The sequence below is a fragment of the Spinacia oleracea genome, chromosome 5 (genome assembly GCF_020520425.1).
Source record: "Spinacia oleracea cultivar Varoflay chromosome 5, BTI_SOV_V1, whole genome shotgun sequence".
NCBI classification, from domain to species: Eukaryota; Viridiplantae; Streptophyta; class Magnoliopsida; order Caryophyllales; family Amaranthaceae; genus Spinacia; species Spinacia oleracea.
The window spans coordinates 23608032-23668979 of record NC_079491.1 but is presented as its reverse complement, the minus strand read 5'-3'; the positions used below and the strand labels follow the sequence as shown (position 1 = coordinate 23668979).

At 36.0% G+C, this 60948-nt stretch overlaps 3 protein-coding genes and 1 long non-coding RNA gene across 14 annotated transcripts in view; 2 read left to right on the top strand and 2 right to left on the bottom strand.

Moving 5' to 3' along the window:
* The first annotated feature begins 814 nt into the window (after positions 1 to 814).
* LOC110802684 (signal peptide peptidase-like 3) lies at positions 815 to 16467 on the top strand. Its single transcript, XM_022008130.2, has 14 exons — positions 815 to 1102; positions 3243 to 3398; positions 6219 to 6330; positions 7584 to 7703; positions 7906 to 8063; positions 11095 to 11265; positions 12407 to 12441; positions 12548 to 12704; positions 13416 to 13469; positions 13546 to 13638; positions 13902 to 14044; positions 15290 to 15360; positions 15942 to 16022; positions 16111 to 16467. The coding sequence occupies exons 1-14, from the start codon at positions 989 to 991 to the stop codon at positions 16209 to 16211; spliced, it is 1566 nt and encodes a 521-aa protein (XP_021863822.1). The 5' UTR covers positions 815 to 988; the 3' UTR covers positions 16212 to 16467.
* Positions 16468 to 16600: 133 nt separating this feature from the next.
* On the bottom strand, positions 16601 to 23977 carry LOC110802683 (septin and tuftelin-interacting protein 1 homolog 1-like). 10 transcript variants are annotated; one of them, XM_056829030.1, is made up of 3 exons: positions 21005 to 23977; positions 18393 to 20433; positions 16601 to 18094 (listed from the first exon to the last, which is right to left on the bottom strand). In XM_056829030.1, exon 1 carries the CDS (start codon positions 23746 to 23748, stop codon positions 21133 to 21135), a length of 2616 nt encoding a protein of 871 aa, XP_056685008.1. In that variant the 5' UTR covers positions 23749 to 23977; the 3' UTR covers positions 16601 to 18094; positions 18393 to 20433; positions 21005 to 21132. The 10 variants fall into 10 exon arrangements, with proteins under 10 accessions (XP_056685008.1, XP_056685009.1, XP_056685007.1 ...); XM_056829031.1 differs by having other exon boundaries at positions 16601 to 16857; XM_056829029.1 differs by having other exon boundaries at positions 16601 to 19051; positions 20352 to 20433.
* Positions 23978 to 24128: 151 nt separating this feature from the next.
* Positions 24129 to 48823, top strand: LOC110802701 (uncharacterized). 2 transcript variants are annotated; one of them, XR_008921424.1, is made up of 4 exons: positions 24926 to 25674; positions 26764 to 29379; positions 34591 to 34648; positions 48104 to 48823. It is a non-coding gene; the product is annotated as an uncharacterized lncRNA (long non-coding RNA). The 2 variants fall into 2 exon arrangements; XR_002537282.2 differs by lacking the exons at positions 34591 to 34648; positions 48104 to 48823 and having other exon boundaries at positions 24129 to 25674; positions 26764 to 27030.
* An 11035-nt stretch (positions 48824 to 59858) lies between these two features.
* The window catches only part of LOC130461173 (uncharacterized), a 4932-nt gene continuing 3842 nt past the window's right edge, over positions 59859 to 60948 (bottom strand). The window contains exon 3 of the mRNA XM_056829156.1: positions 59859 to 60443. Coding sequence (XP_056685134.1) covers positions 60249 to 60443 — 195 coding nt within the window. The 3' untranslated portion in view covers positions 59859 to 60248. The remainder of the gene's footprint in view (positions 60444 to 60948) is intronic.

Below are 60948 nucleotides of genomic sequence, written 5' to 3'. Positions count from 1 at the left end.
ATTATTGAAAACAAAGTACTTCCTAGAAACAAGTTTTACAAACTTAATTCTTTTTTCAAGCTTGCATTTTTGTTTATGCAATAAAGGTAATAACTCTCAATTTTCGACATCACCTCTGACGTTGTCTTATTAATTGTTTATGTCTTATTAATTAAAAGGGAATCATTGACGAGAAATCATTAGAAGGTAGGATAATTTAAAGTAATTTGTCCAAAATAAAAAGTAAACCATGAAACATTAGTGAGCGATGTGATAAAGTTAATGGGACTTTGTCAATAATCAATATTTTTCCATAAATTATCCACGTAAGATTTTTATTGTTTTTTTAACCATAAACTAATAAATCCGTATAGTTTGAGTATTTTTTTTAACCATAAAATACGAGTAATGAATTTGGATGTAATAAAGTTTAACGACTAAGACACTACGCAGCACTTGAGAATTGCGATAGTTAAGTTTTTCAAAAGGTCTTGCGCGCACAAGGTGTACAATAAATTTATTGTACACCAAGATAACTTTTATTCATTTTTTTGTAACTTTAACTTACTTTTGATTAACTTTTATATTAGTAAAAAAAAAGTTGATAGATAAACATTTTAAAGGGTTAAATGATTAATTTTATGCATTATTAGTGATTTGAAGAAATAAGTTTTATTAAAATAAAAAAAATTTATCACTAAAAGTATATAACTTTTACATATATAAGCTTAACTTTGAAGTAGTTTGAGTTAACTTTTACTCCGGTGTACAATATTTATTGTACACCCATTGTAAATAAGAATTTGTGTAAGTTTTTTATCCCCAAGAATTCGGGTATGCCTTTCAAATTTAACCACCCTTCATCCCCGACATTCCCGTCCACCATTTTACACTTTCTGAAAACCTTGGGAAGAACAAGAACGAACCCAAAATAAATAAAAAAAAAAAAAAAAAATTCCCAAAAAATTTCATAAGGAAATTGAGGCATTTACCCTCAAATTTCAGTGTAATGGCGATTCATCTGCGCCTGAAGGCGATCTTGCTGTTTTTTGTTGTTAATTTCGCCTTCGCTTTCGCCGCTGATGATGCAGTTTCTTCCAAATGCAGCAATAAAGCTCGTAAGGTTAGTTGAATTATTTATCAATGCCTTTTCAATCACGTGTCTTGGATCTCAATTTCAGTTTAGAATTTTAATTTGATCATTTTATTGTCCAAATGGGGTTTGTCAATTCTAATTTAAGCACATTAATTGCACCTTTTTTTTTGGATGATTAATCTTGTATGCAATGGAAATGAATTTGTAATTTGATTTCTTTGAAAATGTAACTAATCTAGTAATGCTAGCTGCCAAGATTATATTTCTGAATATTAGAATGGGCTGTATCGTTAAGAATCATTGATGAGTAAAGTATAAATACGTATGCAGAAGGTGGAAAGGTTAGTCTTTTAAACATCCTTCTATGTTTTCCGTTGGTTAAATAAGTTTTCAATGGTGATTTGTGGTTGCAAAAATATATTAGGCATGGTAGTTGAAAGGCAGTTTTTCATGTTGGTCTGTACCTATGTGCATACACCATATAGGGTCTTCAATCTTTCTAATGGCCTGTTTAGCTTAATGTGACTTTGTTGATGTGTAGTATGCGTATGCGATTGAGGGCCTACTCTTTTGAGTAGATTGAAGTCAATTAAATTTTGATAAAATCCTGCATGATAGCTTAAAGAGTTATCTAAAGGTAAGGGATTTGGTTCCTTCTAAACGGGAAAACTAGCTTGTGACCTTATTGTTACTAGAAAAATTACATCTAGACACAAAAACCAGTTCCAACTTAGCTCTGTTTAGCTCACGCCCCACTTTAAAATGCAATGATTTTCTACATCCTTATTTAACCGAGGTTAGTTTTGGTTTGAAGACAACTTTTGGTATCAATCGTACTTTCATTTTCTTCCTAAACCGACAGAAACAATAAATTTGGTTTCAAATGATCTTCCTAAACCAACTTGGGGCTCTTGGGGGTGTATGCTACAATTGTAGAGCATTTGTAAATTTCGTCAATTTTTTGTTTTAGGAGGCATCCGGGCAGGTAGTAGCATTGATGATCGACCTCTTTTTTTTTGTTTTTTTTGTTTCTGTCATGTGGGTGAAGGTTTGCGAGGATTGCACATATTATTTCGATGTGGGAAAGTGTAGATTATTTTGTACCCTTGTTTACACATGCTCCTGGGATCTCCTTTGAATGTTTTTTAAAGAGTGAATTTAGTGCTATTTCAGAAATAGTGTCTTCTTATCTTTCGGTGAAGCGCTGGTCCTCTCTTTAGAATCTTTCATCTTTCTTTTTTGGAAATGAAAATATTTCTTTATGAAAATAGAAAAGAAGAAGAAGGGGAAGTGCACATGCTGCCTTAAAAAAGGACTGGAACTCTGGAAGGTCACCAATTCGTACCTAAATTTTTAATGAGGAAACCTTTTTGAGACCATAGTCAATCATTTATCTCTTATTTCCTTGATTGGATAGTTAACATGATCTTTATAAGGGGGAAGATTTGGTGGAATGGGTGGTTAGTAAAACGTATATGGGGATCAGAAAGGATATTAAATTGGTTTGGGCATGTGAAAGTTGGGTAGGGTTTTGCGGAATGGAAAATCCAAAACCGTTACAGAACAACCGAGTTTTAATTCCATGGTCCACATGCATCGGGTGGACCAGAGTACTAGTTGTTGTTTAAGGAAAGAGAGGTTATACTAGGTTTTAATAGTTTCTGGTGAAAGTTTCCCATTCGGGATGCCTGTATTGCATGGAAGCCAAAGTTCTCAAGGATGTTTATAATATAACTATTGTCCATTTGATTTCCCCCCAAATAGAATGTGCAATATTTTAGGACATCCAAATAAGGTAAGTATGCAATTATTTGTTGGATGAAGGGTGTACTTTAGATACTTTTATTACTAGGGTTTTTGGTAAAACTATGCATAACATATTAACATGTAATTTAATTGAGTGCAGCCTGTACATTGTTTGATCTCATTTTGCGAAGTATGCTATTTTATCAGCTCTTGTTTCATTTTATGCAATGCCCCAATCCCCAACAGCTCTTTCCATTTTGCGAAGTATGCTATTTTATCAGCTCTTGTTTCATTTTATCAGCTCTTGCGAAGTATATATATATATATATATATATATATATATATATATATTTTTTTTTTTTTAATTTTATAATATTTGAATCTTAATTTATGTGTGCGTTTGGTGAATTGTTCTTTCCAGATTGCGGTGGAATACTGGATTGATGGTGTTGGGAAAGGGGTTTTGAGTGCAATAAATTCAAAATTTGGTCCTTACCCTTCTCTCGAGGAGAAAAGTTCTAGACTTCCAGCTGTAATGATGAATCCCCTGAATGGTTGCTCTAATTTTTCAGTGAAGGTCTGTGTTCCATTAAATTTATCGTAGCTACGCACCTTTTTTTCCTCCTTCACCTACTTTTTTTTTGTTTTCTGTCGAGGGGTGGGGTGGGTGGGGGGTGATGGTGGGGGAATTGAGATTTGAGGCATGGTTGATGAAGAGCTTTCTTTTGGGTGCATTGTAGCATTGAAATCCTCTTTACCATGAATTTTGATGTGTGTGAGCCCGTAGTTTTGTTATTTCTGTTTTAGTCAACTGTTAAGTTCTCTTGTCTCAGTGATCTGTGTTTCTGTGACATTTTATGCTTCAATCCTAGACTTAATTGCAAGTAATCACATCAGGATTATAATTAACTGAAGATAATTAGATGTATTTGTTTTTCGTGTCCATGGTTCTCTGATAAGGATCCATCGGTGGTTCTGCCATCCCTTCCGTAAATATGACCATGATTTGGTCTAGAACTCTAGACGAACCTCAAAATACTATATTGGTGAGAAGTCAGAATTGATAGGAAAATTAGCTTGAGTTCTACTTAGACTTGCACAACCTGGTGAACTGACTGGTTGGTTGAAGTTTTTACGTGCTTGCATGTATAGCAACAAATACTGAAAGTTGAAAATGAATGCTGAGACTTTAAGCACATGTAAATGGTGCATGTGACATCTATAGTGTGATGGAAGCCTTATGCAGATACTGCTGCAGGCAGATTTTTATTTTGTTACCCAGCAAGCCATATAAGGAAAAGTGGAAAACCGCTGGAATTTTTGATAATTGATTATAGTCATGGTCTTAGCATGGATTGTGAAATGCAATGTGCTCAGGAAGTCAGGATCGCAACTGAATGCAAATGAAACTCTTGGTGTTATGTGGAAGCTTAACTTGAGTCTTGCTGCTAATCTAGAATCTGAACTCTGATGTTTATTGAAGTGGACCTTATGACAAATTTTCTGATTTTTGTGGGTTCTTACATTGCTGCTTATTTGTCTCTTTCCCAGTTTCTCCTGCTATGAAATGAAGCTCATGTTAGGCAGAGATATATTTTCTTTACTAGACATTGTAATGATCCATACAAAGAATCTACAGTGTTGATTCTATTTAAATCACTTGTGTACAAGAAGGTTCGTCCCTATAAAGATGATACCACGCTTTGGCTCCATGATGGGATGGACCATTCCTTTCTGTTAGGAATTTCTCCGAGTCAAACGTCTTGCCGTTCCAGCCAAGGTTATTTAGGAAACAACAGTTCCCCTCATTTCTGAAAGCATGTCTCTTTGCCGCCAAACAGAGAAACCTACATAAAGATGTTACTAGGAGAAGAAAATTTTAATTTTGCAAGCTGTTATTGCTGGTGCCCAGTAGTGGGAGGTCTGCCGATCATCTATCAGTCATTTTTTCCTTGAGTTCTTGACTTTTTTACTGTTCCTACATGCTACTTATGTTATTGTTTGACTGGGAATTTGGGATTAGTTATTTTCAAGCATACAAGGAAAAAATATTATTATGGCATGGAAGAGAAAAACAGAGGAGGTGAATCACTGAAGTGTGGAAAATGGTTGAGTTAGTAAATGGTAATATGTTGATTCACATGGAAACAAAGAAATGAAAGATTCTTCAAAGGTTAAAGTAGTTTATGGGAAGGTTTAAAGTCCTATTTAAGGCTTTTGTATAGTTGGTGCTTTGTATGTCAACAATCACCTTTCGTTTTTGGACTTGGTAGATTTATTGATCATGATTGTTTGAGGGAAAGATTTTTGGCTCTAATATTCCTTAAATACATATGTAGCACCCTCTTGGTATCTATTTAGCACTCTCTTTTACTACTTCTCCCCCCCAAAAGGGAATATTGGTATCGTTCTATTTGGCCAGCCTCTTTTCTCCTTTTTTGGTTGTAATTTTTCTCCTATACACTCCACATGCCAAGAATCAATCTAAAAGGAGGGACAGTTTAGGTAGTATCATTACAATTTTGTTCAAGTGGTTTGAAGAAGAAGGTAGCTAGTTAGGTTGAGCAGTTGAGGAGAAGCTCTATAAATAGGGTAGATTAGAGAGGAAGAAAGCATGTTGATTATTGATGAGAGATGTCTGTTGCTTTTACATTTTGGGAGAGATCAAGCCTCTCGAAAGCTTGTGTTTATCGTTTAGTTAATCAATCTTAATCACCTGCTCTTAATTACCACCATGGAATCTGTCCAAGCTATGTCGATTCACACCTCCATGTCAACGGGTCTCTTATACTTTCTATAGAGTTTTAGAAAGATCTCCTGATTCATTTACATTAGTGGCCTTAAGCCATTTCAACTTTAATTCAAATGTTGTCGTGTTTTGCATTGGCTTAACACTAGGAATATACTCAATCAAAGACCACACTCCCTTTACATGTTTTTTGCATTTTGGGAGTAAAGAGATTGGGAAACATTTAATCAAAGTGATCAACTTCCATGTGGCGGAGGTTGTTTGAGGTGCCATTCCCGATTTTGGATCGGCAACTTCCTGTTCACTCAGCTAGATGTTTGGGGTTTAAGAGGAGCAACAGGGATCTGGTGGCTGGTTTGTGCAATCATTCTGTTGGTTTGGTAGTTACCTGAAATAAAGTTTCTGTTGTAGTAGGCCTGAAGACGACTAAGAGAATGCGAAACATATATAGATGACCAGGTATGAAGGACTAAACTTGACGACCTTTATTGATGATTGAGGGAATATGTGAAGCAATTTCCTAGTTAGAAGTGAATTGAAAGTTTCTAGTCTTATTTCTTGCTCCCTCTATTTTAAACTTTGTAAGTATTACTCTAACCACATAGTTTACATTACTGAGACAATTAATCTGCTTGTTCGTTATTGCAGGCGAGTGAATCCGTCGCACTATCTACTCGCGGTGACTGCGAGTTTACAACCAAGGCAAAAGTTGCTCAATCTGGTGGTGCTGCAGCTTTGGTGATCATAAATAACTTAGAAGGTTGGATATATTATTTTAATACTTTATTATTATCTAGCTCACAAGGTGTCAATCAATGCGGGACAATTTGTTAAGAAGTAGCCATAAATCAATTTTTTTTTATAGAGGACATAGGCTTTGTTTTATGTTCCCCAATCAATGTTGGACAATTCAAGGATATGCTTGAAAACTACAATACTCTCTATATAAAACATATGCTTTGATTTGGCTTTCCCAATGGGACAACTTTTCCTTTGATGTTTCTTTCTCCCTCTTTTTCCTTCTTTTTCCTCTTCTTCTAACATACTTCTATCTTGTTTACTTTTCTTTTTATTGTAGCCTCCTTTTGTTCACTTCATTCTTATATTGTACTTAAAAGCATTTTATACCTTTATATGATTTAAACATTCATTTAGGCAACTTTTTGGTTTAGGCATTGGTTTATGATTCAAACATTTGTTAAGAATCATATGTAGGTTGCTAGTAAGGATTGGTAGAGGTTAAGACATTTAATAGAGAAAACAAGGTTGTTGTTTGCTTTCTTAACAGATATGGGACATATAATATGTTACGTAAAAAATTGCACTCCCTCTGTTTCTTTAAGTTTTTTCCACGTGGAACCTAATTCTGTATCGATAAATATATTTGTTAAAAATATTCATGTGGGATCTTGTTTGATTTGTCTCTTGTAGTTTCAAAATATCAATATTTTATATTGTTTTATAATACGTATTCAAAGATATTGATGATTCAGATATGCATTGAAAACTGAGCAAAAAAAGTGGAAAGAACTTTAGAAACAGGAGTAATTTTTTTTTTTTAGTTGCTCTAAGTCGCTAGCCTGGCTCAACTCGGTTTGTTAAGGTCTTGAGTTGAGTCAACTTGAGTCGAGCTCTGTCTAAGTTGCTCTCAATTCAATTAGCACCCCTAAAACCCTTAGGCACTAGAATGATTGCCTCAACAGGCATAAGCTTCTTTTGTTCGCCTTACTTTTCAGTTGGTTGGAAATTAGCAGATTCCATGCCATCGACATTTGAGCATGTTTAAGGTTTTTTTTAAAGGGTATGGAGACCTTGAATCTAGAAAGAGGTCAATGAACTATTATACTCTTGTTTTTAACATCGCATTCAATGTGAAGAAGATATTTGAAGGGTAAAATTGAAACATCCCTTAATTCTATTTCTTTTTTACGACTTATATTACTATTCAACAATATAAAGTTAAATGGCGTCTTGCCATATATTCTGAGATGGAGTATTTTTCTTATCTTGCAGGCCTTGATGAAATGGCCTGTTCCAAGAATGAGACAGATTTGAATATTACTATTCCTGTTGTCATGATCTCAAAATTCGGAGGAGACATTCTAGGCAAAGCTGTAGAAGCAGGGAATCGAGGTAATTTGTTGTAACTTATTAATTATGAATGGAAACTTGGGATTTTTGCGAAAGCGGGTGAATAGGTCTTAGGAGAGGCAAAGAGTTAGCCTTTGGAGTAGCAGTAAGGCTAACATTGGTTAAAGCTGGATCCTTTTCTTCTGCTGCTTTAAACTTCACTGACAATTTTTTTTTCCCTCTATGGGGTTTGATATGTTTCCAGTGGAGCTGCGAATATACTTACTAAAACGTTCAGTTATTGATCTCTCTAATAGCTTAGTATGGTTTATATCTCTTGCAACACTAATTGCTGCTTCGGTCTGGCCGGATCTGTGTGGACATGAGCAGACTGATGAAAGATATGACGAACTGTCACCAAAGGTTTACTACTTGAATCTCATTTCTCAAAAATTGAACCAGTGTGCATGACATGTCTGGAAGTGTGTTTTGTCTTGTGTAGTTTTAGCTATAGTTAATCAACATTCTCTTTGTAGGACTACTAGGCTATGTCATGTTTGGATATAAAATCTCTTTTGTCTTGAAACGTTATGAATGGCAGGAAGGGAAAATTTCCTCAAAAAGCCGTCTGTTCATATAGCATCTTTTGCCTCTCAATTACATTACCAGCACAAGTCTTACTTCATGCTGGTAGAAGCTGTCCTTGTGCACATCCTGTCTCTATATCTTCTTTCTCTCTTGTTAGTCGATTTTGATTGGCCTAAAGTGTACGGTTGATACACGCATTGTATAAAATCTATGTATAAGAAGGCTGAGATTTTCTACTGCTTTAAGTTCATGATTTATTGAATAATTGGTTGATTGCAAATTGTTTTGCTTGATTTATTATCAATTCATAATTATCCACGAGATGCATGTGGAGTACTCCTTTCATCCCCATATAAACTTTCCATTTCCCTTTTGCACATAGATTTAGGAGAGCGATTGGTGGTGGAATGTTTTTTTTTTATTAAAGATGAATAAAAAAGAAAGTATGTTTATTGTTTTTATTTATGAGTGAACTTGGATCATAGTGCTTTAGTAGAAGGAAAATAAAACACTTTTATCTTTAGTGTACCCAACCTAAGTTACTAGGTGGATTTTATAAGCTAGCTGAAATTGGGAGCTTGAAGGTTGTTGAAAGTTAAAATTTTGCTTATTAACGCGTTTACTCTGAAAAGCCAACTAAAATAAAACTAAATACTTCCTCCGTCCCTTTTTACTTGCCCCTTTTCCTTTTGGGGGTGTTTCAATTACTTGCCCTTTGTTCAAATTGCGAGTTTCAAGTCTCACCCACACATCTTGCATCCATTTATGAAATCTTTTCTTTCCTTCCACAACTTCCATCAAAGTTTCATACCCATACCTATGACAAAGTTCTGTCCCATTGGCGTCACCAAGTTTGTTGCATTGTTACTGTCCTCAGCCTCCACCTCAAAATACCCATGACCACCACAGGTGAAGCTTGTTTTTGCAGGTTGAACTACAGAATCCATTTGAAGATTCTCTCCGAGGCCCAAGGGCCCTTAAGAGTGCAGTTTGTCGCAAGCAACTGTTGTTTTTAAATTTCCAGTTTAAGAGTTAGTAAAGCTCAGTTTAGTATTTGTTTGCCTTCGCTTCATTTTGTATGAACTGTCATTTAGCTGATGTCAAAAAAAAAAAAAAAATTGGGCTGAACGGGTATTGGGATCAAAAAGCAATGATCAACATTTTGATGGCGGGGTATTTACTTAGATAGCTTCAGGATGGTCTGGTGATTCTTTTCTAGTTGTGGAATTTTCTATTTAGTGTTTTACTTATGTCTAAGTGATACGAAGTATTATTTAATTAGCTAGCTTGCCTTTCTTTATTAATAATTTTACTGGCTGTTTGGTTCACACTAGGGAAAAAGAAAGGGATCATGAAAGGGAAATAAGGGGAAAAGAATCAAGAAATGGAATTTGTCATTTTTGTTTGGTTGGTTTCTTGGAAATAGGAAAATAATATGCATTCAACAAATCAAAACCCACAGCCTTGTCATTCTCTTCCTTCCACCATTCACCATGGATTCTGATGTTTCACCAACATTAGAAGGTTTCACCTTTTTTTCTAATAAAAATTTAGGCATCTTTCTCTTTCTGATGCGATGACTGAAAGTTTCTGGGAAACTGGTGTAGAAATTGGTGGTCATCACTCATCAGACATATCTTGTGGCGGTGAGTTGGTGATATGCCCAACACTAGAGTAGATCTGACAATTTATGGCTGACTTGACAACTGGTAAACTAACTGCGGGTATCGGGGACCGAAATCCACCACCAATTGGTTCGGTCTTAACATGTATGATTTGTTACAAATGTCCGTTTGCGGTATGACACTGTTTAACTCTATGACAATTATGGTGGACTGATGGCGAAGGTTGTGAGGTGTGGATGAATCGTGGGTTGTGGTTTTGGAGTAGAGGAGAGTTGATGAAGGAAATGGGGGAATGTTCAAGTCCTGAGTTGCAAGTTGGGGTGGGGAATTAGTGAACAGGATCATGGGTATTCCAAATAACGGTGGTGGTGGACTGGTGGTGAAGGTTGTGACCGGGAGGCGGTGTGGATGAGTTGGCTGTGGGTTGTGGTTTCGAGTTGATGAAGGAAATGGGGGAATGCTCAAGTCCCAAGTTGGGGTGGGGAATCAGTGAACAGGAATAAAAAGGGGGGAATAGAATTAAAAAATGGCAACTAAACAGTCAATAAGGGAAAGGTTGCTTCTATTTTCCTTTTCTTGATTCTTCCCAACCAGACAACCCCTTAGATTACACCCCACCACCCGCCCACCCCCTTCCACTATTTTCCATTATGAAGAATAAGGTTTGGCCCGAACAGGAAGCCTCTACAGTTTTAGGGCTTTAGTTTATGCCATTTGCTTATTTTAAGTAATGGAAGATTGGAAGGTATGATGTTCAAAACTTTGTTGGTTTCTTTGGCTGTGGAGTCTAATCACTTTTTGCTTCATTTCTTTTATAAGAAAAAAAAAACGTATTTTTATTGAAACTGCACCAACAATAGTTAAAGTACATCAAGACAACAATCTTTGGAAAGAGACAGAAAAAGACGACAGAAAACAGAACCATAAGTTAGCCCAATTCCTTTGACATAATGTTTTGTATGCCTGGATGTGTAGTATATTGTCTTTTTAAAGTCTTGGTATTTTATATCGATGGAAGCTTGGAATTTGATTTTGAAGACTTCAAAGGAAATTGTGTGGTAGAACTTTTAGACCTTTTATCCAAGGAAAACCTATCATATAAAAAATTACCTTGACTAGTCTTCTAATCGTAAAGAGCTTGTGCATCCCCCTAAAGTTGATATCTTGGAATGAGTTGTCACTGAATCTCTGTATCTGTTCATTTATTCCTCAAATGATCTCTTTACCGTTATTTTGGGCAGGAATCTTCTGCACCCAAGGATGAAGCTGAGCTGGATACACTTGATATAAATGTAGTGGGTGCTATAGTGTTTGTCATTGCTGCTTCAGCGTTCCTGCTTTTACTATATTTTTTTATGTCCTCATGGTTTGTCAAGGTGTTGATAATTATGTTCCTCATCGGAGGTTCTGAGGTAATTTTTGATTTTTGAAAACTCTTTTATTTCTGCTATTGAGTGCTAGAATTTTTCTCTTGCTGGTGCTGAAGTGTATTTGCTACTTGAATTGAGAGTGTCTACCCTTCATCCTCAGGCCAAAATATGGGGATTAAGTTTTTGACAACTCTAAGGAGATATCAAATTTTCTATTTTGTATATAAAAAGCAGAAATTTTGTGCCCAGGTATCCAAACTTGGCTTTCTTCTAGCATGCCAATTTCTAGGTGTCTTATTATCAGTAAACTATGAACAAATATGTGCAAATCTTACATTTCATTGATCAAATAATATGGAGTTTTAAAAATTGTGTGTTTGTGTGTTTGACAAGAGACACTGACTAGCTTGGTTACTTTCATAGGATTGCATTCTTGTAACTGTTGAATGTAGAAGCTTACACAAATTTTGTGTGTCTGTTAGTTTGCAAATGTGTGTGTCTGTGACAAGAGACAATGACTAGCTTGGTTACTTACATAGATTGCATTCTTGTAAGTGTTCAATATTGAAGCTTACAATAGTTTGGAGATTAAAGTTCACAAATGTATAGTGGAAGCCTAATTTGCACATATATTAAGGAAATGATAAGAAAAAGGATAATGGTACCAAGCGTCATTGACTTGTTCTAAATTCAACTAAAAACTGGTTTCTGGTTAAGCTTATAACAATCCGGCGGACAGTCAAGCACTCAAGCACTTAGAGTTCTATTTTTATTATATATAGATATAGACTCAATCCTTAACAAATGTTCCACCCCATGTTTATATTCACATCACAAGGATATACACAGTTTATTTAGTTTTTATTATTATGGTATTAATGATGGAAGTGGGTGTTCTCGTTCTTGTTTTCGTAAATAAATATCGTATCAGACAGATATTTCTTAGGACAGCTAGTTTCATGTCCAAGATTAATGTTTTGATGAATACTATTTTTCTTCAGTGCCCAGCGGCACCCTTTTTTCTTAATATATAATTGTGCTGAAATCTAGAATTTCTAGTTGAACCATCCATGTCTGTCTGTGCTACATCAGTTTGAAGCTTGTCTTATACGGTTTATTTCTTTAACTTGGATATACTGCACTTGGTGTTCTGTGTTCTCTTATGCGTTGATCATGTCTACAGGGAATGTTTTATTGCTTCACAAGTGTTGTGCTAAGGTAGATCTTGAATACTTTTCTCTTTGTGGCTCTTCCAAAATCTTTTGTTGTTTATATATGTTTATTTCCTTCTGAATGCTTGTTTCTTTGCGATGTTGCTAAGCAGACGATGTGGAAATGCTAGACAAATACATATAAAATTACCTCTTGTCGGGGATTTGTATGTTATTCGTTCTTTGGTATGGTTAGCCTGTTTTGGCTTTGCGATTTTTTGGATGGTGACTCGAAGCAGATCATACTCATGGATTGGACAAGATATTCTTGTAAGCCCATAAATAACTGTTTGTGTATCTATTTCATGTTTATAGTCTCAGGAACAGGACTGCAATGCTCTATGAGTTCTGGAATTGATGTCCAAATTTAACGTTGGGGATAACCTTCTCTTGATGCTCCTCTCATTTATTTGTTTGGTTTCTGTTAATTATTCTAGTATGTAAAACATATATTTGGAATTTTGGAACCTTGGCTATATTCAAAATAAACATATATTTGGAATTTTGGAACCTTGGCTATATTCAAAATAACATATATTTGGAATTTTTGCAATTTCATAGCATTCACAGATTTCACATTAATGAATGGTGCTATTGTTCTAGGTGCTGAACTTAAGCTTCACATTTTGATTAATCATTTATGTAATTCTTTCCATGAAATCATATTTATGCTTCATCCATGACCTTTTCACTTTCACCGTTTAAAGTTGTCCGTTTGACTCCTTTTGGGAATAAGGTTTGCACATTAAATGCTCAGAAGTTACTGGGTGGTCTGGAAGTCGCCAAATGCTTAGTTTCACAGCTTTCTCTTTGATAAAATATAAGGATCTAGAAGAACCATTTTTTGGGTGCAAATAAATGAAATTGCTCACCTTGAGGCTACTTTCTATTTGACTTGTTCGGTTCGTTCTTCTAAAATTCATGAAAATTAAGTAGTGGTTTTCTTATTAAGTAGTGGTTTTCTTATTTTCTAAAATCCAGGGAATTTGTTTTATGATCAGAGTTCTGCAGATGATTCGGTTGCCTAATATAAAGGTGCAAATTACTCTCTCCATTACATTGTCTACTTTGGAAGCATACTAGACTGACCAAATTTCCAGTTTATACACAGGTTGCAACAGCTCTACTGTGTTGTGCATTCTTTTATGACATCTTTTGGGTCTTCATTTCACAAAGAATATTCCAGCAAAGCGTCATGGTTGCGGTAAGATTATTCGTCATGTACTTACGACTTACATCATTATGCATCTTTGTCTTCACTGGAGCTATTGCATCTTGTATTGTCTAGGGTAGTTTGGTCATAGTTGCTTAAACATATCTTGAATGCCTTCATCCTATATACCGGAAAAGGAAATGTGGAAACGTGGCATGATAACCTCAATTCGATTAATTTGGGGGAGGTTCAAGGGAACGTGTCATGCAAATTTAACATTTTCCCCCCCTAAGTGCAATTTTAATTTATTCCAGGTTGCAAGTGGTCAAAATAGCGGTGGCGAAAATCTTCCTATGCTTCTGAGAATCCCTCGTTTTTATGATCCATTTAAGGGATATGATATGATTGGCTTCGGAGACATTCTCTTTCCTGGTTTACTTGTCTCATTTTGCTACAGGTATTTAAACTTTTCTTTTTTACTTACTTCGTTCTTTTTTAGCTGACACACTTTCCTTTTTGGGAAAGTTATTTTTAGTTGACACACTTCTTACATGGGTATGCGGGTACATGATTAGTGTGTTAGTGGTAGGGATGTTATTGTCTATTACCTTCCTTTGTCACCTCTTATTAATATGTGTGCTAAAATAAAGTGTTTTCATTAATAAAGGACAAAATATTATGTTAACAAACTATTATGCACCCATTCCTCATTTCTAGTGTTCTGAAGTTTAGGTCTCAATGTATAGTTGACATCTGAAAACAGTACTATTATTTCTGATCTGAAAGGGATGAAGGTTTATGTGCAAGGATAACTCTATAAATTGGGGACTTTATCCAAAGTTTTTGAATCCTCCTTAAGTTGGAGAAGTGTTTGATTTTGTTTTCAAATAAAAGCCGTATTGGGCCAATAGTTAGACAAAAGGTCTTGTGCGCACAAGGTGTACAATAAATTTATTGTACACCAAGATAACTTTTATTCAATTTTTTGTAACTTTAACCTACTTTTGGTTAACTTTAATATTAGTAAAAAAAAGTTGATGGATAAACATTTTAAAGGGTTAAATGATTAATTTTATACATTATTATTGATTTTGAAGAAATAAATTTTATTAAAATGAAATTTTTTATCACTAAAAGTATATAACTTTTACATATATAAGCTTAACTTTTAAGTAGTTTGAGTTAACTTTTACTCCGGTGTACAATATTTATTGTACACCCATTGTAAATAAGAATTTGTGATAGCTAGAAGACATCAGAATGAGAATGTCCTCTGCCGGCTTGGCCCATAAGCTAAATCATATAGGTATCAAGAGATGCTCTAAAGGTTACCACTTACGAGTGTTGTCCTGCCCCGCTACTGAGAGGTTTAGGGTTCGATTCTTATATTGCCTCTGCTCCTCATTCTATACCCCCAATAGATACCCACCTATGAACAAAACCAGAAATTGTAGCATAACTATATCATAGGAAAGCATTAGTAACTAAATACTTAAGATGAGAAAATGCTACAAGGTCCAAGGACATTTTTTTCTAAATCATCTAAAACAATAAGGTGGAATTGTTTGGTTTGGTGCTTGGTTTGCTTGATAAATTGGATGGATGTTTTTATTATATTCAGATGTCAAGCTGAAGCTTAAAAAAGTACATATGTTTTGCCGTTCTTATATTAATTTCAAGTATCTCTCTTTACTCAAAACAGATATGACAAGGCACATAAGAAGGGATTATTCAGAGGATATTTTTTCTGGTTGGTAGTTGGTTATGGTGTTGGTAAGTGGTTTCTTACCCAGGCTTCTGTGTTGAACTTAGTTTTCAATTATTCTTTTCCTGCCTTCTATTACTCCCTCCGTTTTCTTTTGTTAGTTTTACTTGGAATCTTGACAATATTCACAACTAAAGAGAGTCTTCTAATTTCAAAACATATTTATTTTTGTGGGATCTTATTTTATTCGTCTCGATGTATAGTTTCACAATATCAAGTTTTTAATATCTTTTATCCAGCATAGTTGGAGATATTTACGTTTAAAAATAGAGCGACTATTGAATTTCCCTGTAACTTTCGCTTATGAAATTTGTAATTAGCACATTGAAGCTTCCTTCCCTCAAATCCAAACAAATGAAAATACAAGTAACAAGAAAAGAATTACAAGCTCCCAAGTGGCTTTCTCACACCACTGGGGTTTAGGCGGCGCCTAGGTCATCTTTGATTCCCTGAAGAAAGCTTGGAGTCTAGAATTGTGGGGTTTAGGCCTCCGTATGCAGTCGATTGGGACGTTGCGCCATGAATCCTGTGATTCTTGCAGTCGGTTGTTTTTATTGTTTACTCTCTGTATTTGTTAAATCTTTTACAGGGCTTATCTTCACGTATGTTGCCTTGTACCTGATGGAGGAGGGTCAACCTGCACTATTGTACCTGGTTCCATGTACATTAGGTAAAAATATATTGCTGATGATGAACTGTATCTCTTTTTTGCTTCTTGTCAAACATTCCTAATGTCCATAAATATGCTTGTTGTTCAGGGGTGGCAACTATATTGGGCTTTTGCAGAGGTGAGATGAAAGATCTTTGGAATTGTGAACCCGAATCTGATGTAAAAGTACAACAATCTGCAGAAGCTTGATAGACCAATTATAGTTAAACGAAGTTGTAAGTTAATACTGGTCAAGATATACAGCCAACTAGTGACCAATGATTGTGCATTTTCTTTTTAGCTTTTGTATGTTTAATTTTGAAAGGGCAACCCTAACAGTGGGTGTAATATTGTTTTGTTGTATATAAATGTATGATTCTGAGGTATAGGATTAGATAAAAGGAAAACAAATGTGATTCTATGTTGTTCCGGGATTTGACCTATATATTATGGTTCCTTGATTTGACCTATTTTGTATGTACCACGTTAAACAACAAGCATTTGATTTGGTTATGATATCGCAGAAAAGGGCTTGGTTTGAGTTTTTAGAATTAGCAAAGGGATTACAAAAGTAATTCAACGTAGAATATAATCAAACATGACAAAAACGTGAACCATATTCATAATAAAAGCTGTCAACTAGTCAGACCAAACATCACAATCAACAATGTATACAGCAATTATAGCTCTTGAAATTGAAATGAGGGTCAGCCCCTGCTATGCAAATACATTATCCAGCTTCGCAACTGCGCCTCTATGACAACTGTACATCGGGATATAGCTTGGTGTAGAAGAATGCAGCTTAGCTCGTAACTCAAGACGGTTATCACAATCAACCCTAGCTGCAAAACTCAAACTACAAGTAATCTTATGAGTAATCTAAAGTCAATGAACCCTCCTCTCTTATCAATCAAGTAACAACAACACCAGACATCAGGTGTGAGAAATGAGAATGAATGAAAGCAATAAAAAAACTTCACCAGTTAAATGTGCGTGCAAACCTAACATTGTACAAGAATAATACATGTAATGCCCACAACTGGCAGAGGAACAAGGGAAATGAGTAAGCATACTACAGCTCTTGCAGGTCTTTTTCACAGCAAAATATTAATCAGTTCACTTAGATAAACAACCCCATAGCCTACAAGTTAGTGGCTGAATATTTAAGTTTGACAAAGGCATAACTCTTTAGACCTAAATAATGGCACTGAATGTAAGAGTAAAACAAATGAGTGGTTTGGCAAGCACTGCACATCCCTCGGCTCGACTAAAATACAAAATTCCATCCAAAAAGTTGGTCCATTAGATGAAATTAAGAATACGCATTTATATTTTGTATTTTATACCATCTATTAGCTTCTCAGAGTTCTTCGAAAACTATATAAAAACCATAATGTCTATTAGACATGGGTTAACTTATGATTTCAGGCACACTCATCATGATAAGAAGCAAATGGGATTTATTTCAGAAGTATTGTGTAAGGAACAGGAGACCAGGGAGTAATGAGTATGATCAAACATGACAAAAGAGTGAACCACCTTCGTAATAAACTTTATAAAACTTGTGTAGTATTAGCCAAAGAGCACTAGATATAATCAAGCTGTCAACTAGTCAGACCAAGCATCACAATCAACAATGTATACAACAATTTTAAATTCTTGAAATGAGGGTCACACCCTGCTTCAGATGCAGATGCATGGCTCAGGAAGAGGAGTCGTACACACAAGAACAGAAGAGCCAAGAAAACCCTAACACCACGCACATCCACAGAGTCACCTTATCACACAAAAGTCTAGAATCTAGAATTTGACAGCCCAAAAGCCTAAAATTCCACCAAGGGTAGCAGCTTATTTATTGAATAACATACAACGATAGGAACACACGACAAGGCCATAAATGCAGAACGTCTAAACATGATACTTCACACAAATTCTTGAGAAAAATAATAAGACAATTTTGTCATGCATTTATTTTTAATATCATAATACTGGTTCGTCTAGAGGAGTGCAGATCAATCTGACACAAGCCTACGAGTCTTTTGCTCTGACACAAGCCTTTTGCTCTTCAGTAGGATTCTTCTGTTCGTTTGTTCCTTCAATTTGAGCCCAATGGCGATATTCAATTAGTAATTGACTGGAAAAGTTCATGTATCAAATCAAAGGCTATTTTAAGATTGTAAGAGTGGAATGCAGCAGATAAAGATACAACAAAAACCACTACCACAACACGTCAACAGCCTAGATTCCTAGAATCATGTTGGAGCCTCTAATTTCAGTTCAGAATAATGATTAAACTAGATGTCATTGACAAAAAATATATATGTTTTCAGTCATTTAGCCATAAAACTTGCTACCTTGCAGTAGATCTTTTGAGCTAGTTTTAATACTTACAGATTAGGATAATCTTCTGAATGTTTGCAACAACTGCTAGACGATAATACCTAGCATGTCTTCGTTTAATTCCACATAGATCTTAGCATTAGCTGAATCATGACAATTATCATACAATGCAGATTTTCAGTTCTGATTTCTTTATGCTAATCAACTCATAGCAGTAATGATTACTTACTTAAAACAAATAAAACCTAATTTACACGAGGAAGAAAATAATCCGCCTAAGAAAAACAAACAGGTAGACTATAGAATAACCACGTAAAATGAAGATAAAGAACTACGAACAGGAAGCAACACTAGCTGGATAGTTCAGACACAAGCACAAAGAGTATAGTATACATAAATATTACCAGCCTCTACCAAAAGTTAATCAACATCACCAGACCAGTGTAGGTAGTGTTTTCGTGAATGGACTAGTCTATTTATTAAGAGCATAGGAAATATAAAGATATTGAATGCTAGTATGCTTATATGTGTTGTGTAGTGGGTTTTTGTTCTTAGAGAGGTTGTATAGCATATGTAACCAAGACTTCAGACCTGACAGCAGCTCAAACCTGAACCTGATCCTACAATCCAAGCTTGGACCTTACCCTGCAGCCCATATCTGACCCACCAGCCCCTGCAACTCCTGCCTTCGGACCCATCAGCCCCTAACCCTGCACTCCTACAGTATTCTGTTCAGTTCTGTATAGTTCTATTTCATAAAGTTCAGTCCAGTTTGTTTCGTAAAGTCCAGTTCTGTCAAAAGTGTACTGTTCTGTTTTTAGAAATTCAGTTGTGTAACATTACATATATTAATGACTCTAATAAAGTTCAGTATGGTGTTCCTTGTTACTCTAATTTTCTGCTCTTTTTTATTGTTTTTTCCGCAATTCGTTTGTACATCGAAAAAATTACAGTCATTTCTTCAATGAAAAATTTACTCCTAGATTATTAGCCTAAGCAGAAAGGTAGTCTAAGTCGTTAACTACCTTGCTATCTACTACTAAAATTAATTATCACCAAGTTCTTTCATCCAAAACTGAATTTCTTAGGTTTAAAATGGTCATACAATTTTTATGGCTCTTTTTTTTTTGACGAATGAGACATAAGGGCATTAAAAAATATAAATGGGGGAGGCGGGTTTCAAATCCGTGACACGAGCCCTCAATCGTTACCACTAGCTAGGATACGACATGATTGATTGTGGACTTTGTGGTTTTATGGCCTTTATAATTACTTGATTGTTTTGATGGACACCTGGCAGATAGATGAGTTAGAGTACACCTGAAGTAAAAGAACAAAGGCTATATTTTCTGTAAAATGTAAATGTCTTACTAGTATTCATTATTTCCATAACAAAATTCATAACACATGACATTTTCTGTAACCGCAGAAAAGGTAAGCAACTAAGCATTAACTTGGAATCAAAGGATTATCTCCTACTACAACTCTGCAAGCACTTCAGAAAAACATGTTTAAACTAATGATCTACTCCCTCCGTCCCATAATTATTGTCCTGTTTGACCAAAAACACGGATTTTAAGAAAAGTGGAATATAGTAAATGAATAAGTGGAATAAAGTACAAATGATGATTGAGTTGTATGGAAAAGTGGAATAAAGTACATGTGAAAGATAATATAGTACATAGGAAAGTGGAATATAGTACATGGGTGGGGTTTTCAATTTATTTTTTAATTAATATAGTACATGAGAAAGTGGGAACCTTAGTAGCCAAAATTAGAAACAGGACTATAATTTTGGGACGCCCAATTTAGAAAACAGGACAATAATTTTGGGACGGAGGGAGTACAATTTTTACATTCCAGCACAACATTTAATATCAATGCAATCATCTTAATACATCACGATTCACTATATATTTTAAGCTTCAGATATTTAGATTGAATTCAGAATTAAGCAGGTTGGGATTTGATTTGAGCAAAAAGCTACAATTGTTATAGACTCAGATATACCTCTAATCTCCTCAACTCTTCCTCCAATTTCACTTTTTGTGGGCTCTCCCACGCTTGGATTTTGATTTCCTCACACCTATACCTGATATTAGATTAGCATTTACGGGTGAGATAAAGTTTGTTAAAGACCCCCGAAAAACTAGAATTTCCAAAAGAATACTTCTTAAGGCACACCTGGATATATTGTGAGTGATGTTACTAAGACACACCAAGCAATTCAGTAAGTTTCTTCAGTAATCTAATGTAATGCTAAAAAACCCAGGCCAAGTTAATCATAATTCTAGACAAAAAACCATAAAATCACAGCAACAATTTCCAATAAAAACAAATTTACCAAAAATCCAAAATTCACCTCATAACTCTATGCAAAAAATCCCAACATATAACACGAAATTGAACCCATAATTACCGAAAATAAGCAAGTGAGAAACTCAACTGGTAACACGAATCCCTTATTCAGCCTCAAAATTTAGATTCAAACCCACCTTAACCCTAGTTCTCATCAGATTATAACTTCTTCCGGTTCTTTTTTACAAAATTTCAATCAGAATCATTATCGTCCATAAAAAATATCTACATATCAGTTAATAACGGACTAACCATAACCAAACAGCGAACATTAAAAGTCGATGGAAAAAGAACATAGAACATACCTGGTGAAAGTGAGAACCCGCTTGTAATCTTCCGCAATCTTTATGAGAATTGCGATTGCAATGGAGAGGAAAACCGAAAGAGGGTAAACGAAATAATAGGGAATGGGGCACCAGCCTACCAGCAAAGCTCAGTGCCGTCCCGAACCAGAAATGTTCTGCATTTGCCGGAGTTGATCAAGAGTAACCAAAGACCATTCTCCATGGCCTTGAGCGTAGATCTTCTGATGCAAGGAATCCACAGTAATGCTTACACTGCCAAAGCTATATACTTGGTGATGGCTGTGTAATCTCCCAGGTTTTGGCTTGAAGAGCAAGCCTTGCTGCTGTGCATAGAATTCAACAACTTCTTTTAAGGTCTTAGGCACATCATCTGTTTGTTGGGAGGCTTTCAACTGAGCCTCATATTGTCTTTGTTCTTGCACCCTCATATAGCTAATGTTCTCCTTCACGCCAGGCTGAACCATCTCCAAACCTTCAGCAGCCTGGCTCATCATCTCCAGGCCTTGGTTTAGCTGCATCCGAATACGTTCGTTGGCCAAAAGTTCAGCAGGAAAAAGATCTTTCCATCCATTGTACCATTTCAGAACCTCTTCAAAGTTCGGACTTGTACAAAGCCAGTGGTACAGAACTTGCTGCCATTTGTTGAAGAATTGTGACTCCAGTAAGTTAACCATGTGATGTATGGGAACTGCAGAAGCCCAAGTCATGACCCAGTAAAACTGATCAAGTTTTTGATTAGCAGGATTAACTTGAAATTCCCTCATCACATCTATCAACTTGGGAAGGATGGACCGGGAAATAAGTTGTTCCCAACTTGAAGCATCGAATACCGTCTTCCAAGGTGATAGGATAGTATAGGCTGACATATCACTAGGATGCCATTTATAAAGAACAGTTCCTAATTTTATACGAATAGCTTGATAGAGAGTCTCCAGCTTCTGTCCAAGCAATGGAAGCCAGGGGTGCACCCACACATGGATTGGTATAGTTTCTCTACAAGGTTCCCAAGAAATCACTGCTTCAGACAACTTAGGCATCACAACCATATCAAGAAGTGATTGTAGCACGGAGCGTGGAAGCAACTTTTCCCATGATTCCAGAAACCGGAGCATAGGCTCGGGATCTCTAGCCTGCCATGTGTTTATACCCGCTATTCTAACTGCAGGAAACACTACTTCAGCCACCAACTGTGAATATGGAGCTGATGCATCCTCAAAAATGTCATGATCCTCATCTCCCTGCAACAAACCTTTCCACATAGCTATGACATCCATACCATGCAATGGGTTCTGAAGTGGATCCCATCCTTGGAATACTCTAATTAACAAAGGAAGAGCAAGTGAACATGCTATGCAAGACAAGTTACCAAGTTTATATTCCTCAGGAAACCTCCTTTGGAGATCTCCGAAGGACTTTGCAAGGGATTCTAAAGTCAATCTCCCGGACGTATTCTCTTCCTCAATACTGTCTAGAACCTGCAATATCTCCATCATAGAATCAATCTGCTTCTTCTGGCGCATAGCGTCTACCTGGAGCATTTCCTTCTCCTTCTGCAATGCAATGACAGTTTCTCTCTCATTCCTGGAATCCTGATCCACCTTCTGAATATTAAGCTCTTCCAGGTCTACTATCAATCTAATGTTATGCTGCAGCTCTGGCATGGGAATATCACTTTCCCTAGCTTTCTCTTCGGCATTCAGATTTTGCAGATTTGTTAACACCCGAACCTGGGGACCCCTCATATCCACCACCTTCTGAAGTACCAAATCCGGCCCTTGTTCCTCTGCCTTCATCGCCAAAAACTCATCTGGAGTGATAATACTTTCTTTCTTCTTAGCACGAGCTCGAGCTTGTTTCTTCCAGGGTTTTTCCTCCTTCTTCAGAGACAATTGCTTTCCCTCCAATTCAGGTGGTGGAGGTATATTTACCAAGGTGGGCAAGTTCTTGTTCTCCTGGTAGTCATTAAATCCTAACCCCTCCCCCTTCGGCCTCTTCGTCGCCTCGATGGGAGCAACAATACCTTGCTGATTCTTCCCCAACCCACCACCACCATACCCCATCTTCTCTAGCAACTTCAACCCAATCCCTTTTGTGTGCTTCTCAAAAACCCCCACATTACTGTCCAACACATCCGAACCTCTCCTTACCCCTCCTGACTGAGACTTACTCCCCCCACTGTGCCCAGCCAATTTTGCCTTCTCACGCCGCTTTTCTGCCCCTTCCTTGATTTTCCTCCCAAAGCTGGTCGGCAAGAACAACTCTTCATCATCCTCTTCCCCTTCACCATCATCCCTCCTACCTCCCAATCCTTTCTCCCCTCGATTACTCAAACCCGCCCCAAACCCCAATCCAACTCCAACATTTGCCACAGCACCTAGCCCAAGCCCGGGTTTAAACCCATCTGCACCCTCCTCACCCTCAGAATTTTCAACACCCCCTTTGGTATTAAGCTCTACCTCCTCATTAGGAGCAAAAATACCAGTGGAAATAAAATTAATGGGTTTCGAGTAATCTGCCTTCTTAATAATCCCCCCTTTTCGCCTCTTGTTTTTCTTCTTCCCAGATAAGGAACCATCATCATCATCTTCAGAACTACTGGATGCAAATACACCATACGTTGCATCATCCTTAGATTGAACTGTTTTTTCTTTCCGCTTTCTGTAAAAAAATTCATCCCCAATATACTGCCCCCCCTCAAAATCATTTTCCATCCCGAATTTCTCCATGTCTTGATGCTCATCCATTATTTTATTTTTTTTAACAAATTAAAAAGAGAACAGCAATTGCAACAGAAAAATCCTATAATTTGTTGATAGAATGAAGAGAAGAAGTACCTTTGCTGGTTGTTCGCTTTATCTTTCTTCCGCTACTCGAGCGAACCGGGAGGAGAGAGCAATTCCGCGATTGAGAGGGAAAGAGAGGGAGAATTGTGGTGATTTCTTCAATTGAGTGATTTGGTGATTTTTAAGAAGGTTTCAGTTGTGTAAATTTAACTTGATAATTTGTCAGCTGTGTAACGGTGTTGTGTGGGTGAGTGGGTACTCTTTGGAGCAACTTCAACGGTGAGCTACAAGATGTTGCGGCTATGTTTATCACATTAAATTTTTAATTATAAATGATTAAAATTATAAATTATCACATTGATGGGCTACAGTACTTGACTGATTTCCTTCAATATTGCATAAAAATCCAATAATTCCCAAAATACGTTACTTTCTAAGTTAATTTCCACCATACCGTCCACGTAAGCAAGGGAGAGAGAAGTAATTTTTTTTTCCGTTTCAGCGTTGAACCGCCATCTGAGATAGCGGTTTCGTTTTAAAGCAAAGACATCTCAGATGGCGGTTCAATGTTATAAACCGCTATCTGAGATAGCGGTTTGCTTTAAAACAAAACCGCTATCTCATATGGCGGTTTGCTATAAAACATAACGGGGGTACGGTTAAGTTTTTGTTTTAGAAGCTCACTGTAAGTTTTGATTTAGGGAATATATAAATCGCTATCTGAGATAGCGGTTTACTTAAGTCAACCGCTACCTGAGATAGCGGTTTAGTGCCGCTTTGTTAAAAAAAAAACCGATTTTAATGCTGACGTGGAAGGTATGGTGGAATTAAGTTAAAAAGTGGCGCATTTTCGAAATTTGACGTTCTTTAAACAATATTGAAGGAAATCGCTCACAATACTTTGTAGTTCCCTATAATATTTAATTTTAATAATTTATTTATTTGAGCAATATTTTTTTTGAGCTACGTAGCCCAAAATAGCTACAAGGATTTAACAACCGCTTATGTCATTGTTGTACTGTAATAGCCCAAATTTTAAGCAAATTATAACTTCATGATAATTATAATTTATTACCTTAATTAGAGTTTTAATTTTCCTTTGATAAAAAGAGTATTGTTTATTTTATAAAAAAAAATAGGGCTCAGTATCTTATCTCTCTCCTCTTCCCCGTGTCTTCTTGGTATGTTGCCACAATGCTGTGATTAAATATTTGTCAAATGTTCATTTCAATGATTAATTAGTAGTTCAATTTTATTGAATTTAAAAAAAAAAAAAATTTAACTTCCCACCTCCTCTCATTCTCTATTGTTTGGGCACCGACACCACGCCCGAGGTTTCTAAATCTCATTCTCTATTGGTACTCCAAATTCTCTATTGGTACTCACTTGTGTCCAATATAGACTTGTGACAAAGACTTCCTCCACCACACCCACCTTCCACCGCCTACTCCCTTCAAGCGAAATTGTGAGTCTTCCCAACAAAATTCACCAAAAAGTAATACTTACCTTCATCCCTTACAATTGAAATGAGGTAAAGCCAAATCCTAAATTACCCATTTAATTTTCTCTCTCCTTTGTGTTAATTGTGATGTTGATCCTTCGTCGGAGATTCGATGTCACTACTGATGTGTTGATGTCGATGTTGTTGTTGTTGTTGTCACTTCTGCTATTGCTATCCCCTGTTTCTTTGGTTTAGAATCACAAAGTGAATTGGAGACTACAAGTAAGGTTCATTATGAAGAAGTAGTATGGAGTTGAAGAAAGTTGGGTGGAGTTATAGATATCTCGGAGTTCTTGTTTGTCGAAGTAAAGAATGGTTATTAAGCCGACCGAGAAGAACGAGTTGGGGAATAGAACATCCGAAATTGCGCGAAGAGCTTGCTCAAGGTAACCCCTGGACACCTCTTTCATTCATAACCTTTGAATTTATGTGTTAACGACTTAAATGCAAATCTATGAATATTCATTTTACAATATTAAGCAACCTCTCTTATAAAAGTTTTAAACTTTGGTTTAGCTAATGTTTTCAATACACATTGAATTGTCAAAGATGTTTTACGAATTACTCTTAATAGATTTCTATAATAAAACTATTGTATTGGTGATATGAAAATGTGACTTTTGCCTTGTTGGTTTTATTTACTATAGTGTGGATGTTTGATATCAGTAAATGAATTAGAGAATGGTGATACTTTATGGGTTAGATTAATAGCGAATATCATATTTTGTATTGGCGATAAAGTTATAGAATCGGAAGATTGAATGGGAGTGAGCTAATTACTTTCAATTATAATCGGAGAAACTTTATGAGTGTTGGAGATTTGAGCTTAGGGTGATTAGAGAATTTAGTGATTTCCGCCGTATGTGGCAATTCGGAATTGATTATCGCCGTATGTGGCAATTCGGAATTGATTATCGTCGTATGTGGCAAGATGGTAAACCGTCCTCATCTCTGGTGTGACTGTTCAGAGGCTCCCGGGTCACGTAAAAGCTAGATTTGGGGGTGTGCACACTAGAGGTTATTGAAAATAGTTGGCCAACGAAGAATGAATGTACTGTCAGGGGCTCCCGGGTACATCTCAAATAGATTGTCGGGGGCTAGCTCCCGGGTCTATCTATTGTTCAGTAGATTGTCAGAGGCTCCCGGATCTACTTAGAATGGAGAATTCAAGGAATTAGGAATATATGAGAAAGGGTTTATACGATTAGAGGAGAATTCAAATAGAAAACCATTAGAAATCCTCAAAGGCTCATTTTGTTTTATATTTTATTATTCAAAATTATTTGAGAACGACGTTTAGAACTTTGGTGTACTATTTAACGTGTTTATGCTTATATGATTTCGTTAATATTTATTTTACTGAGTGGAGTGGTGGTTACCAGCTTTGCTGATTCTTTTCTTTGTTTTGGTGTTTGTTTTATTGCTCTCCCCTTTGGAATTGAACCTGCGACGACCCATTTAATTATGGTGAGCAGGAGATGCAGGTATTGGCGTTGAATTTTAGGTACACGTGAAGTAAAGTTGAGAGCTTAGTTGAAGTGTACTTCTATGAAAGACTTTAATAAGTGTGTATAAGTTAATTGAATTCTTTTAGTTATGTAATATTATTAGTACTTAGCTTTGCATCCACTTTATAAGTAGGCGTAGCAGTAACACCCTGATGGTGTATTGGGAAATTTTTATATGTTGGAATGATGTAGTTGATGCAGGTTAAAGGAAGTATGACGTAATACCCTAAATAATATTTTAGGTTGTCCATATTTAGGGAAATGCTGTCGAAATTTTTAATAATTAGTTAAGGTTAAAATTTAATTAGTGTCTTTAAGATAAGCTTAAATAGAAGGGTTGTTACATGTACCATGGTGGGCTACCTGCTCACATGCTCATTTTTTTGTGAGCAGGTCCATTTTGTATCAATTGGAGTTGCTCTAAGACTTAAGGCTTAAATTGTGTACGAAGTATGTTACACGATCCCAAAAGGTTAGCGGGTTTATATTGAGTCGGGTTATAATCAGGTCGGGTCATATTGGGTCGGGTTGTGTCGGATCGGGTTATAGTTGGGTCGGGTCAGCTCGGGTTGGATTATAGTCGGGTAAAATCGGTTCGGGTTGGAGCATGTCGGGTTGTAAACGGGTTTCCTGATTATAACAGGTTCATATCATATCGGGTCGGGTTCATATCAGGCTGGGTACATATCAGGCCGGGTTCATGTCTGGTCAGGTCAATTCGGATACAATTATAAACAATATCGAGTTATTACTAAAATCATAATTTTCAATATGTTTATATTATAATATGGATATCTTAATTAAGAAACAAGGACGGTAACTAAATTTTAAAAGTGTTAAAATTTTAAGACCAGTAGAGTTAGTGAGTATATAGTATATTACTTAGTTTTATCATAGATAACGATGAACTAATCACTAATGCCTAATATTGTTCATCACTTCGTATTCATGAAACATTTATTGATGAAAATTAATACTCCTTAACTAATAACTTAGTAACTAATAATAGATAGTGATGAACTAATATGTAATGAATTTGTAAAGTTTCTAAATATAATTTTATCATATATTCATATCGGTTTAAACTGCAATAAGACTAACATGATCAACAACAAAACGAGACAAACAAGTTCAATTGTATATGAATTAAGTCGATTTAGTTAAAACTACATAGTTTTCCGATTAGTTCTTTGGTAATAACTTATAATAAGATTTGAATTAGATCAATTTAGTTTAGTAATCGATTAATCAGTTGAATATGGGTCAATAAAAGAGTGCAAGACTAATAAAATAATACAAATTCATAAGTTTTATAACATTGCCAAGAATATATTAAAGATTATAACATTCTACATTTGATTACTCAAATAAAAGGATTACGGGTTGTAAACGGTTCGGGTTGAAACAATTCAGGTAATAAACGATTCGAGTTAAAAAAAGGTTCGGGTTGTAAACGGTTCGGGTTGAAACAGTTCGGGTTGTAAACGGTCCGGGTTGAAACAGTCCGGGTTGTAAACGGTCCGGGTTGAAAAAGTCCGGGTTGAAACAGTTCGGGTTGTAAACGTGTTTTCCCGGGTTGAAATAGTTCAGATGGAAACAAATCGAGTCATTAACGGGTTTTTCAGGTCCATTCGGTTCAGGTAGAAACGGTTCGTGTTGCCGCATGACGGTTTGTTATCGGATCTTAATCGGGTTAATGTTTTCGAGATGGTTCGGGTTGAATATTATCGGATCGGATCGGATTTCGGGTTCTAGCTCACGGTTTATTAACGGTTCTGGTTCTTAACGATCGGATTAATCCAGCGGGTTCAACGGTTCGGGTTAAGAATTGACAGCTCTAGGTTTAGCTCTATCAAACGAATTTCACAAAACCCTAAGTGTTAATATAGTGTAAACTAGGTTTAAATTAAATAATGTGATTAAATTCTTAAGACAAATCGATTGAACGAGATTAGAAATAAGTATAATTATAATACCCAAATTTTTATTAAATTATAAATATATTTATCATATTTATAAAGTATCTTTAAGAGAATTTTAAATTAAAGTTGCATTTAAGTATTTATTTAAATGTATTTTATTTAATTAGAAATACTTATTATTATTTTTTCGAGGAGAAAAATATTTTAAAAATAAATTAGGCAAGCTAATTTTGTTTTTGGAGGAGAAAAGAATTTAATGCGCAAGTAAAATTAAAATTAGAAACCATGTCTTTTAATTTTAAAAAAAAGACACTCTTGTCTTTTCCATCATTAAATCATATCCCCAAAGCCTATAAAGATTTATAGGTGATCACCCTCAAAACCCCTACTTGCGATCGATTTTAGCCTAAGGTTTCTTCTTCAAAGTTGTAGATCTTGAAAAGTCATTGAATGTTAGCCTCAAGAATTTTTTGATTTCGAAATATAGATTAGGAGTTAGGCCGTTTCAAAATTTTGCAGTCCTATTTCAAATTCTTCTCTCCCCTTCTGTTCCCCTTGCCGCGCACGATAGTCCCACATAGGTCGAGCAGCACCAGCCCAGCAGGCCGCTGCCCCTCCTCACGGCCTCCGATCCAGCCACCGTCGTCGTGCCCTTGTGCCGGTAGGTATCTTTCTCTTCCTCCCTTCTTCTTTATGTAATTGTTTTAATTAAGTTTTATATATAAAATAAAGATTAGTTATGTTAATTATAATTAGAAATCAAATTATGTATTTATTACGATTATGATTTCTAATTATATTATTGATTATAATTTTCAGATTATATTAAAAGTATAAAAGCTTTATTTTTTAGAGTTTTAATGCATGTTTTAAATTGATTTTCTTGTTAGGGTTTTAAAGGATCAATTAGGTTAATTAGTTAACCTAAAAACTAATAATTTCATATTATTTATGATGGTTTAAAGTTAATAATATTTCTGGAAATTTAATTAATAGGTGATTAATTATAGTTTATTAAATTATTATAGGAGGAGATTTCTAGTGCTACAAGGGGAGAGAAGAAGTTGAAATAGTGATGTAGAATTTTGAAACAGCCAAAATCCTAATCTATAGTCCAATCAAACGATTCTTCAGGAACAGTTCAATAACTTTTCAATATATACAACTTTAAAGAAGAAACCTGTGGCTTAAAAACTACCGCAGATAGGTGAAATAAGGTCAAACAAAAGTTCGACAGAAAAAGAGAGAATTCGAGTTAGGATTTTGCTTTTGTGTTTAATGAATATTTGTGAGCGATTTTAAGGGTGATCACCAATGTTTATAGGCTTTGGAGATCTGTTTTAATGATGGAAAAGACAAGAGTGTCCTTGTTTTAAAATTAAAAGACATGGCTTCTAATTCTAATTTAAACATGCGTATTAAATTCTTTTCTCCTCCAAAAATAGAAGTAGCTCGCCTATTTTATTTTTAAAATATCATGAGTTGGTGGCTGCGGGTGTGGTGCAGCGAAGAGAAAAGAGGGACGGGCAGGGGAGTTTGTGACCTGGAAGGAGAGAGAGCAGGGAGCTACGGTGGGTGTGCGGTGGTGGTTGCGGAAGTCGAGTGGTTCTGGGTGGTTGGTGGTGGTCGATAATGGTGAATATGGTGGTGGAAGATGGTGGTCGTGGGTGGTGGTTTGAATCAAGGAGAGGAGAATTGATTTTGTGTTCTGTTGATTTCTTGGAATTGAATTGAACAAAAATCAGTTTTTGTAAATAGGTAGAGTGATGAACAAGGGGAAGTCCTTGGTCCCCAAGGCATGAATGTAGTCAGATTTCAAGGAAAGGGGAGTGGGAAACATACGTGGAGGGGAGGAAGAAGAAGAGAAATGGAATTTTTCTCTTTCAAGGGTATTTTTGTAATTTCGCAAGATTAGGCCAAAATTTATGAAATTATTGCTATTTTTGGAAACTACTAAAAATAGAAATGTTTAATTAAAATAATTCCTTATAAAAATTATCGTTAACGAAAAATAAATAAATTTTCGTTTATAAATTTATCGTTTAAAAATAAATCGTAAAATCGTTTAAATTAACGAAATTCGATTATTCGTAATTATTTAAAACGAAATCAAGCTAATAAATATATTTAATTTTAATAAATCGAGTTTAAAAATTTTGAGGTATTACACAAAATTAAACAAAAAATACCTATGGCTTTCCATTCCCCAGTCAAGAAATCAGAGTCGGGCCCCAAACTCGCGAACTCTACAAAGAAAAACCGGGGCACCCTTTGTCGTTGGATTTATCCGAACCCCGAAAAGTCTTCCTTTCGTCCTTCTCATGCAACAAATATCCGCCGGCACCGTAGTTTCGGACCTTGTAAGTGTATACTAGGTCCTCCACTCGGAATTCCATCCCCAATTTGCCAGCCAAGTGGTCAACAAGGTGCATGACACGCCAGACCTGCGGCATCAACTGCGCCGGCGACACTCCTAGGGTTTTCAAGACACCCCTTTCTAGCGGCGTAAAGGGGTAGGTGTACCCGATTTTAAAAGGATACTCATAATAGCAGACCCAGCCGTCTGATGTCCAATCGGCCCGTTCATCGGGCAACGGCAAGTGAATCACCGCCGACGGTGGGAACCCGCACTCAGCCTTCAGCGCCGCCGCATCTTGGTTTCCCCAGGTCGCCGCCTGAGCATTCTTTTTGTCCAGGATGTTTCTCGGACGGAACAACGGTCTGCCGTCCAAATCGCACTCAATTACAACCTTCTTGTTTTTTGCTCGGGTCGATTTGGTCCCCATTTTTTGCGACATGGAGGATGAAAAACCAGAAAACCAGAAAAGAAGAAGAAGAAGAAGAAGAAGAAGAAGAAGAAGAAGAAGAAGAAGAAGAAGAAAATGGTGGTTACCTGAATTCTGGAGAGAGAAGAACTCCAGGTTTTTGCAGTTGAGAAGAGAGAGAGAGGAAGCGTGAGGAAGTGGAAGTGAAGGCATGTATTTATTGAAGTGACTGATCGTTTGCTTCTCGAGACCGTCATTATAATCACACCGGTCATTGGTAGAGCAGGAGGTTATTTCCTCCCTTTTTTCGAAAATGAAAATCCATTTTTCTTTTGAACTTCCCGGAAGAAATTCAAAATGGGTTTTGGGACAATTGTTAGGGGGAAAAATATCCTCCTTAGTGACGTGGCTTAAATGTGCCACCATGGAGTATACATAGCAGCCAGCAAGGCATGAAGGGTGACTGATCAACTTGCCTACAAAGGCTATGTAAGACGGCATCGGTTACAACAATAGTTAATAGAAGCTTAGGTTAAGGGAGGGAGCATTAATGGCTTAATTATGCCGCCTTTTTGTGCATTACGTCTCATTGTAAGGCTATATAAAGCCTCGAATGATCTTCTTGTAACATATAACGCTTACTTGCTAATAATACACTCTTATTGCTCAATCATATTATTCTTGTCATCTCGTTATTATCTTGCTCGAACGATTGTTAGCACCACCCTAAGACAAGTTCGACCCTAAATAGAATTTGTCCAAAACAGTATGATTTTATCATTTCTTTTTTAACAAGTAATGACAAATTATTGCTTCTTAATTAATAAATTGTGTGCATATGTAATTTTCGTATAAACGATTGAGGTTTGTTCTTCGTAAAACTCTAGGTTTATTACGTGTTTGAATATACGAATATGATGAAGACGAATTCCCATGTATTAAATAACGGCCAATTAAGTTGGTATAGGCGACATAGTCGATAATGAACAACTACTGAGTAAAACTCTACAAGAGATAAATTATGGCATGAATCAGAGAAATAAAGACTCGATAAAGGCTCAGTAAAAAGATAATAAGAGATAAATTTTGCTAGGAGTTAAAATAAATAAATAAAGACTCGGTAAAAGATAATAAGAGATACATAATTAATTAGGAGTCAACTACCATTGCTCTATATAATGCTAGCTAATATGCACTATTTTACCCCATAAAAAAAGTACAAAGTAATATATAAATTATCAATTCCCTCTTTTTACTTAATTGACTCGTGCATCGCACGGGCTTAATTCTAGTATCTCTATTATATAAGTGAAGAGATGAGGAGCAATAACGTAATCACACTTTTGGTGTCCCCTTTGGAATAGTTCATTTTACCCTTGGTAGTTGAAAATCAAATTATTAAAAAAAAAAAAAAAAATACTCCAGCAAACCAGGAAAGTATATCAAGCACTTTTTTCATCTTGCGAAAATTGTAACAGTTCACACACACACACACACATAATCCCTTGATTCTCTCCTCCATAACTGATGAAAAAAATAAAAAAAAAAGTTAAAAACCCCATTCAAAATAGAGGAGAATAACAGAGGAGCTCGACAAAGGCCTTGCGGCAAGTGGGCAGTTGAGATTAAAGCTTCCTGTGTTTGGCTAGGCACCTTCGACACTGCTGAAGCCGCTGCCCGTGTAATACCTCGTATTTTTCTGTATTTATAAATATTATTTTATTATATTTATAAAGTATCTTTATGTTTTTTAGAATTTAAACCGCATTTAAATATTATTTAAATGTATTTTTAATTAATTACAATATTTATTATTTTAATTGATTAAAAGACGAATTTATTATTTCAAGTTGGGAATTTAATTGGGTTTCAAAAGTAAAACGGTTTTAAATGAATCTAGCCCAATTCAATTCCAAGTTCAAGTTCAAACAAATTAAGCAAGCCCATCTTATGTTTTATGAAACCCGTAAGGGAATCCTAAAGTCTAACCCATCTTAGAGTTTCCTAAACCTATAAATATAGGTGCTTACCCTTAAAATCCCTCACTATTATTCATTAAACCTAAAAGTAAAACCCTAACCCTAAATTCCTCTTTCTTTCATCGATTATGTTTGGCCATTTTTCTCCAACTTCCGTTCGTTTTCAGAAAAATATCTCTTCTTCAAAGTTATAGTTCTCGAAAAGTTCTTGAACTTTGCCTCAAGAATTGATCGATTCCGAGTTATAGATTAGAAGTTATGAACGTTCTAAAATTCTGCTGCAGTAATTTCTCTCTCTCCTCCCTTGCGGCACTCTCTTCTCCTTCGTCCGCCCTTGTCTTCGGCCCCAAGCAAGCCACGAGCTTGGATCGCCCATGCCCTTGAAGAGTGCTGCCTTGCCCCGTGCCTCACGCACACAAACTCCCTCACTCCCTCGCGTCGCTCGCCCCTCTCGCCTCTGCTCGCAGCGCACCCGCACACGATTGCTGCGACGAGCCTCGCGCCCCTACCTAGCGCTCGTGCTGATGCTGCTTCGTGCTTCTGTTGCTCGTTCCACTTCCCCACACGCAACACACCCGTGTTGTGTGTGTGTGTTATTGTTGATAATCAAACTCCGTATACTTTTTAACTTTTCCGAATTCCGTTTTTAAAAATATTTGATTATTTAATTATTTTGGATTATTTAAATTGCTGGGAACGGTTATGAACACCGTATTTTATTATTGTCGTATTTAAATTGATGAGATTGATTTTAATGTTTGAAATTATTATTTTCAGATTTAATGAAATAATAAAGTGTCAATTTTTAAGGACAAAACATGGTTTTTATTATGACCTATTATTAGGATTTTAATTCCAATTGATTAGGCGATTGATTCACATAATTTAATGACAATTTAAATTATGGGGATCAAAGATTTGTTATGAAGTTTTAAAGTGCTAGTTTTAATGATTTTAAGGCCAAAAAGTCAATTTTTTTTATGCTAGGACTTGAGTTGACTATTTGAGACTATTAATTTAACGAATAACGATTAATTTCTAATTAAACCAAGGGTTTTAGTTTCTTAAATAGTTGCTGGAAATTTAGTAAACATGGATAATAATTAAGTTTCTCCTTTGTGTTTATAGGAGTTGATTTCTAGTGAGTCGTGATTCGCACAGTGGCCCCCGTACTTAGGTATTCCAGGTACGTACAAGACTAGGGTGACCACCCATCCCTTGAGGACTTAATGAAGTATATTGAATGTGAATCATGTGAACTTATGTGTTGGAATTCATGTTGATGTGTAGACAAACATGTGAGAATTGTTATTGAATCTATGTGAACGAGCATGTTATGAATTGAATTATGCTTTATAGATTCTGTTGAACTATCATGTTATGGACTTTTATAATCGTTGAATTATGTCAAGCATATTGTTCAAGTTGGTATGCATGTATGAGTGTTGCGCATGCAAGTTATTATGATTATGCTATAGTACGGGATGTCTAGCATACAGTGAGCCTATTGAATATTGCCGCAGTGCATTGTTTATTCTACCGCAATTGTAGAATACGTTTAGAGAGTTTATGTGAATTGAACTAAGGACTATTCGTGCTAAGGGCACACCCCGCTTGTTAATAGGCAATGTCGGGTTATCTCAAACAGTGTTTTTGAGAAGGAACAATGGGAGTAATTTCACTTGAGTCTTATGTTTGATCACAAGTCCTAAAGGATTAAAATGAAGTGTCATTGTTGTATTACGTGTTGGTGTACTTGTTGAATTATTTGTGAGTTATGTCTATGGGTTGAGTCTTGAACATAACATACTAATTAACGTAAAGTGCAACCCGAATGAGCTTCAAAACTCTTGGAGCGTATATACCTCGAGTATGAACAATAGGGGGAGTCTTGCCGGAAAACTTGTACTCCTTGAATGATACAAGACGTTGTTTCATTCTACTTTTTATGCTGTTATGAATTGGAATTCTGTCGGTATGGCCCGACTGTCGGTAGGAGTCCGAGTTATTTTTATTTGGTGTATGGTTGGCTCCCATCACCCTTTTCTTTCCTTTTGAGGATACTTTATTTTACCCGTTCGAAGCTAATTCTTTATTAAACTGTGAGTCAAGAGTCGTGTCAAGTGTCGAGTCTTGTCTCCATGTTTACTTGTTTATTAATTGGCTTTTGCATGTGGATTATTAATTCGTTGAGTGAAGCATGTTAGAATAGAATGTTATTCTAGCTTTTTCGTACTCAGCTTTTACTGACTTCGTGCTTCATATCTTCTGGTCATGGCCTTCGCCTTAATGACCCTATGATGATACATCATTGCATTTGCGTTGTTGGGGAGTAGATTTTAATAAAACAGGTTTGTAGAGATAACTTGCGGGAGAAGTTATCATGGGATTCGTGTTTGAGAGTTTATTTCTCTTCCGTACTTTATAAACTCTACTTTTATTTTCTAGTCATGACTACTTAATTCATTTAGACTATAGTTAATGGATTTTAAACTATTTAATGCTTTGGTTTTGGGCCTTAGTGGTTCCAAGTCGATAATTGACCATTAACTATTTAATACGTTTTGAAAGTTAGTTAATTTCGCTGCGTAATTCTAGTAAATAGCCTTAACCATTATCAGGTGGCGGTAATATCTTGGTAATTCCTTTGTTTAAGTTGGAAAATATTTTATAAAAAGTAAGGAATTATTAGGGTGTTACAAAGTGGTATACTAGAGCTTAGTTTCAGTTCTTCTTTGTAGTAAGTAATACTACAAAGTGGTAATCAGGAGACTAAGGCTGCTTTGTAGTAATCCATACTACAAAGTGGTATTTGCGAAACTTTAGGATTTTTGAAAATTGTTTTCCTAAAGTCAAAATGCTATTTTGAGTACTCAATATTTTGAAAATTCAAAAACTATTTATTTTAAGTTATTTGAAAACTTATCGGTTTTATTTTAATAAATTTTTCGGATTTATTAAATTCGAACAAAGTCGAATTAAATTTCAAAAAAAAAAACATTTCCGATTTTTTTCCGGACTTCTTTCGGATTTTCGAAGAGAAAAAAAAAAGAAAAAATCTTATTTATTCGGATTTTCCGAATTTTTCAAAAAAAAAAACATTTAATTTTCCGAATTATTTAATTTATTTATTTATTTATTTTCGGAAAATAATCGAATTAATTAATTAAATTATTCGATTAATTATTTTAATTTTCGATTTTAATTTTTAATAATTTCGCGTATATTTGAATTAATTTATTAAATTAATTTCGAAAATTATTCCTATTTCTAAGTCAGAAATGGTAGATTAAGAAGGGCATTTAATTTAGGTCTGCATTAATTAAGTGTTATGTGTGAAGTATTTATTGTGCATGTATGTACTCAAGTTTGATCATGTTTTGTTTTGCTTTATGGGATTAATTGCATCACGATTCATGATTAAGCATGTACCTGTGCATTGAAATTGTATGGCTCCACAAACTTAAACTGTTTTCTCCCCTTGGAGGTTGAATTTTGTTGGGAACACGATTAGGAGACTCTTAAGTGTGTGTTTTTAGGACTTTAGAATGTTGCCTTGAAAGCTTTCCAATCTAAGACAGCTACAGGAGCTTGATAGTGAGACTCCACATTTGTATGTGAAGAAGATTGAGTTTGCATGCAAATATTTTGCTACGTTTAAGAATACGCCACATTTGAGGATGTTGGAGTAATTCTAGTAGCCCCGGATAGAGACATGAAGAATAAATTCTGAAAAAAAATTCTTAAAAATAGCTACAGATGGTTGGCCAAGAGATGATGCCAATCTATTGTCGGAGCTTTGGCGATAGATAATGCTAGAATATTGGAAGGAGAGGACAACTCATGTACTCCATTTTTAGTTGACCCCTGGATAATATGTTTCCCCGTGATTTTATCCTTCAAAATGAAATAATTAGATGAGAACTCCACAATAAGATTATTATCGGAACATAATCGGGAAATTGAAACAATGTTGCGAGCCATATGAGGAGCACATAAAACATGAGAAAGTTTAATTGATTTTGAGGAAGAGGTGGAGAGAGAAAGATATCATGTGTCGGAAATAGGAAACCTAGTTCCATTACCTATAACAATTTCTTCGGTACCATCGTATGGGTGATGAAGAGCAAGGTTGGACAAGTCATGAGTGACATAGTGGGATGCACCAGTGTCTAGAAGCCAAAAAGAGGGAGACACGGTGTTGCTTGTTGTGGCAATGTGAGCTTGTGATAGTGTAGACGGAGGTGGTTGAGGAGGCAGGGTAGGCTTAGCACCAGGCAACTTCTGTTGGAATATGGGGCAACGGTACAAGGAGTAGCCATGTGTGTGTCACCATTGACAGCGCCCTAGATATCCCTGCCCTTTAGGTTTCTCATTGTGGGTATTCTTTTTGTAGTTGGTTCCTACCTTATTGGAGTTGTAGTAGTTATAAGCATTGTTGTCATAAGAGGGAGGTTTTGGGGTGTAGGTGTGAGTGGAGGTTGCATGGACTGAAGCGGGCAATAAAGAAGGTGTGACATTAGTGTGAAGGGCTACCTCTTTGAGAAGTAATTTCTCACGCAGTTGGTCAAATATAACGAGCGAATCACGATTACTAGTAGCATCTATGACACTTTGATAGTTAGGGTCTTGAATACCCTCAAGCACTCGTTCAATCGGATCGTCGGGTTTCTAAGGTTCATCAAGCACCACTGCAAAAACTCGAATAGCATTCATTAACTCAATAATAATCAGCATACCTTTGCTTATGGACTTTAGGTTTGCTTTCACTATTTTGGCATGGACCTGAGTATGCCGAGAAAAAGAATGAGCCAGAATATCCCAATCTTCTTTGGTCATGTTGGCTCGAGATACTAGAGGAACAATATTATATTCAAGTGTACCAAGCAATGCACCAAATAACAACTTATCTTGTCGAACCCACGTAGAGTGAGCCGGATTAGGAGAAGTGGTGTTGTCTCTGGTGATTGTGGTTGTAGGTACAGGATGTGCACCATTATGGAATTTGAATAGACCATTCCCAATGAGAATGGACTCAAGTTGAAGCTGAAGGAAATAATGCCCTTGGTCCAAGTATGCATATAATATTAAGTCTAATAAATGCGGTTCAGTATTAATTAACAAGTTAATAAATTCAGTGAGATCAAGTGAGCTAAATGTCTAGCTAGAGGCCGCTTCAGTTCAAGTGGAATTAATGATATTAATCCACAGCTTACTCTAGACTGAACCCGTAGGGTCACACAAATAGTACGTAAACGGATCAAGTATTTAATGGCATTAAATACTCCATCTATGGATATTCGGAATCGACGGATCTTGGTTTCAGTGGGAGCTAAGATCGTCACAAGTAAGAAATGAATACTCCGGAAACGATGATATTACGGGAAACGGAAATATGGATCGTATCGGAAATATGAATATTATCCAAGGCGTAGATGTTGCCGGAAACGGAAACATGGTACGTATCGGAAAATATTATTGGAAATGGAAATATTGCCGGAATCGGAAATATTGCCGAAAACGGAAATATTGTCTGAATCGGAAATATTATCGGAATCGGAAAATAATTCCGGAAACGAAAATACTAAATATTTGTTCGAAACGGAAATTAATTCCGGAATCGGAAATATTAAATATTGGTCGTATCGGAAATGAATTCCGGAACCGGGAATTTAATCGGAAGCGCATCGTACGAATTAGCATCGGACGAGGCTTGCCAGACGAAGGCCCAGCACGAAGCCAGGCCCGCGCCCAGCAAGCCAAGCGCCCAACACGAAGGCCACAACCTCGCCAGGCCCAGCGCAAGGCCGTAGGCGCGCGCGCTGGAGCGTGTGCTCGTGGGCTGCGGGACAACGCCCACTCGTGTGGGCCGCAAGGCCAGCGCGGGTGCGTGTGCGTGCGTCCCTCGTGGTCGTGCGACACTCGTGTTCGTAACGAATCCTGATCCTATCGGAATTCGTGCAATGATTAAATCCTAATCCTAATAGATTAAATTTATTAATTAGAGTTTAAATAGGATTCTAATTAAATAAATCCATATCCTAGTAGGATTATAATTCCTTTCCATAAACTCTATAAATATAGGCCTAGGGTCACATATTTAACAGACGATTGAAGTATTCTAAAGGTAAGTTTTTGAAGAAAAATCAGCCATACACTTGCATCTAATAGCTGAAATTCCTAAGCTACCTTAAGGGCGATTCTAGTTGGTCAAGCTTGAGGCGGATCCGGACGTACTGTGGACTATCTACGGAGGGACGACATTTGGAGTCCTAAAGACTTGTTATTGTTCGGTTCGGGCGCAGCTAGGGAAGGCACGCTACAAAGTGTATGCATCTATACTATGCTAAATGATTATGTGTAAATAATATGTTTCCTAGCATTATGGTTTTTCCGCATGATTTATGTTTTGTCATATGTATCATAACCTAACAGTGGTATCACGAGCCTCTTATTATTTTCATAATCTAAATTGCATAAACATGGTTAAATATTACAAAATTTGCAAGGAATTAAAAGGGGTGATTAATTTTCGTAATTGTTAATTAATTGCAAATTGCGTTTATTTAATTATATGTACGCAGTTTTCGGCAGAATGTTCGTTACTCAACCAAATCGAGTGATTTTTGTGTCAATTCCGCATGTAAAAGGCATTCTAAAATTTTGACAAAAAATTTTTTTTTCGCCGAAACCCAGAATTCCCAAATTAGAAGCCTAACTATGACTTTTCGGAGGTTTTAGTTTTTCGAACGCAAAAGTTTGTAAATTTAAGATGTTAAATTAAATATTTGCGATTCTTGTTGATAAATCTTGACTTTTTGATTGACCTACTGTATATGTTTAACAAGTTTGAATGCCCAGCCTTGTTAATTATGCAATCTAATTTGTAATTATGATTAATTTGTTGAAATTCGAATAATTTAGAATTGATTTGATTTTCATAATTAATTAATAATTTAATTAGATGCCTATGATTAAAAACCACCATAAAAATTGTTAATTTATGTTAAATTTCAAATTTTTATGACCTAGATTTGAATCCATGTTAATCGGAAATTAATTGATTAATAAATTTTCGATTTTTCGCCCTAAAATGATGAAATTAATATGATTTATTAATTTGTCATTAATTTTGAAAATAAAATTTTTAATTTTTATGCAATACGCTCATAAAACTTGCACGCACAAAGCAATGGACGCTACGTGTTACCCTTAAGGGGTGTTGTATAGTGCGGGCATGTGACGACGAGCAAGGGAGCTCGTCGCCCATGTGGTACAAATGCAGCGAGCAAGGCGAGTAGCACGCGAGCACAAGGCAACAGCCCTGCCTTGCGTCGAGTGCTGCGATGATGCATGGGCGTGTGGGCGAAGGAGCAAGACGAGCGAGCATGGCAGGCGCGCGCGCGCGGGCAGCGAGGGGTGCCTCGTAGCACGAGCGCTGCCTCGCCCAGCCTCGCCAAGCAACTGCTGCGTTACGAAGCAGCGAGCGATGCTGCGCGCAAGCGTGGCTCGGCTTGCTGCGTTTGCGCGTGGCAGCTGCTCATGCCTTGCTTTGCGATCACTCGTGAGGGGCGAGCTGCCTCGTGGACTCGACAGGGCATGGGCGCAAGCCCATGGCCTCGTCTTGACCCGATTGATGCGCTTTGAATTTAATTTTTAATTTTCAGTTTGAAAACGATTTTAAATTAATTTTAAAATTCGAAATTTAAATTGTTTTCTTGGATTTTAATTTTGAATATTATAATTATTATAAATTTCATTTATACTAATTATTTTACTAAAATTAAATCTTGAATTAATTTAAATTCGTTTAATTCAACTGAAATAAATTAAATTAATGGATTCGATTATAAATTTATATGAGCTTTAAATTTTAATTAAATTTGTATGTTTCCGGTTAGACTAGAAATACATTTTTATGTTTAAAATTAGTAAAGCATATGAATTTATTGGTTTAAGTGGGAGCCCTTTTTAGTCATAAACTCTTGATTAGGTCTACAAATCCTTTAAGGTTAAACAACTTTATTAGAATTAATAAGGACTGAATAATTGGTAGATTATTGGTGCCCTTGATTAATTGCTGCAAATGTTTATATGATGGATACAATGTGATGCACTAACCAGCTATGTGGGCCATTCTTGATAATGAATGGATGAATGGTATATATTGTATATGTACTGTTTTGCAGGTTATGGAGTGACTAGTATGGCCCAAATAGGATAGGAAATATGGTCTGCGTACAATTAATTTGAATGTAATTGGTCTAATGCACCAAATTTATTTTTCAATTTAAATATGGTCTGCGTACCATCAAATAGTTGTAATTAGTTTAATTATAGCTTATCCTATTTGGAGAAATTGGCGCCTCCCAAGGTGAAATTCAAGACGAAGTTTCCATTTTCGAGACGGACTTTGAAGTTGAAGCTTCAAGATGAAGTCGGGCCATACTAGATCACATTTATCTTATGCATGCTTTAAGTTATTTATTTAAATATGTCTTAATTATGCATGAGATTGTGGCTTGATTATGTTGCATGATTAAGGATTTTAGTTCACTTAAAATCTAACCAACATAGTAAGAGCCTTAAGTTCCAAACTTAAAAATTGAGTTAAAAGGTGCCATGCCAAAACAAACACTTACTTGGATATCCTTTACATCAATCTAGTAATAGTTTTCGCTCAGCGAGGTGTTACTTATTGGTCCTAAAGGGGTAAGGTACACAAATAATTGTGAGTACATGTTAGTTTTGGTGAAACTCAACGATATAAGTAAGGAGTCCTTTTATGTCGTGGCAAAATCGATAGGTTCTTAGACGTACCTATCAACCAAGATTAGTTTCTAGACTATTAGCAAAAAGTTTTTGCTTACCTAAAATGTTTTAGAATTGAGTCAAAATACATAATGTGCTTAATTCTTCAATGGTTTTAGGATCTTGGAATCATTTTATTCACACCTGCCGGAACAATAAATTCGAATAAAATGCTAATAACTTGTTTGAATTGCATGATTGCTTTAATTTTCAAGTTATTATTCATGATAAATGTTTAGACTTTGCATGCTTCAATGAATGTTTTAATTATTGGTTATAATTAAATATCTTGCACTGCAGTAAATCCTTTTAGAAAGGTAACAGTAAATTTCCTCGATTGGTAGTGAATCCAAGAACGATTCACGGAAATGAGAGAAAATGAGCGATTTAAAATGTACGTTTCTTATAGCGACTTTTATGGTTGTTTTCGAGTATCAAAGTCGAATGCCAAACCGATTGGTGCTTGTGAATTCAAAATACAATGTAGTTTTGAGATCGTAAAGCATTGAGTTTAAACACTCAGCTTTACCAATGGTTAACAACCTAACATCTTTGTCCATTTAATTCTCGAATGAGTCTTGTCCCTAGACATTCGAATAGATCGATGCTTAGAGATCTTTAGAAGCTTCTGGTAAGATCATCTAGTTGAAACAGAATATTCAACATAAATGGTAAGAACTTTGTTGGAGTGACATTGGACATGTCTAAACAAAGTATAAAAGTCAACACTAGAGAATGCAATTCTTAAGGCTATTAGAAAGGGTAAAAGAAATAGGAAAACAAGGAACAAATGAAAGGAATTTACGATTCCGTTTCTTCCTATAAGTTTATGTTTAAAGAGAAGTGACCTAGCAATGAAACTTCCTTGGTATCATATACCGCTTGAGGTTCTTACTTCGGTAAATAACTCAAACAATGGAAGCTAGGCTACACTAATGACCTACAAGTGGAAATGAAGCATGGCAATGCTACATTAAGTAGGGTCATCTAGTTTGTTTTAAGTCCTTTCAAAGGCTGGAACTTAATGGCTATTTTGTTCCATAACCAGCATACCTAAATTTCTGTTTCAAACACAGAAAGACTCACATTCAGAAGAACAAAAACAATGTTTGCTTGTTTATTTGAATGAAATGGTCATTTACGGGTTGAGTCAATATGGTTGATTAAAACAAACAACTCTTTAACAATAAAAACTTTACTAGGTTCAAATCAAACCCTTGATTTGAGTTCCACTAATCTTTGGCATTGTTGCTTAGACTATGTCAACAAGTTAACATCACAAGCTCTATTTCGATGGACTTTTGAAAGTTGATTGATTTCTAGATCATTCAAGACAAGCTAGTCTTACTTTTTGAAAGTAACAAAAGATATGAACTATTGTTAGAACGCCTAGACAATAGAGTTCAAAGCTAAAGAAAGATTTTATGACTTAATTATTTCACATGGATTTGAGTGAATATAGGTTTATTTACTCAAAGTGATATAAACTTGAATCTGTTTGGCTAGTTCAAAGATTCAAAAGTATAAAATCCACTTGGCAAGGAATCATAAAGATCTAGGTCAGATCATGTTGATGATTACTTAAGTCAAGAATAATCATCAATGATTGTGTGTTGTAATTTTCACGATCTAGCTCCATAAGATATGGCATATCTACGTTGGAATGATCGAAGTCAATCAGTACTTGATTCGATCAATGATGAATCATAAAGACTTTTCCTATAATTTCTAAAAACAAAATGCTCAACTACCACCAAACTAAACCAAATTCCTCAAAGCTTTTGAAAAGTAATTTCAGAATATCTTTTCAATAATTATATATCTAAGGAGTTGCTAAACTCAGTGGGAGCTTAGTGTTTGTCATTTGACAAACTAAGGCCCAAGTATAGATATATGTTTCATTGTGATTTATTCAAATGAGACACAAGGGTATTGTTTCTACCACGAATTTTTGAGAACATAATGTTTGTTTGCTCGAAATAATGTTCTTTTGGAGATTCGTTTCCAAAATGACAAGTGGGAGAAAATAGACCTCGAAAGTCTTCGAGGCGAACAACAAACATAAAAGGACATTCCGGAGGCTTTTCGAAGTTCTTCAGAAAATCTGAACACATATTCTTAAGGACTTTAGAAGTGGCTTTAAAGAATAGACATCTCTTAGAAGTCTTTACAAGTGCTTCAAGGAGAACGGAATATTCAAAGGACTTTCAAGTGGCTGTTGATATTCTATTGTTTGATGTTCTATACCCAAGTAGGCATAGAGTTCAAGTCACAGAAACTATGAGATTCTTCTATTAGATAGTGAAGAAACATATAGTTCAGGTCAATGAAACTATGAGATTCTTCTATTAGACAGTAAAGAAACCCACAACTTGCAGTCAAACTATTATGTTGATGAATGAGTTTGTGACTTGTAAGAAAGCTATGACGAAACCTAGATTCCCTAAAATGGTTAGAGGCCATATATAGACTCAAATGTTTCAGATGGTTAAAGGCCATAAAACATAACCAATGTTTTGATAACAAAATTAAAATTTTGTTGATTTGCAAGAATGGGTTAACACCTATTGGTTGCAAATTGGTTTTAAGGATAAAAACCATCATGTTAGGTTATGATACATATGACAATACATAAATCATGCGGAAAACCATAAAGCCAGGAAAGCATATTATTTACACATAATCATTTAGCATAGTATAGATGCATACACTTTGTAGCGTGCCTTCCCTAACTACGCCCGAACCGAACAAGAACAAGTCTTTAAGACTCCAAGTGTCGTCCCTCGGTAGATAGTCCACAGTACGTCCGGATCCGCCTCAAGATTGACCAACTAGAATCGCCCTTAAGGTGCTTAGGAATTTTCGGCTATTAGTGCAAGAGAGTGGCTGAATTTTCTTTCAAAAACTTACCCTTTGAATACTCCAATCGTGTCTATAAATTATGACCCTAGGCACTTATTTATAGAGGTATGGAAAAGGAATTATAATCCTATTAGGATATTAATTAGTTTAATTAGAATCCTGCTAGGACTCTATTAAATAATCATTATCTAATAGTTTTAGGATTTAATCATATTTCGAATCCCGATTGCTTTAGGATTCCCGCACAAGCATTTCACGAGCACCGTACACCCGCGCAAGCCTTGCGGCCCACGCTAGGCGCACAGCGCTCGGCCCACTGCTGCTGTGCTCTCGCGCGCGCCCCAGGCCTTGGCTGGGCCTGGCCTTGCGCTGGGCCTGGTCGAGGCTTGGCGTGCGATGGTGCGTGTTGGCTCGCTGGGCGATGGCCTGGCTTCGTGTTGGGCCTTCGCCTAGCGGGCCTCGTCCGATGCTAATTCGTACGATACGCTTCCGATTAAATTCCCGAATCCGGAATTCATTTCCGATACGAACAATATTTAATATTTCCGATTCCGAAATTAATTTCCGTTTCGAACAAATATTTAATATTTCCGTTTCCGGAATTATTTTCCGATTCCGATAATATTTTCGATTCTGACAATATTTCCGTTTCCGGCAATATTTCCGATTCCGGCAATATTTCCATTTCCGATACTATTTTCCGATACGTACCATGTTTCCGTTTCCAGCAACATCTACGACTTGGATAATATTTATATTTCCGATACGATCCATATTTCCGTTTCCGGCAATATCATCGTTTCCGGAGTATTCACTTGCTTGTGACAATCTCAGCTCCCACTGAAACCAAGATCCGTCTATTCCGAATATCCATAGATAGAGTATTTAATGCCATTAAATACTTGATCCGTTTACGTACTATTTGTGTGACCCTATGGGTTCAGTCAAGAGTAAGCTGTGGATTAATATCATTAATTCCACTTGAACTGAAGCGGCCTCTAGCTAGGCATTCAGCTCACTTGATCTCACTGAATTATTAACTTGTTAATTAATACTGAACCGCATTTATTAGACTTAACATTGAATGCATACTTGGACCAAGGGCATTATTTCCTTCAGTCTCCCACTTGTCCTTAGGGACAAGTGTGCATTTCCTAATTCCTTTGTCGCTCGATGCTTGCTCTTGAACATAAGGTAAGAGTTGTCATCCTTATTATGTTCAGAGGTGTTTCTCGGTTTCAGAGTTCAACTGATCAAATAAGCAGATAATCATAGCCTATGATTCATCTGAGCACGGCCATGCATTTCACAGTTTCTAGCTCTCCGAGTGGCCTTGTACAACTTTTAAGCATCTCATCCCGATTTATGGGAGGACAATCCCAATCTTGCGATCTTGAGATTAGACTTCGTTTGATAGGTGATTACCTGAGCGTTGCCTTTATGGCCTCCTTTTACGGTGCGACGGTTGGTCAACGTCAAAGCAACCAGTTCTCAAACAAGTAATCTCAAATCACTCAGGTATTGAGGATTTAGTGTCTAATAATTTTAATAAAATTTACTTATGACAGATTTTCATCTCTTACAGTAAAGTTTCATAGGTCTGTCCGATACTAGTCTTCCCAAAGTAAGTATCTATGCAAATGATTTATGACATTGCCATGTCTACATAGTTCAAGAAACAGAACTACTAGTCATCTTGCATTCTAGTCGTCTAACGTTTTCTATGCGTCCAATTTTATAGAAAACTCCAACCAGGGACCATTTTCAACCTTTGACATTCAAGTTCACTTGATAGACATTTCTTAGTCACAGGACTGGTCCTGACAGTCTATCTTGAATATTTCGTCAAATTGAAGGGACTCATCATTTAATACTAAACCAAGATTAAATGGAATATGAAAATACATTTCATATATGATAAATGTTCAACCCCAATGTTTTACAACCATGGGACTCAAACCCATCTTTAAAACAGTTCATGGAATTCAAAGCTATGCTTGATTTCCAGTGCCACAATGTGAGTGTTGTTTCTGACTTGTTGCATAGGTTTAGTTATCATGCTTTGCCAATCTTAATATCCTTTTCATCGAATGTTCTTCGAGATAGATGATAAGATCTTTTGAGTATGTTTATTTTGTGATCTAGTCTTTTCTTGCTTCAAGAGTGGTTCTACGCATTTTTCAATGAAGAACCATCAAGCCAGCAGACATGTGATCTACCCAAGTTCAGTGAAGAACTCTTTAACATAAACAACCCTGTTTTATTGCTTCATAGGCAATAAGTACTTTTACTTCAACTTTATAGGTTGCTAGCGATGCTTTGTTTGGAATTACTTATCCAAGCAGTTCACAGATATGTGGAATACTTTCCAGCTGTATCTTAGAACATAGAAATTAATATTTTAATTTCCCACGCAACAACTCATGGTCTCCAATCCATGTTGCCATTTCAAAACACGATGCTCTATAGCTCGTCCTTATCAATGGTTAACTCCAAAGGGTCTTGCTTGATTCTTTGCCAGTGTTTATGCGTGTAGCATTGATGAGCGACATTTATGTCGCTCTTAGCCTAGGATTTCATTTCATTTTATTAGGATTTTATTATTATTTTTACTTAGTTTTATCATTTTTAGTTCGTTTGTCGCGTTTTTGCATTAATCATATCATTCTCTCGTTTTGCGTGTATTCTAGCCGTTTTCGCTATAAATGTGTCTTTTATGCTCAATTTCATAGCATATGGTTATTTGGAGTGTTAACGTGCTAAATAATGTGATTTTTGGTTTAGACGATGATTTAAATGACTTGACGATTTGCAAAAATGTTAAACGAATTAAATATGTGATTTTCCGGTTTAATAATGCGTTTTCCGATTTTAATAATGTGCTATACGATTTTCTAGCGTGCTAGACGATCTTAGAATATATTTTACGATTTTGTTGATATGCTATACGATTTTGTTCATTGTGCAGCGACGAGCCAAGCTCGTGCTAGACGATGGGCAGCGGCAGCCATGTAACGTGCAGCGACGAACCAAGCTCGTGCTAGACGATGGGCAGCGGCATCCATGTAACGTGCAGCGACGAACCAAGCTCGTGCTAGACGATGAGCATCGGCAGCCAAGCAACGTGCACACGAGCCAAGCAATGCCCATAGTAGCAACAGCCACGCATCCACTGTTGCCTATCACTGCACCATCGCAGCACCAAGCAATCGTAACCCATCGTAGCAGCATCATCGTATTGCACCAACGCAGCACAACAAGATCATCGCAGCAACAATGCAGGCCACGAGCATAATCTAGCAGCGCACAGCGGTGCGCCCGCACCAAATGGGTGCGCCCTCACACTCACCAATCTTGCACTCGAAAACATTCTGCCTTGGACTGAATATTTGGAGTTCCCTTCCGGTGCGCCCGCACCGGCCACCGTGTCTGTTCTATTTAAGCAGCAGCGCAGCGAATTGACGGGGGGGGGGGGGGAGATTGGTGTTTTAGGTCGAGCTCTTGGCTGCGATTAGAGAGCAACGATTTAGGAGTAGTGTAGGATAGATTAGATTAATTAGAAACACAAATTCGTAGCTTAGAATCTGAATTTCGTTCTCCATTTTTCGAATTTCAATTTCAGTTTTGTGTTCTTCATTTTTAGCCTTTTTGTTCTTCATTTTAGTTTTGTGTTCCTCAATTTTCGAATGCATTCAACTCAATTCAAGGTATAATTCTCTCTCTTTTGTTTTAATTGTCTCTTTAATTATCTTTGTTCTTATTGTTTAATTAGTTTATGCTTTGTTATGTGATTTTAATTTTGAATCTTTTTTGGTTGAATTTGTTGGATTTTACTTTGAATTTTCATGTTTGATTTTAGTTGATAGAATTAGTTTGATTTCCTTAACTAGTTTCATGATTAGGATTCGCTTTAGTTTAATCTTAGTTTTAATCATGTTAATTGAGTAGTTTTAGTCTAGAGGTTAGGGTTGAAGCTTTGGGGTTGAATTTGGGGAAATCATAGGGAAATTCATGATTGATGTTGTGATTAAATGTGAGTTGATGATAGGATTTTCCATGACTAATTAGTTGCAAATGCTAATTGATTAGAATTGATTGGAATGCATAGTTTAGGTTTGGCAAGACATTGTGAACCTCTTTTATGCAAGTGAATAGTAGGTCTTATATGCAAGTGGTCTAGTTGAGGACTATGCGAAAGCTTTTCCATAGATTAGATGCTTCGCGTGCTCTATCCGAGAGGTGGCGAGCACGACATTAGTTTCTATTCCGCTTTGTATCAAGTCTTTGCATAATCATGATTGTTTTGACCTTGTTCTTCTCTTAATTCAATTTCCATTGCCGATTCCCGAAATCTCTAGAATTTCTTTACTTGTTCATATTTCATATTCTTGTTTTCATTAGATTAATACAAAAACTTATTTTCCATTCGAATTAGCTTTTGAACATATTAGATTGAAAAGTCAAACATATCCATTCTCTTGGGACGATCCCGAACTTGCCGCTATGATCAATATAGTTGGTTAGTTAGGTGTTCTTATAAATATTGTTTGACTAGGTGTTTTTCGTATAACGACGCGAAAATCGCCTTGTCAAGCATCAATATTTAGCATATCTTTATTTCCTTGAATCAAGAACTATTCCTATGTACCTTTTCAAGTACCATAAGTATTCTTGATCTCAATCTAGTTGATCTTCACTTAGATCAATAGAGATTGGTATATGTTCGTCATGCCTAACGTCATACGATACGTTTTTGGCGATCCTCATATTATATCATACATGATAAATTATTTTGCAGAATAATTCCCAATTGAATTATATTCATGTAACTTTAGCTCATCTAGTTTCAGTAGATACTAAATCCAGCTAAATTCTTTGACATATAATATAGGTTAAGAATCTTACTTAGATCCTTTGATGTTTAACTTAGTAAATGCTTATACATAGTTCAAACATTCTTTACTTAGATTTATTCACATGGGTCGAATATCTCCAATGGAGTCTTTCGTGTTTGATTTAGTAAATTCCATTACTTAATCCAAAACATCAATATAAGATCTTTGTAAATAGATCTTAATACCCAGTATGTACTAAGTTTCGCCTTGGTCCATCATTGATGAATAATTTCAAATCTAAATCATTAGCATTTGAATGTTATTTCACAATAGAGAGATATGTGTGTGATACACATAGGACCAATTAAGTTTTTATGTACTCCCACTAAACTTCTTATACATCTATAAGAATCATGTATATTTTATGAAACTAAAATGCTTATTAGCTTCACTAAAATACAGTTCCAATTCCCAATTGCTTGCTTAAATCTGTACTTAGATTTCATAAGCTAGCATTCCTTTTCAAGCATTTATTTGGATCCACAAATCCTATGACATGCCATGTACATAGTTTTCTTCCAACATTTGATTGAGGAATACGTTTTGTCATCTAATTGCCATATGTACCAATATGCAATCATTGCTTGAATTATAGACTTAAGCATTACGATTTTGCATGAGGCTTCAACACAATCTACGTCGTGAATTTGCTTGTAACCTTTAGCAACTAATCTAGCTTTGTGTGTGAACACAATTCCATGTTTGATGGTTTTTATCCTTAAAACAAACTTGCAACCAATAGGTGTGAAACTATTCTTGCAAATCAACAAAATTTCAACTTTGTCATCAAAACATTGATTATGTTTTATGGCCTCTAACCATCTAAAACATTTGAGTCTATATATGGCCTTTAACCATTTTAGGGAATCTGGGTTTCGTCATAGCATTCTTACAAGTCACAAACTCATTAATCTACATAATAGTTTGACTGCAAGTTGTAGGTTTCTTCACTATCTAATAGAAGAATCTCATAGCTTCATTGACCTGAACATGTTTCTTCACTATCTAATAGAAGAATCTCATAGTTTCAGTGACTTGAACTCCATGCCTACTTGGGTATAGAACATCAAACAATAGAATATTAACAGACAATTGAAAGTCCTTTGAATATTCTGTTCTCCTTGAAGCACTTGTAAAGTCTTCTAAGAGATGTCTATTTTTAAAGCCACTTCTAAAGTCCTTAAGAATAAGTGTTCGGATTTTCTGAAGAACTTCGAAAAGCCTCCGGAATGTCCGTTTATGTTTGTTGTTCGCCTCGAAAACTTTCGAGGTCTATTTTTTCCCACTTGTCATTTTGGAAACGAATCTCCAAAAGGACATTATTTCGAGCAAACAAACATTATGTTCTCAAAAATGCGTGGTAAAAACAATACCCTTGTGTCTCATCACAATGAAACATATATCTATACTTGGGCTTTAGTTTGTCGAATGACAAACACTAAGCTCCCACTGAGTTTTGCAACTCTCTAGATATATTTTATGAAAAGTTATTTTGAAATTACTTTTCAATAGCTTTGACGAATTTGGTTTAGTTTGGTGGTAGTTGAGCATTTTGTTTTAGAAATTATAGGAAAAGTCTTTATGATTCATCATTAATCGAATCAAGTACTAATTGAATTCGATTATTCCAACTAAGATATGCCATATCTTATGGACCTAGATTGTGAAATTACAACACACAATCATTGATGATCATATTTGGTCTCAAGTAATCATCAACATGATCTAACCTAGATCTTTATGATTTCTTGCCAAGTGGATTTTATACTTCTGAATCTTTGAACTAGCCAAACAGATTCAACTTATATCACTTTTGAGTAAATAAACCTATATTCACTCAAATCCATGTGAAATAATAAAGTCATAAAATCTTTCTTTATCTTTGAACTCTATTGTCTAGGCGTTCTAACAATAGTTCATATCTTTTGTTACTTTCAACAAGTAAGACTAGTCGTCTTAAATTGATCTAGAAATCAATGAACTTTCAAAAGTCCATCAAAATAGAGCTTTTGAATGTTAACTTGTTGATATGGTCTAAGCAACAATGCCAAAGATTAGTGGAACTCAAATCAAGGGGTTGATTTGAACCTAGTAAAGTTCTTTAAAGAGTTGTTTGTTTTAATCAAGCATATTGACTCAACCTGTAATTGACCATTTCATTCAAATAAACAAACAAACATTGTTTTTGTTTTTCTTGAATGTGAGTCTTTCTGTGTTTGAAAATAGAAATTTAGGTATGTTGATTATGGAACAAAATAGCCATTAAGTTCCAGCCTTTGAAAGGACTTAAAACAAACTAGATGACCCTACAACTAATGTAGCATTGTCATGCTTCATTTCCCACTTGTAGGTCATTAGTGTATCCTAGCTTCCATTGTTTGAGTTATTACCAAAGTAAGAATCTCAAGCGGTATATGATACCAAGGAAGTTTGATTGCTAGGTCACTTCTCTTTAAACATAAACTTATAGGTAGAAACGGAATCGTAAATTCCTTTCATTTGTTCCTTGTTTTCCTATTTTTTGTACCCTTTCTAATAGTCTTAAGAATTGAATTCTTTAGTGTTGACTTTTATACTTTGTTTTGACATGTCTAATGTTACTTTAACAAAGTTCTTACCATTTTATTTATGTTGAATGTTTTGTTTCAACTAGATGATCTTACCAGAAGCTTCTAAAGTTCTCTACGCATCGATCTATTCGAGAATTATTCTGCAAAAGAATTTATCATGTATGATATAATATGAGGATCGCCAAAAACGTATCGTATGACTTTGGGCATGACGAACATATACCAATCTCTATTGATCTAAGTGAAGATCAACTAGATTGAGATCAAGAAAAACTTATGGTACTTGAAAAGGTACATAAGATTAGTTCTTGACTCAAGGAAATAAAGATATGCTGAATATTGATGCTACACGCATAAACACTGGCAAAGGATCAAGCAAGATCCCTTTGGAGTTAACCATTGGCAACAACGAGCTATATGCATCGTGGTTTGAAATGGCAACATGGATTGGAGACCATGATTTGTTGCGTGGGAAATTAAATATTAATTTCTATGTTCTAAGATACAGCTGGAAAGTCTTCCACATATCTATGAACTACTTGGATAAGTAAATCCAAACAAAGCATCACTAGCAACCTAAACAGTTGAAGTAAAAGTAATTATTGCCTAAGAAGCAATAAAACAGGGTTGTTTATATTAATGAGTTCTTCATTGAACTTTAGTAGATCACATGTCTGCTGGCTTGATAGTTCTTCATTGCAAAATGCGTAGAACCACTATCGAAGTAAGAAAGACTAGATCACACAATAAACAAACTCAAAAGATCTTATCATCCTATCTCGAAGAACATTCGATGAAAAGGATATTAAGATTGGCAATGCATGATAACTAAACCTATGCAACAAGTGAGAAGCAACAATCACGTTGTAGCACTGGAAATCAAGCATAGCTTTGAATTCCATGAACTGTTTTAAAGATGGGTTTGAGGCCCGTGGTTGTAAAACAATGGGGTTGAACATTTATCATATATAAAATGTATTTTCATATTCCATTTAATCTTGGTTTAGTATTAAATGATGAGTCCCTTCAATTTGACGATATATTCAAGATAGACTGTCAGGACCAGTCCTGTGACTAAGAAATGTCTATCAAGTGAACTTGAATGTCAAAAGTTGAAAAATGGTCCCTGGTCGGAGTTTTCTATAAAAATGGACGCATAGAAAACGTTAGACGACTAGAATGCAAGATGACTAGTAGTTCTGTTTCTTGAACTATGTGGACATGGCAATGTCGTAATCATTTGCATAGATACTTACTTTGGGAACACTAGTATCGGACAGACCTATGAAACTTTACTGTAAGAGATGAAAATCTGTCATCAATAAATTTCATTAAAATTATTAGACACTAAATCCTCAATACATGAGTGATTTGAGATTACTTGTTTGAGAACTGGTTACTTTGACGTTGACCAACCGTCGCACCGTAAAAGGAGGCTATAAAGGCAACGTTCAGGTAATCACCTATCAAACGAAGTCTAATCTCAAGATCACAAGATTGGGATTGTCCTCCCATAAATCGGGATGAGATGCTGAAAGTTGTACAAGGCCACTCGGAGAGCTAGAAACTGTAAAATGCATGGCCATGCTCAGATGAATCATAGGCTATGATTATCTGTTTATTAGATCAGTTGAACTCTGAAACCGAGAAACACCTCTGGACATAATAAGGATGACAACTCTTACCTTATGTTTAAGCACCGAGCGACAAAGGAATAAGGTAATGCACACTTGTCCCTAAGGACAAGTGGGAGACTGAAGGAAATAGTGCCCTTGGTCCAAGTATGCATATAATATTAAGTCTAATAAATGCGGTTCAGTATTAATTAACAAGTTAAATAATTCAGTGAGATCAAGTGAGCTGAATGCCTAGCTAGAGGCCGCTTCAGTTCAAGTGGAATTAATGATATTAATCCACAGCTTACTGTTGACTGAACCCGTAGGGTCACACAAATAGTACGTAAACGGATCAAGTATTTAATGGCATTAAATACTCCATCTATGGATATTCGGAATCGACGGATCTTGGTTTCAGTGGGAGCTAAGATCGTCACAAGCAAGAAATGAATACTCCGGAAACGATGATATTGCCAGAAACGGAAATCGTATCGGAAATATGAATATTATCCAAGGCGTGGATGTTGCCGGAACCGGAAACATGGTACGTATCGGAAAATATTATTGGAAATGGAAATATTGCCGGAATCGGAAATATTGTCTGAATCGGAAATATTATCGGAATCAGAAAATAATTCCGGAAACGGAAATATTAAATATTTGTTCGAAACGGAAATTAATTCCGGAATCGGAAATATTAAATATTGGTCGTATCGGAAATGAATTCCGGAACCGGGAATTTAATCGGAAGCGCATCGTACGAATTAGCATCGGACGAGGCTTGCCAGACGAAGGCCCAGCACGAAGCCAGGCCCGCGCCCAGCAAGCCAAGCGCCCAACACGAAGGCCACAACCTCGCCAGGCCCAGCGCAAGGCCGTAGGCGCACGCGCTGGAGCGTGTGCTCGTGGGCTGCGAGACAGCGCCCACTCGTGTGGGCCGCAAGGCCTGCGCGGGTGCGTGCGTCCCTCGTGGTCGTGCGACACTCGTGTTCGTAACGAATCCTAATCCTATCGGAATTCGTGCAATGATAAAATCCTAATCCTAATAGATTAAATTTATTAATTAGAGTTCAAATAGGATTTTAATTAAATAAATCCATATCCTAGTAGGATTATAATTCCTTTCCATAAACTCTATAAATATAGGCCTAGGGTCACATATTTAACAGACGATTGAAGTATTCTAAAGGTAAGTTTTTGAAGAAAAATTAACCATACACTTGCATCTAATAGCCGAAATTCCTAAGCTACCTTAAGGGCGATTCTAGTTGGTCAAGCTTGAGGCGGATCCGGACGTACTGTGGACTATCTACGGAGGGACGACATTTGGAGTCCTATAGACTTGTTCTTGTTCGGTTCGGGCGCAGCTAGGGAAGGCACGCTACAAAGTGTATGCATCTATACTATGCTAAATGATTATGTGTAAATAATATGTTTCCTGGCATTAGGGTTTTTCCGCATGATTTATGTTTTGTCATATGTATCATAACCTAACAGAAGCTTCCAAGAGAGGTAGTTGGTATTTGTAAGCTTGATAATGTTCGTCAGATTGATGATGATGAGAGGCGAGGTCGGATCGACGTCATTGGGAATGGTGTTGGAAGCCACAGAGGCGTTAAAAAGTAAAAAAAAAGTAGGGTTAAGGTTGAGGATCTTCCTGTTGTGATACCATGTAAAATATGAATGAAGTTGTGAATTGTATAGAAGGATTTACACCATATTTATATTACAAGAGTTAGGTCTTACTATATATGGACATAACTAGCTTAGGAAATAAAGATAATATCAAGCGAATGACTATTATGTATAAAAGATAACATACTGCTAATAGAAGATTACATAAGATAATATGCAAGATATTGAGATATACAACATATATACGGAGACGATAATATGGGAAGAGAATATCAAGATATTATCTTGGTATTATTCTCTACAGGCAATGGTGAACATCGAGTAACTGGGGAATGTTCCTTCAGTATATAGCTAACTCAACCACACTTGCTGAGGATTTAGGTTGCTTGCATAAAATGGATTGGGATTTGTCTCCATTCATAGAGTCTATTTCAATCTTCATGGACTCTTCAGAGCTACTGACCAATGTACAGCTAGGGAGGTAGCAAAGCGGATATACCACAAATCTGGATGACGCAAATGACTCTTTAACGTGGAAATGAATTTTCAAGATGGGTCATCTACAAAGTGGATCGCGTTGAGGTTCAACAAACCGACAATCTTGCTCAACGAGCCATCAAATATGGTGTCAATTTTACATCGTTTACACTTAAATCGGATTGTTTGTGCTCTTTGATTCTTGTAATTTTAACATATGTCAAAACAAAAATCTTTGTCCTTTTCCTTAATATGCCTCTTGGGCTCCGTTCTATTTGACTTATTTTGTCTGAACATATATTATCTCAACTTATCTGAACTTATTTTGTCTGACATAAGTGAAAATAAGTCGAACATAAAGAGTCTTAATGTTTAGCTTAAATGTTCGAGTACAATATCCCCTCTACTTTTTTAATCTCATCAATTTTTTTGATCATTTGCAAATGGTGAATCAAGAGGACGGGGAGAGTGTGGTAAAAAAATAATCCCCAGATGGATATGTTAACAAAATTGACAACAATTTCCTCCCCAGCTTTTGATAACTTATCACAAAACAGAAAGTTTTGTTTGAAATAGGTTGGGAAGAACTAATACTCTGTAATCATTTAAAAGTAAGGTTTTAAGAGTATTACAATATTGGACATTTGAGTAGCCAAATGATTGAATGACAAAAACGAAATAAATTAGGGACTCAATATTGAAGAAATTACAAACTTATTACTTAGTTGTTTGGAGTAGGATTAAAAGTCGTTTTAGTAAAAACATGTACCTTTATCTTTTCCTCCTCTACCACCAAAAAAGAAGCCATAGCCTTCTAAGCGATCACCCCTTCCAACATCACCAATCAAATAGCATCTTGTTTCCACAATTTCGGGATTTTTGGGGTCGGTGTCTCCAGTATCAAAGTTAACTAGGATGTGTGAGAAATAAGAAGTTTCAGAAGGAATACCATTCCGAAAACTTCCACTTCCCATGGGAGGGCTGGTATCTGACCATGCTGGAGTATAGACTTCCCCTCCAAATTGCATGGTCGTCGCCTTTTCCTTTAGGCTACTAAATATTTCACCTTTCCAATAACCTACATATCCAAAATTTGACCCATACATATGCCATATCCCTCCGTCATCCTGTATTTTCTAAAAACGAGCTTAGTTTTCATGAATATAATGTATATATCAAGCCTTTTTGCATTACAGTATATGTTTCACATATTTACCTGCATCAAATTTATTTCTAAAATATCTTGAGGGTCATGACTAGGGGTGTTAACGAGCCCAGCCGAGACCGAACTTAGGCAAGCTCGGCTCGAGCTCGAAACTTCTAACCTTAGGCTCGGCTCGAGCTCGAAGCTCGACGAGCCTTGAAAACTGAGCTCGAGCTCGGGCTCGAACCTAGGCTCTGTTCGGCTCGAGCTTGGGCTCGAAACTAAGCTCGATTCGGCTCGTGCTTTGTTCAAGCATAGGAATAACTGTAGCCCAATTCAAAATAAGCTAAGCCCAAAAAAGACACAAAATATTAGACTTTGTAGGGCCCAATAAATGGTATTATTTGATTCCATATCCAAACAGCCTAATAGTCATTTAGTTTTATAAGTGATTCTAGTTGGCTACTTATTTGCTTTTGCCGATATGGGACAATGAAACTTCGTCAGTAATAAAGTCTCAACTACTGCCATTAACAAATGTGATTCTCTATTTTAAATTGTCCTCCAAAAGTGTAATGCAACGTGCCACAATTGTTTGAGATTTGGTTGAATGCCATATTGCCAACAAATAAATCCCATGTTCATTCCTTCTATAGTTCTATAACAGGCCTTAGACCAGTCATGGCAACTCCAATGGTCGTTCCCCTGAAGGAATTTTCAGCAATTGGTGTATCAAGAACTCTTAGATCCTCATATTTGGGGGCCAGTCCTTTAGTCACTTTACATTCGCACCCCTTTCCATTTCCTCATCAAGACCTTGACGAAATGCTTCAAAGAGAAACACCTCAGCTTGACAAACCAAATGGCCCATATAAAGTATGATTATTGCAATATGAGTTTAATTTATATGCATCTCATTCTTTCATTCTTTTGCAATAACCAATGTGGGATAGTCTCAAGTAGTAAAAATTACAGTATTATTAAAGCTCGAGCTTGCTCACGAGCTTTCGAGCCGAGCTTAGGATAGCTCAAGCTTGGCTTGTTAAGATCTCGAGCCGAACCCGAGCTCGAGTCGAGCCCGCCCGAGCCGAACTTTGACCGAGCTTTAGCGAGCCGAGTATCGAATAGTTCACGAGCAGGCTCGGCTCATTAACACCCCTAGTCATGACCCATTTTTGATGGTGGCAACACTTCACCAAGCTGAATGGTCCCATCATTTGCATTAAAGTCTGAGCAATCTTTGTCATAACAAATTGTATTGTTGTCACCCTATATATATATATATATTTTATTATTATTATTTTCAGGAAACACCCTATATATTTTGTGTAATGCATAAAACGTAAATATAGCATTAATGACAAAAAAATTTCTTTATATAATATACTACCTCATTTCCACAATACATGCAACATTTGTTTTGCACGTATTCAAATACGCTTCTTTGGACATGAATATCTCTAAATGCGAAATTGTAAAAAGTTGTTATTTGGAATCCTCGCATTGATAAGTATTTAACAAGAACTCACTTGACTATACTTTTTTCATATAACGGTGAAAGAAAGATTGTCAAATTTCATTGATAAATAGTGCGCAAATGAGAAATGATGTAGGTATTGTGAAAAGAAGGTAGTACACACGCACGCACGCACGCACACAATCACACAAGCACACACGCACAAGCACACACACACACACACAATCACACACACACACACACACACACACACACACACACACACACACACACACACACACACACACACACACACACACACACACACACACACACACAAGCATACACACACAAGCACACACGCGCGCGCCCACACACACACATAATTTTTCATTACTATTTACGTACTCTATCAATTTGGACTTTTTATGGATTGTGTATTTGCAAAATAATTAAGGAAATCAATTCCAATACCTTTTAATTATTCAATATTTCTCGGAAATACCCTTTCTTATAAATTCCCACATTCATGTGAGCTAAATTACATGATCAAATCGGTATTAAAAATAAATTGTCAGATGATCTTATAACATTAAGCACGCCAATGTGCAACTCTTTTCCGAAGCCAACTTCATTTAGTTTACGAGGCAATAAAAAAATACTCCAGCGTATTAGAGAGTATGCGTTTGACAGTCTGATTTTGATATGAAACCATGATAATTAAAAATATTTAACTTTTTTTTACCAAATAATGAAATATATAAAGGTCAATCTTTGTGTGATAAGGCCAACGTAGCTCAGAATATGTGTGGAGTATTGGTTAGCTTTTAATTCTTAAAACCAAAATCAAGAATATCTAGGCACAAGTTCGAACATACTTACAATGTACTTTATATACAAGTGAGGTTCTTCATCTCCATATCGGCCAGGATTCACCTAAATCGCAACATAGAATTTTCAGTAACTTTTATTTATTTAATTCCAATATATACTTCCACTTTTTTTTTTACTTGCACTGCGTAACAAGTTTTTGTTTTTTTTGACGACATAAGTAATAAACTTAATATAGACACGGAATTTAAGAAATATATTCGAGAAGTTAAATGAACGAACTTAATTGAAAAACATAACCCTTAATAACTCAACTCTTTGATCTGGATCTTAGTTTAAGTTTTCTTTATTAACTTGTCTATCAAATTTCTTTAACATCTCATCCCAAACGCACAAATCTAACAAACAGTATTTATAATTAATGCGTCATATATGATTACCAAATGATAGGAAAACCTAGCTTCTTAATTGATGATTAAAATTAAATAATTAAGATATCTTAATCCAGTAGATACAATAAATTACCGTCCACCCAGCTTGTATACAATTAAAATTGGCGCCTTCTCCGGCTTCAAGTGCAACAAAGGTTGAACTAGTATGACCAGGTTTTACCGGGCTTGGTTTGAACACACTTATCTCCGTATATACATCTTCAAAAGAACCGCGGATCACTATTCCTGAAAACTATTGTGACATAATTTTCAGTCATAATAGTAAATGCTTCTTATACTATACGAAATATATAAAAGGATACATTTTTCCCAAAGATTTCGAATTGTCACATAAGATCACTATGTCATCAAGGAAATGTTTGGTACGTGAAAATGATAATCTGGGGGATCAAGGGGTAAAATGGGGATTGTGAATGGGCGCTTGGGAGTTTATAAATATAGGGTCTGGATCCTCTAGAATTCTACAATAACTCTACAATATAGAGTTTGTTTAATCCTAGATACCTAACCCTTATTTTAAATCAATAGTTCGATTCTGCTTCTTACTGAGTCAAGTAAATAATTTTTAAAAAAAAACTCCAAACCTTCCGCCAAAATATAAAATATGGCTACTTTTTCTTGTTTGTAAACATTAGGGATATGTTGGGAATAAATAAGAAAGTTACAAAACTACATTTACTGATATACTCCTTCTACTTTAATTAAGGGTAAAATGGTCGTTTTCTCCATATATATAT

Coding starts and splice junctions, on each gene's coding strand:
- LOC110802684 (XM_022008130.2), top strand. CDS start 989: ATGGCGATTCATCTGCGCCTGAAGGCGATCTTGCTGTTTTTTGTTGTT. Junction 6,331..7,583: donor GATCATAAATAACTTAGAAG/GTTGGATATATT, acceptor CTTATCTTGCAG/GCCTTGATGAAATGGCCTGT. Junction 16,023..16,110: donor CCTGGTTCCATGTACATTAG/GTAAAAATATAT, acceptor CTTGTTGTTCAG/GGGTGGCAACTATATTGGGC.
- LOC110802683 (XM_056829028.1), bottom strand. CDS start 23,748: ATGGATGAGCATCAAGACATGGAGAAATTCGGGATGGAAAATGATTTT.